At 45.9% G+C, this 71,389-nt stretch overlaps 2 protein-coding genes across 2 annotated transcripts; one reads left to right on the forward strand and one right to left on the reverse strand.

The window, feature by feature from the left end:
• Nucleotides 1–3,267: 3,267 nt before the first annotated feature.
• On the reverse strand, nt 3,268–19,803 carry PKD2L1 (polycystin 2 like 1, transient receptor potential cation channel). The gene is made up of 15 exons (XM_009897768.2): nt 19,509–19,803; nt 16,776–16,889; nt 15,441–15,568; nt 14,078–14,334; nt 13,013–13,237; nt 12,443–12,671; nt 11,900–12,070; nt 11,007–11,188; nt 7,992–8,112; nt 7,408–7,506; nt 6,544–6,665; nt 6,103–6,220; nt 5,716–5,834; nt 4,803–4,950; nt 3,268–3,468 (listed from the first exon to the last, which is right to left on the reverse strand). The coding sequence occupies exons 1-15, from the start codon at nt 19,801–19,803 to the stop codon at nt 3,268–3,270; spliced, it is 2,529 nt and encodes an 842-aa protein (XP_009896070.2).
• A 24,750-nt stretch (nt 19,804–44,553) lies between these two features.
• SCD (stearoyl-CoA desaturase) lies at nt 44,554–66,116 on the forward strand. Its single transcript, XM_009897683.2, has 6 exons — nt 44,554–44,784; nt 48,496–48,781; nt 56,214–56,344; nt 59,725–59,930; nt 61,089–61,321; nt 62,958–66,116. The coding sequence occupies exons 1-6, from the start codon at nt 44,758–44,760 to the stop codon at nt 63,155–63,157; spliced, it is 1,083 nt and encodes a 360-aa protein (XP_009895985.1). The 5' UTR covers nt 44,554–44,757; the 3' UTR covers nt 63,158–66,116.
• Nucleotides 66,117–71,389: the final 5,273 nt, after the last annotated feature.

A 71,389-nucleotide genomic window follows, 5' to 3' on the forward strand; every position in this document is an offset into this window, starting at 1 on the left:
GGTTTCTCCCCTCCCCTTTGCTAGTTACTAATAAATGCCATGAATATCCATAGTTGTTCCCTGATGTTGCTGTTTTCTTTATAAGCCACTCCTGCTAGGAGGTATTAGTAAAAGAGGCAGGAACAGGGTATTCTCCAGTCAACCACCTCCTGTTGCTGAAGGCTGAGCCTTTAACAGCAGATGTCAGCTAATATTAGTACTTACTGTGGACTCTTCATAACACTGCATAAAATGAGTAAAATATTTTCTAAACCTATTCACAGGTTGGAAAGAGAAGAACTGTGACCTGCCAGAGGTGGGCAAAGTCTGCAACAAATCATCAAGTGGGAGGTTCTAGTATCATAAAGTATATTTTGGAAACCCTGGGTTCTGCTTCTGTCTCTTTGCCACTGGGAAAGTAAATTTTCTGTCTTGGCTTCTCTCAGTAAAACAAATAGGAAATTTGCTAACAACGTGCTTTGAAAAGGAAGCAGAGAAGCTGTGAGGGCAAAGGGCTGTGAGTGGTGCTGACTGACACCTACTGGTAAATGAAACACAGTGGTTAAGGTAACTCCAAAAGCTTAGCTGTACTTGAGGGGTGCCTGGGCATTTACATGTCTCTTTTAAGCGTGAAAAGTTAGGCTTGGTCATTGGTGAGTCAAATGCACCATATTCTTGGAGAGAAGAAACTGCCAGGAGCTTTCTTGCTCATGGCCACAGCCAGTTAAGGCTGCCCCTTGCCAGATGGCTAAGCCAGCTTTCAGACACATCTGCCATGCTCCTGCCTGTGCACATCAGTGAATCTCTCCATGCCTCACTTATGTTATGACAACATGGTTAGGACACTGCTTTCTTCCCTGTTGGCTGGATTTGAGAGTGTGTGCTTTAAGGCAGCCCTTTCCTCCAGATCACATGCAATGCTTAACAGACCCCAGACACTGCAACAACCAATACAAATAACTGCGGTGGTGATACCTCTTCAGAGCACCTTATACTTTTCCAAACCTTCTCCTGAAGATTTTCACAACCTCAAGGCATAGATGTGACACTGCAGTTTGGAAGGCAAATTGGATGAAAACACAGCCATGCACCTGCCCCTCAAGGAAAAAAATACTTTATTTTCCCCATCAGACATATATCATCTATATAATACCAGCTCCTGATGGGAGGCCTGACAACACACATCTGAAAAGAGAAGCTGTATTATGTATTCATTGTATTGATGTTATTTTGCAACCAGCTTGAGGACACAATTGACAATTATACACAAGCAACTGCTGGGGACAGTTAATTTCCTTGCCCTACTCTAGGGTGCATCATATACATGACAGCATGTTGACAAAGAACAGACAAAACAGCTGCATGGAGATGTATGAGAGAAGATGCTAATGCAGGCACAGGTATATACCAGATTCAGAACTTTTACACTGAGCAGCATTGGTACTACCAAAACCACAGTACTGGGTGAATGGAGTGATCTTTCTGCCAGAAAGGGGGGGAAATAAGCTTACTGGCCAGGCTATTGCTGGACCCAGGATGCTAATGCAGCCTTCAGTTCCTGGCTGATCCCAGAGCTGGTTCAGGTCTCAACAGGGCAGGCTGACTACTACCCACCACCCACTACCACACGAGAGAGTACACTGCCAGGCTGTTCTTGCCTGTGGGAAGCGGGGAGCCCTGGCAAGCTGATTTTACAGCTCCTGCGGGGCTGCTCTCCTGGATAGCTGGCACAGCTCAGGAGGGGAACAGAAACAATGGGCAGTGCTAAGTCGTGGGGGAGGGGGTGTCTTGTGCCACATTTCTGTTGAGCAGAACAACAAAGGCGCATTCTCCATGTGAGAAGTCTTGTCCTCAACAGCAGAACCAACTGATGGGAAATGACCTGTGAGACCCCGCAGTTCCTGCACCCAGAGCTCCTGAAATCTAAGTTTCCTGTGGGCTGGGTGACAAGGTCTCACAGCCCCATGTGAACAGATATCTTGCAGCTGTGACAGCCCTGGAGCTTGGGCCGTGTGGGGACAGGACTGGTCCCAAGGTCCTTCAAACATTCCCAGGGGAGGCTTTCCCCAGAACACAGTGGCACATCCATCTTAAAAAAGTGGTAACACAGAATGTCACTTCACTGCATGGCACAGCAAACAGCGTAGCACTAATGAGAGTTGTGATACAGCTCATTTCCAGCTTTAAGTCTACAGCACCTATTTGTGAGCTATTGTAGAACACCAGTGATTAAAATATCTGCAATGCACTTACAGTGATCTTGTAATAGCAGCAATACCCTGCACCAAATGAGAAGAAGAACAACAAAAAAAGGCTCAGCAAAGTGAAAAATGCTGGAAAATGCATTTAGCATGTGGTTGGAAAAAAAAAATTACATTCATCTCATTTTCACAATATTCTTCAACTGAAATGGTTGAAGAAATGGTTGAAGTTGTGGGTGTCAACACCCACAACTGCAAACCAAATTGTTTCTTTGACAAAGAGGAGAAGCATCATAACTTCATAAATATGGTGCTAGTTTTGTGAAGTACCTTGAAATGCAATTTAAGGAGTGTGAAAATGGAGAAAAGTATTTCTTAGGGCAAATACTGTGTTATGAATCATATAACCAGAAGTCTGTTCCCTAACACTTAGGCCTAGGCTGCTACCAATAACAACTGCTTCTTCATTTATATTTCAGATCTCTTCCCAGTTACACTGGGAGTCAACTCTCAGTTATCCAGACTTAGGTGTTAGTATCTTCTTTTCTCAACATCTACACAGATGGGGTTGACAAAACATTCTGGAAACAAACTACAACAAAACAAAACAGTTGGAGACCTGGCAGAAACAATTTCTCCTTTCTATCTTATACTAATGATTACATTCTGCTTTGTTTATGTGAGACCCATATCTTTGTCCTGCAGACAATTGTGTGTGTTGGGAACAAGTTGCAGTGTTTCACTCAGGATGTGAGTGTTCACATAGTTCTAGGGTTTCTGCTTTTTAGAAACACATAGATTAACAGACTTTGCATTGCCCTGTTTAGAGGCAGAAAAATAATGCATCACCTGGTGCCACATTTCCTCCTAGTCCAGAAATATGTGGGCAGAAAATCTAGCTCTGTGACATTATACATCATAAGACTGGAAAAGAGCATCCCTGACTTTTCACATCACTGGTTCCTGGCAAGAGTGATGTCTCTGTCCAGCTGTCTGGATTATTTTAACAGTGGGGAAACAACTAACACTGACTTCAGTACCATGGGAGCCAGACTGGAAGCACTAAGCTGCTCACTAGAAGGACACATCACACATGTGGTGGGATGATCTTGGGCACCCAAGACCGTGGCATGCTTGACTTGGGCAAGATGGGATAGACACCATTTGGGGAAGAATTGCCACTCAAATTGTTTCCCTGTATGTGTTCCATTCTGCAGCCTTCTGCTTCTTCTTTCCTCAGCTGGTCTAGGCTCTGAGGGAGCTGCTCTTCCTGACTGGGTTCTTCCTCCTGTTAACAAGAAGAAGAAAAAGTGACCCACAATGTTAGCACGCTGCCAAGAAATCTAACAACACTCTCATAGAGACACAAGGTGTGCATGATACTTAAACATTCTCCCACAAACTTCCAGAAATTAGTATCACACAATCACAGAAACAGTCAGGTTGGACTAGACCCTCAGGATCACCAAGCCCAACTGATAACCCTACTGCAAGGTTCACCCCTAAACCATATCCCCAGGCACCACGTGTAAACTACCTTTAAACACATCCAGGCTTGGTGATTCAACCATCTCCCTGGGCAGCCCATTCCAATGCCTGACCACTCTTTCCATGAATTTTTTTTTCCTAATGTCCAGTCTAAACCTACCCAGTTGCAGCTTGAGGCTGTTCCCTCTTGTTCTATCGCTAATTACATAGAATACATAGAATATTACCTGTGAGAAGAGACCAAGTACAAGCCTGTCTGTCTATTAAAGATTCAATATACTGTTTGCTGCAATACACTGATGAATGTACATTCAAGCATTAGGCAAATGAGGAAAGATTCTTCCCTTTTCACCCTCCACAAGAGTATTCACAGAAATGCTGTGGCAGAGCAAATCTGCAACCAAGCACTCAAATAAGCTTTCAAGTATGTTCACGTGAGAAGTAAGACCCCCCAAACCACTCTTTCAGATGGGGAAGGATCACAAGACTACTCTGCAACGAGGCATCTCTCTGACTCAGCTAGGGCACTTTGTGCTGTTTGGCTGTTCTCATTTCAAAGCCATAAAAACATTAGTAAAGACATGGCTCCCACATGCCTTGCTGCCTTTGACTTTAAAGATGAAGACATACAATCTGCTGGTTAACTGGATATAGACAGTCTTTGGCAAAAGTCACAGTTCTGCAATGGGATGCTACAGGCGCACTGCTAGCAATCTTCCACCTTGTGTGTAATAAATAACCCAGAGGAAAGATGCTGTTAGGACCAAAGTCCACAGCACTGTCATGAGCTGCTCTTGCTGGAAGAGATGTTATGATTTTTAGAATTTATTTTTTTTTATATTATGTCTGAGAATAAGTAGGTACAAAGCAAATGAACACAAGTGAATTGTATCCACAGGAATAAGCTTAGCTTCAAAGGAGCTAGCAGATGCATTTCATGGTTAACTGGGGGGACATGAAAGCAGAAGGCTTACTTTGCTTGAACAGAAAAGGTTTGATCATACAAAATGCTGACTCTGCTCAACCCTTTTGTCTTATGTCAAGGGGGGATTGGAAAAGCAAAGGCCCTTACACACAGCAAGGCTGGTCACCTATTCTGAAGCTGGGTCATATGCATGGTGGATGGCTACCAACCTTGATAACACTATCCAGTTGTTTGCCCAACAGGTCTTTCCTCTTCAACTTGTTTCTTTCCAGCACATCTAGCTTGCTCACCACTGCATCAATCTTGGAGCCAATGCTGTTTATGGACTGTTCCAGCTGCAGCAGACGTTGCAGGGTGCTGGGGAGCGGGGGGAGACATTGAGAGTATTTGCAAGCTTTTTCTTGTGATGAGCAATAGGATTTACAGCAGACAATGGACCAGATCTCAAACAGGAGTGAATGCTACACATGAGATAATTGATTCAAACCCACTAAAGGCATAACTCCCTGCTACACTATGTTTTCATCTGTAATCAGTTTTTCTGCTCAGGATGAATCTCAGTTTAGATGACAATCCAGCCACAATATAATCCCATTAATAATTGTTGCTTCTGCCTCGGCACTGTGTGGGTTGCTCAGTGCTTCTCAGCAGGAGAATCAGGATCTCCTGATTCTTTGTGCTGTAGTCATCCTGTGCTCTTCCTATGGAAGAAACAGCCAAGTATTGCCGTCAGACCTGGAGGCCAAAGGCCAACTAGGCCATAAGTCAAGAATATTTATTCACACAGGACCTTCAGTAAAGGTATCAAATTCCCCTGGATGAGTTATCTGGGCTACATTCAGAGCTGAAACACGACAGCGTATTGCCTAGTGGCCAGCTGACAGCTCCAGCAGTTATTCAAGAGGTAAACCCCCAAATTTGTTAACTTAATCTTTGGAGAAACAAGCAAATTACTGTCCCAGTTCTCTCCTGAGGTGGTCATTTATGTGTGTACAACATACAAAGGGCCAAGATGTTACTGAAACTGCTCAGCAACAGTGTAAACAGTTCGTCCAGGCAAAGCAGCAGCGAATCAGAGCCCTCATTTGCAGAGGGATTAAACTACTGCCAGCACAAACATACACTTGGAACTCTTCTTTGGAGACCCAGCTGTCCTTTCTGGCTTCCCTGTAGGTCAAGCTGTCATCCAAGTTGTCGCCATAGGATTTCCCCAAATTTTCAATCTCCGTATTCAGAGCAACCTAGAAGACAGATAAAGAAATTCCTGCAAAGTTGCACCATACTAAGTCTGGGTCAGCTTCACTGTGAATAACACAGAGCTTCACAGGCAATGATACACTGAGCTGATATCCAGGCAGAGTTGAAGCTGTATTTGAATTGCCACAGATGGACTTGGACTTGAGCTTACACCACAAACCCAAAGAATCCTGCAGCTACTTTGGAGGGATCTCTATCAAACACAGGGTTTCTTTCCTTGCACTTTTGTGGTGTTGGGTTTTTTTTTTTTACCTTTTTTGCCTCTAGGTCATGCTTCATCTGCTGTTGCTCCTCTTCATCAAGGATGTGATTGCCATCTTTGTCAAATCTGCAGAAGGCTGCTGTGATCTCATGGTCTGCGTGGCCCAGCCTGCAGAAGAATAGAAAGCTCAAAGCTCTGAAAGACACTGTTAGGCTCTAACAGCGCAGGAGCACCCCTTTTGAAATCAGTGTATTGTTTCCTTCTGCCAGTGACAAAATTAAATGAGAGAGAAACATAAACCTCTTTAAAACAAGAGAATAAACATGTGAGGAAAAATAACTGCCTTTAATTTTTTCCTTCTTACATGGCCCAGATCTGAGCTAACTGCTCTACAAGTTTAGACATGTAAGTTTACAAGGCAATTCACACAGAATGCAAATTGTCTGTATTAGCAAGAGGAAGGGTTAAGTGGCTCGAGCTGACTCACTTACTCCTTCAAGCTGTTCTTGAAGTCTTCAAAATCTAGTTCCTTTGTTCCATTCTGCAGTGCTTTCTGCACATCAGAAATCCGCTCCTTCTTCAGCTTCAGCCTCATGAGTGTCCGGTTGTAGCTCTGTCATCAAAGGTGCAAATGGACAGAGAATTGTGCAGAACAGTGCAGACCAGACAATGCAATATGGGGGTGCAGATGCTAAGTAATATAGGGACATTCTAAGCTTTCCAGAAGCAAAAATACAACACTGCTGAATCAGCCCCACCTCTAAGGATCACACCTTCAAAGCAACACCAACATGGTAGCCAGGGTCCCCATGACAAAGTCTGCCCTCTGCTTTGCTCCTCCCAAATCTCCCTGTTTAAGATAATTACTCAGCTATTTAAGATTAGTCCCATATTTAAGAGTATTAGTCCCATAGCACAAAGAGTTGTTACATTGTGACACCTTTTCTGGGATTTGCCCATGGGAAACCCAGCTGTAACCCACTACATTTGCACCACTGCAACATGCTCATCTTAGCAAAATAGGACTTACCATTTCATTGATCAAAGTACACTCTACCAAGGACTGAGAGAGCTTCATCTAGAGATTACCCTGGAAGAAATGTCTCACTGAAGTGCTACCAGCATGCTCAAGTAACAGGATTCCTCTAAGCTCTGCTTTCTCATTTTCCTATTGCCATAAGATCTGGGAACTTCATTTGTCCCAGAAAGGAACTGTGCTTCCAAAATGTACCAAGAAGGTGGATGTGGAGTCGGAAACCTCCATTTCTCTCTAGTAATTTTTACATAGGTCAAGGACTTGCAGAAGATGCTTCAGAATTTAGCTAGAGAGTACCACACCTTTCACTATTCATCACCTGCTTCAAGATGTCTGAGAGTTGCAGCTCATCCTTCTGGCTTGAAAGCTCCTCCTTGACTTCTGAGTAGGTGTCATTGATAATAGCCAGAAACATGTTCTAGACAAAGGGGAAGAAGAGAAATGAGTAACCATGAGGCATTTGTTCGCTTCAGCAGCTGAGTAAGCAAGAGTCAGGAATAGATGTGCAGGGCTTGTTTAAACAAGGAACTGTTTCCACATGGGGTATCCCTTGGGCAAATTAAAGTGGGTGAAGGGAAGGCCCACTTCAGCCACACCATGCTTGCTCAGTGGGAAGGAGGTCCATCCAGTTAAAGGAGTGGCGCTAAACCTACCCCCTTGAATTCAGCTACCACACCAGTGATATTCCCAGTCAGTTCTGGTCTTTGCCTTAAAAGATGCAAGTGTTGCACTTAATCACCCCGATCATCAATCCTCAATTGCAGTGTCATGTGCTTTGTCCACTTTGGTCTATTTGCACTGCAAAGTTATCATAACAGAAACTGTGTCTAACTCAGAGACTGTCAGGAGGAGCCTCTCAAACACTACTGAAAATACTAGGGCAAGGAGGGCTTCCTTGCTTACCAGGAGCACAAAGAAAACAAAGAACACATAGGTGACGAAGTAAATGGGTCCGAGAACCCTGTTGGCATTGTCAATAGAATTGTAGTCAAAATCACCAAGAATGATCCGAAACTGAGTGAAGCTGGAGGAGAGAAAGAGAACAAGGTCACACACAGGCATATACAGATAGGTCTTTGGGCAGTTCTGAGGTGAACTCTGAACATGCCTGCAGCCCAAATGGTCACAAGCACAAGCAAGAGCAGGGTCTGAGTCAGCTAAATATATCTGTAGTACTAAAGAGATGAAGTGAATTGATCTGGTTGGAGCAAGAGCTAGCTATGAGTCATCTCCTAGCTACAGTCTCACTAACTCTCTTGCAAGAGAAGGCATCAGTGAGTAGCATGCCTTTATAAGGGAAACTTCAGAGTGGTTTCATATTGGTTTTGCTTGGAACCTCTGTTGAAACCAAAACACACTCTAGGCCAACAGAAATTTGTATGAAGTACTACATTGCACATTGCCTGAGCAGGCCTGTGGACTGATGGACTGACTGAGATTAGGTATCTTAACTCACTTCCCCAACATCCCTTTCAGTGCATTCTCATACATTCACTGCTCATCCACCATGTTAGGTATTGTCATAGATTATCTTTGGCACCTGTTTGAAAATTATTCAGGGAAGAAAGGAAGAAAGGAAGAAAGGAAGAAAGGAAGAAAGGAAGAAAGGAAGAAAGGAAGAAAGGAAGAAAGGAAGAAAGGAAGAAAGGAAGAAAGGAAGAAAGGAAGAAAGGAAGAAAGGAAGAAAGGAAGAAAGGAAGAAAGGAAGAAAGGAAGAAAGGAAGAAAGGAAGAAAGGAAAGGACAGGCTATGTCCACATTAGGACTCTGTGGGGAGCTGGGAGTGTTTTCTAGGTCTAAGGAAGAGGAATATGATATTGCAGGAAGAGGAATATGATACTGCTTTCACTTCTTTGGTTTAAATTGTCCTAATTCAGTGGTGTTGAATTGCCTCTTTACAGTAAAAAAAAAATATTTTTTGCTTTGAAAATGTCTACTTAATCTTATTCAGGCTATTATAGAGCATATTTTAGTAAACTTCATGCTGAATTTGGATTGAAATTAGAGTATTATATGGTACCAATTTTCAGACATAAAGGAGAGCTTCTATCTTATCAAAATCAGTTATATTTTGTAAATAATATCAAAACTAATTTTCTGACTTCTTCATTTTAGTATTTAAAACTAGCATCTTGATAAGATAAATACATGACTTCTGCTTTTTCCCTGTGAAAACACTGTAACAAGCCTGAGTGTTCGTTCCAAATCTTTGTTTGAATTAAACTGCACTGTCTGATGAAAAACAGGGGGAAAAAAAGATGTCATGCAGCTGTTGTACAGACACTGAAACAATGTGATCAAATGTTATATTTGGAAACAAGAATTTCAACATTTCAGAGCTTCTAGCTGGGGGTCTTCCTTATTAAAAAACAAACAAAACACCAAAACAAACCCAAATCAGCACGGAGCCTACCTCAAAACACTTGTTTTAAGCTATTTAGTTCTTGCCACCAGAATTACAAAGAAATTTAACCTAACAAGGCCTAAAGCCACCTGCTGGTGTATAAAACGCACAAATATGCCCAAGTCTGTCACAGTCAGTACCATTCTACTACCTTTACAGACCCACAGAAGGTGAGAAGGTGATGAATAGTCATGCAGAGTGGAAACTAGATTATCAGATGAGCTATGATGCTTTTCTGCAGAAAGACATTAAGCCACTCTGCATCTTCAGTACCCTTAGTGTACTTAACTCCACATCAAGGGAAAGCTGTTTAGGCTTCAACAAACTGAAACTTCTAACTAAACACTCCCATAGAAAGGTGGGGATGCCCATTGAATTGTAGGGTTGCAAGGAGTCTTGAAGACTGGTAGGATCAGCTACTTGCATCCCTACTGATAAATGCCAGACAACCAGAAACCTCTTTGTGACCCTCAATTTCCTCACCGTGTTCTTTTGTTCATGAAGGTGTGTAATGGGGAAGAGTTAATTGGAGTTTGATTAGAAGAACCCAGCTGCCAAAGGCTGCCTGGGAATAATTGGTGTTTGTACCCTGCTGCCTGGGGGTGCCTGGGAATGCCTGGTGTTTGAGCAGAAGCTCCCAGGTGTATGATAAGAGTAACAAAAACCAAGCATCTGTAGGGTCCTCTGTTTATAAACTAAGTGGGAATGGGAATGTATTGAATGTGTTAACATCCTCAGCTAACTGCAAAAGACCTTTAAGCCCTTGTTTGACTGCTAATGGACCTGAGGGAGATGAAGATGAGGAAGGCTATTGCTGGGCAGGGGGTGTACGACCCTCTGAGTGGGCTGCACCCATGGGCAGTAGGGTGAGAAGTTACAGAACACGATTGCAAAACATGAGAGGGGCTTTGGCTCCACGACCCAGTCTCCTGTGATGTCCTGGCCTGGTGTCACAGGACACAGGACCCTTGAAAAACTGAAGATGGCTACTGGCGAGGCACTGCTGCTCTCTCCGACCCAACAAGACAAGATTTGGTCTCGTGGGGACACCGGCCTGGATGGGAGATGGTCAGCTCCTCCATTTCACCTCATTCAGTACCACTGTGTTTCTTATTGAGTGTTTAAGGTAAATTAGTTACACTTTACTCGGGACTGGGCTCTGCTTTTGGGTTTTGTGGGTCTGGTTTTGGGTTGTGGGTAACTTGAGGGCTATGCCTGGCTTTCAGGTTTCATGCCTTACAGCACTCCAGCACAACCTTGTCTGCCTCTATACTACATAAAGCTGTACCTATCAGCACCTGTGGTACATGTAATTAATTAATTCCTCATCGAGGAAAACTCACTAAAACAAGGTGTTGCAGCTGGAGGACAGTGAGCAACTTATTAACCATTGTGGCTTTATTACAAATGAGATGCAAGTGTCTGACACTGAGATTTGCAATTGTCGAGAGGTTGGCAACAGTTAAAATTATTTTGATGAAATAATGGAAACATGGTTCTGGCTTATACACTTACATGCATTTAACAAAGGTACTGAAGTTTTCCACTTGTGTCCCAAAAAGAAGGTAACCCAGCTGGGCATAGGCAAAGAAGACAATGAAGAACATAATGGCAAAGCCCAGGATGTCCTTGGCACAACGTGCCAGTGTGGAGGAAAGCTGGGTCATTGTTTTGTTAAAGCTGATATACTTGAATATCTGCAAAAACAAAAAACAGGGACAAAATTAGGCCAAACCATCAGCTAGGTAGGTCTCATATATGCACATGCTTACTGAGACCAGAGATTCACCATAGTACAAAAGCACTGAGAAGACAGCCGGACTAGGGGAACAGTAACTTAGTATTCAGGATATTTGCCCCATGTGTGCCACTGTCTTCCTGTGGGACCATAAACATATGATTTGGTTCCCTGTGTCAAAGGAAAATATAAAGGGACTGCTATAAGGACAAATGTCTTGAGGCTAATGAGGAACCTCAAGTACAGTGTGCCTTTCCACCACACCAAGATTCTTTGGCTGAAATGCAAAGATCCCACCAAGAGTTGAGTAGTTTCCAGATGTTGGGTGGCCATCACAAAAAGAAAACTCTGTTTGCCAGATTATCCTTCAAAATATGAAACAGTACAGGATGTATACATTCAGATTTTACACAGCTTTTTCTAAAACAACTTCAACACAACATCTGAGCTCATCTCCATGTCTGCTATCTCCAAATAATTTGCCTCAGAATGCAGTGTAAAAAGCTGTCTGGATTTACCACAAAACAGAGCTTGTAGCTTTGAGGAAAATCCTCTTTTATATAGCTGTCACTCTCACTCACATAGAGGGATAGAGGAGTCAACTCCCAGGCTATCCAAAGGATGAGTTCTGAGACTGGAGGCCTGGCACTAGCCAGACCCCATACAATACCTTGATCCAGGCAAAAAATAAGTTGACTGCATTCATATTGTTGTACTGCGTCTGCCAGAATGCCAGAAACTCGAAGTCTGCGTAGGTGTCAGGATGCTTCAGCAGCTCTCCCAGCAGTCTGTTCACCTCAATGGTGCGAAAGATGTGAAACCCAATGGCAATTATGGAGAGCTGCAGAGAGGAAGAGCCTGCAGTGACCACTCTACCTACGCTTTCCACAGAAACTAGTGTTGCAGGGATTTTTTGTGTCACACTTCACAACTGCAGTCTAATGGTTGTAGACTTGTTGAGACCAGTCTTAATGCTCTGAAACATGCTCTGACTTCACAGCCTCTCAGGCATCTCTAAGGAAATAATATTCTAAACAGCTGGTAGAAGAGAATGTGTCCATTTACTCTGCAAGTTCGTTTTGCTAGTAGAGCTAAACATGCATCAGCTCTTATTTTATCTAGACCAGTTTTCCCATTCCTTCCTTCATTTTGAGTCTTTTATTTCCTTGCCACTGCCCCACCTCCCCCCAAAACAGTGTGCAAGGATCCTCACCAGAATGACAACCACATCCAGGATATTCCAGATACTAGTGAAGTACTGAAGCTTGTGGATACGCAGCTCCAAAATCTCCTCTACCACATAGTAGAAGATGAAGACACAGAAGATAATCTCACAGGCAACAATGAAGAAGTCCCATGCACTGACATATCTTATAAGCTTCACTGTCCGAATTTGCCAGGAGGGAATGGCACCACCAGTGGCTGGAAACTCAACCACTAACCTTGAAGGGAACAAGAAAATTCTGGTAATTAGAAACAGGAAGACAGAGGCTCTCAGATAATTTTGAGAGGCATCAAACCTGAGCATGAACTATCTACCAAACCATGAGTGGGAGGGTTGTGCAAGCGTTTATGCAGCCTTATGTCTGCCATAGGGTAAAAGGTGAAGAGAAGTGGAGCTGGTTATACCAGAATGACCAAGGTTTTTTAATAATCCATACAGTATCTACTGAAACCACTCAGTCCTATCCCCTTGGCAGACCATATTAAAATATTTGCACTTTAAGAAACTGTGGTGTTAAGAAGCAAGAGGCAGAAGAATTTTCAGTGGGGCTCTGCTTACCTCAGAACACAGAACAGGTTGATGTTTGCATTATACACAGAGAAATCAATGAAAACAACTCGTGTCCCCCGATCCAGCCACAACTTCTCCTTCAAGACTTGCAGGGCTTCAGCACTCTCTTCTCTGGTCAGCTTGAGGTCTATGTAGTATCCTCCCCCACTGTAACTAGTTAGTCTTCCCCAGTGAGATGAGCCACTCAGCTCCTCCTCAGAATGGTACCTCCACCTGCAATAGACAAGCTGTAAGCAAAAGCATCACCACCTGAGATCTGGATATGAACTTGTAGCTGGGAGAAATTAGGTTACATCTTTAAAGCGCAGAGCAGCTTCTAATTAAAGAGCTGGCATTTAATTCCAGATCTGAACCTATATCACCTCTTCATTATTGTTAGATTTCTGATCTAGTACTTCCTGGCAGTGACACAACATAACTTAAGATACTATGGAGAGAAAATTCTGTAGGTTCATTGGCTGTGCCACAGTCTTATTTGCCTGGAGGTTACTCCCAAAATCTGCTGTGTTGCTTTCTACCACAGTGCACACAAGCCTCTGCTTAGAATGCACTTGCACTCCTGTTTTGTTATGAGCAATAGCTTCTCCTTCACAGACCAAGACTCGTGCAGCAAGCAAGGAGTTACTAAAGTGCAGCTACTTCACATTATTATAAAGAAAAAAGTTTTCAAGATTAAAGAGTTGCACTCTTTTCTCTCTGGCTCCTGAAATCCAGGAGGGAAGCAAATAGCATCTTGCATTTGATAGATCTGGTGCCAAAGGTCTCTGTGCTAGCCCTCTTACAAACAGCCAACAATTTCTGCCGAATTCTCCACTGGATTTTTCATGGCTTTCACAACAGGTCCCACTCTGCCACACATCATGTTATGTTTTTCCTCAAAAAGACACTTGGCCTTATTGATAAGCAAAAAACTATTTTGCTGTGACTACAAGGGGAATTCCAGCCATAGGTGAAAAACTCAACCCCAGCACCCTGTGGCTCAGCAGATGCTATTTTAACTAGAAGAAACTAGTTTGGATTTTTCTAATCCTGAACAGCAGAGGATGTACTTACGCTGTTCCATTGATGAGCCCAAAGGAGACCCTTTCCTCCTTGTCTTCTGAGTATACATCATAACAGCCTGAGATTTCCTCCTTGAAGTCATCATGGACCACACAAGAATTGTTCTTCACCTTCAGCTGTCGAATGCGTGGGACACCCAGCAGCAGGTTCTCATAATAGATGTATGATTGGGTGCTGTGTGCTGCTAGGGACTCATTGTTGTACCACTTTGTCCAGTAAAGATTATCCAGGAGGGGGCCTTGTGCATACTGCAAGAGAGGGAAAGGAGAGCAAAGTCTTCAAGGCCCACACAGAAGAAGAATTTTCTTAGCCTGGGCTTGAAGGAGTAAAAGCTAATCCACCCCTCTCTGTGAGATGAAAAGCAGTAGAAGCTTATGTTGGATGTATGCTAAGGAGGGGCAAGACCAGGACTGGTGATTGAAGATGGATGCTGGGCAGCAGGGTTTTAGTTGGCCCCTCACATGCCTGTAATACAGCTGCTGCACCTTGGATTAATGAAGCAGTCTACAAGTCTCTTTGTCCATTCCACTTCAATCAGCACAAGCCTTAAGGAATTGCCTTGGCGGCATGAAGTGTGAATTATGAAGAGTATGGGTCAGTGCCTTGGAAACAGTGGGGGGGAAACAGTAGTGCCACAGTGCTGTACTTTAATAGGACAGAAAAAGACAAAGCTAACAGACAAACCATTTCTGGCTGACTGTCAGAGATAAGTGGTTGCAATATCTCAACAGCATTCACTGCATTCAGTTCTTTGATGGAAATACATTAGCCCCTAGACATCTTTTGCCTCTTTATTTGATAAAATTCAGTGCAAACTTTAATCCATCTTCTTCATAAAATAAATCTAAAGATCAGACCAGCCCAGGCATGAATTAAAGGCAATTCCCACAACTGCCCATGAAAATGGACGTGGGTCTGCTACTAAGACCCCAGCAGGAATACACTGGAGTGTAGAATTCAAAGCTATTTCTACCACAAGGAAACCTGGAGTAAAACACTTAACACTCTCCAGGCCAGTACTCCCTTATCTGTGCAAGGGGCATATCATCACAGCAATTCATTTTTGTTATGTCCTGCCTGTTTAGCTGGTAAGTTACTGGGGAATAGACTGTCCTGGGCACACATAACAGCCATGCCAGTATTCTGGCCACAGTGCTCTGAGAGATAAATTATATTATAAATCATTGTATAATTTGCATGCAAATTATATTGTAACTATTCCTAGAAGCTGACAAAAGCTTGTGACAGGAAAATGCCTTGCTGAAATCACTTGCAGTACATTCAGAGGCAACTGAATATCCCATTCTAGCTGAGGTTTCCAGGGCTCTCCATGCTGAGTCAGTTTTGTACTCACCACCCAGAAGTCAGCCATGCTGCCAATGGACTGGAAAGAGACACGGCTATCTGATGAGGTCTGTAGGAAGAGCTCAGACATCACTTTGGTGTAGTAATAGGCATTGGAACTGGTCATTCCATATGTCACTAGAAGAAGAGACAAGAGAAAAGTTACCCCTTAATCTGAGTATTAGTGTCTTATATATTCACTTCCTGCATAGAACCACAGGCAAGCTGAGCAAGCCACAAAAGAAGAAACCTTGGGAACTCTGAATTACGTTACTTTCTGCTTTCTTAGGGATTTACAAACATATCTGTTGTACCTTCCTGAACTTAGTCTGTCCAACTGACAGACTATAAAACTTCAGAAGCCAGAGAAGACCACCTAATGATGAAATGAGGTAACATCTAAGTAACAGCTTCTGTCCTCAGGCAAAATTTCTGAGGGAAATTTTCTTTCTCAGAACAAAGTTCATGATCTGTATTTTGAAAATCTGATGTGAAGCCATGAAGATATAGAGACCACTATGCTCTAACTTCCACAAATGTTTCAGCTATCCAGTGCTCCTTCCTGCAGAGTTACATCCATCATGGTGATCACTGAGAAGATTTCCTGCTTTTGAAAGGGCATCATGAAAATAAAGCAGCTGACATTCAAGGACATTTACCTATTCCCCAACCCCCCTTTTGGATGAGTCAGTGTGTGATCATTCACACATCTGTGTCTTGGTTCTTTAGGAAAAGCAACTGAAGCACTGTCTCCCTGAGCAAGTGTGATAGTAACAGGTTGGTATTGTCTGTCTTTCTCTCCTGCCATAGAGTCCATGAAATATAATCCTCTCCACTGTCCTGTACCACAGGTGCTCATTTGTGATAATGAATGAACTTCCCAAAACAAAACACCAGCCATTGTTCTACCCACACAAAGTCCATCAGCATTCAGTACAGGGACACATTAAATCCACCAAAGAACAAGTTATCTGTTTTATTACCTCAGCCACCCCTCCAGCCTCAGAGAAGAGAACCCAGTGCACTCACTGAACCCAGTGCCTTTGATCACAGGAAGTTTCTAGAGTTGCTCAAGGAGTTTTAAACTAAGACCCTGGGCAGGTCCTCTCAAGACTGTGGCTAGAACTGGTAATGTGGATCAGAAAATACTGCATAAACCTAGTTAATGTCAGTTAGGTCTAGAGCAATAATCAGTTATTTTACTTCTGTGTGAAGCAGCTGTTTGAGCACACCTGCCTGCTGCAGTGAGTGTATATACAATACATTTAACACCTACAGAGAGAGGAGGTCTAACAATAAAACCTGCACACAGAACTGACACCTATGAGATATGACAGCTACTTACATAGACAGATGTCTACCAAAAACACAATATAGACTAGCAGCTCTCGCAGTGTGGTCTTCACATAAAGCTCTCTGTTTTCAGCTGTGTTCTCAGTCAGTGTAGTGCCCCACAGACCTGTTGGGTGTAAAGAAGAAATTGGAGAGTTTTGATGGCCATTCTCAAAGGCCTATTGCAAAATGCTGTTCCCTAAAAATACCACTGGGGGCTGGATTTCTGTCACTTCTCAGGTCAAAAATCACTCTTCATTTCAAACCTTGATTAAGGGCTATAAAAATGTGTTAAATAACCCCTAAAAAGAACCATTCCAGCATAAACAAAATATTTAGGGACAATCAAAAACGAAATATGTTTGGTTTCTTGTTTTGCTAAATCATTCTTGTTTTCAGTTTTAATTCATTATTGACTGATCTTTCATATCTTTCATCTTATTCTTTGAAGAAATTCTGTGTTTGTCACTTCTGAAACCATGAAACTTAATGTCAGTCATTCAAGTGCCAACAGCTCACCTTCTGATAGGGCTTCCATAGCTGAACTGCATCTGGTGTTAGCTTTACAACATTTTTTTTTGGTGCTTATTGAACCATCAGGCCCCAAGTATTCACCCCTACTTACCTAAAAAATCTTGCAACATTCTGTAGATCATAAGACTTAATAAAATGACACAAATCCATATTTTCAGCATAAGATTTAAAGCCAGATAATCTTCAGGATGTCTATCAATGGATCTTTGCTGACTTTAATACAGTTATGCTAATTGCACCAGATAGTGATCCAATTTCTTCACACAGTGCAAGCCACTCATTAAACATCACCAGGGCTGATCAAAAAGAGAAATGCTTCCTTTTAGAGGAGCCTTGATATTTTAGGTTTGATGAACCACTTGATACCATTAGTGTATTTGTTCTTTGTGTAATGGCTTTCTGTTCTGACTTCTGAAATTACTGCTGAAGTTGAAAGGCATAAGAACTTCCACTTGAAAGCCTAGTGATGGAAGACATGTCAATACTACCCATAGTCTTGCTTCTTGCTGCAGCTCCTAGAGATCTCAGCCCTGACGTCCATCCCCAGTAGCATGCAACAATCATCTTTGTTCAAGCCAGGATCAAAGCTGATCAAAGGCCACACATTTGAAGTCATCTCTGGCAAAGGACAAATCACTTTTTGGGTTTTTTTTTTTTTTTTTGAGCAAGCAAAAGCAATATAGTGATCTGTGCACATTTAATCCTGTCCTTTCAATAGCTCTTTGGCATCTCAACAGATTAGAGAGCTCTTTGCACCATCAGCTACCACAGCAATTGTTGCAGCATCCACCCTGACTCCTGGGTGAAAGAGCTGAGGTGGCAGTAGGCAGGAAGGGACCAAAAGACAGAGAGTTGTTTGGACACAGTTTAAAGAGGACCAGACCTGGGCAATGGCATGAGAAGGAGCAGCTACTCACTGGTAGTCCAACCTAGCCAATGAGAACAAGAAAAGAACTAAATAAACCATCTATGACCAATACCCTCAAAGAGATATAGACACAATCCCAGGAAATGTTTTTTAAGCAAAAACGAAACAAAACAAAACCACAACAAAACAAACAAAACCCCCTCCAAACCAGCCAACCAAAGAAACACCTCTGCTTGGCTAAGTGACTTATCTTTACTACCTCCACTTTCCATGTAAGCCAGTAGGGTAATTAAATGGACGGGGAGAGGGAGAACCAGCAATGTTTGGAGAAGCACCTAGTAAAAATGCAGAAGAAGGATGAAAATTCTTTAAGGAAAAAGCCCACCTCTCTGTGAGGCTGATAGAGGCTTTTCTTTTGTTTACACTGGCCTTTGGATCTCATCTTTCATCTCCGGTCTGTCCTACAACCACCTCATTTGCCAACCTTGCTGGCAGGACATATTGCTTCAATAGTCATAAGAGAAGGAAATGCTGTAGCATCCTGACAGCTGTTTTCGTTTGCATGCTCCAGTTTCATGCTCCTGGCCTCTCACAAATGGAATCTTGATATTAAAGTATGGATTTGCCTTTTCTTTTTAAGTCTCAGTGCCTAGAGGGAAGGATATCAGAATGGAACAGGTAACAGATACACTGCCTCCAAGCAATCTGCAATTATCCATCAAGCCCACCCAGCATGGCTCTTTGGCCAGAAGAAGCCTCTAATGCCTCAGCTCTGGCATGCATGTGAATTTATAACATTAGACTGTAACTACAATGCCAAATAAGAAAGAACTGATCATAGAGAGACTGTGCAGTTCAGGACCAGGCTATGCTGTTAGTCACTCGTGTACTGTTAGAGGGTACAGCTCTGATGGGTATTTATATCAGTCCTGAAGTTACTGTAACAGGGACCAGTACCACTCCATCTAGAAAACACCCACAGAGACAGAATAAGCTAATCACCAGAGTGATGGTTCCTATGGATTCAGAACATTTAAGCCCTGTCCAAAGCTCTTCACTGCGAGACCCTAAACACATCACTAAGTTTATCTGTACCTCCTGCCTTGTAGTAACAGTGAGACAACAGACCCTAGAGCTACAGCTAGGCACATGGAATGAGGATGCTTCTTCCAGGTCAGCCAAAGATGGCCTTCAGAGTAATGCTAGCCTGTGTTGCACAAGTTCATGAGCTACACAGACACCATTGGGTTTCTACCTCCTGCATCCTCATCCTCACATGCTCCTTATACCATCACTCTTCCCAAGGGCTAGTAAAGCCTTTCCAGTGAGATGTCAGAGCTTTACCTCGGATGCCTCTGAAGATGCAGAAGCAGCACCTGAGGAAAGGACTTGTCTTCCTGTCCACACGTTTGCTCTTCTTTTCCTGATAGGGCAGTGGATCCCCCACACCGTCAAAGTTCTCATAGGGCTTCTCCAGGATTGACTTAGGGTTGTAGATAGCTCGAATCTTCAAGGATGTTGAGGGAGAGCCATTATAAATGGGATTGTCCCAAGCTTTCTTCCCCACTGCCTCCAGTTCGTGCTCCTCTGAGGCTGTAAAGTGACTCTCAGCCCTGTCGTTTAGATGAGACGAGCTCATGGCTAGTCACTGCCAACAAAATACTTTTAAATTGGAATTGCGAAGATCGCGTGTTCAGGCTGGAATTGTAAACTAGAAGAGACTCAGTCAGTACCAAAGAGATCATTTGCCTCAGCAACCAGGAGAGGGCACACCGACAGCTCCCCACAGCTCGCACACATCCTCTCTTTTATACCAGCACAGCTGGTAACACCTACCAAAGGGGTGGGTGGCACTGCCCTTGTTAGGAACCACCGCCAGCTCTATTATCCCAGCACTCCTGGAAACACCAACACATCCTTTGTCTCCCAGCGAAGATGACAAACCTAGGTGCCGTCCTGGGAAGTGGAGCCCTGAATTGCAGGGGGCCCCTCAGGCTGGTTGCAGCCTAAAGTCGCTACTGTGAAGCTTGGGCGGGACGCAGGGAGGGCTGGAAGCGCTGGTGGCACTCCGTGCAAGCGCCTTTAGGGAGAGGGGCCGGACTCGGAACCTTTGCTCCGGGTGCCAGGAAAGTCCTGAATGATCCTTGAAGCGCCAAAAGGCATCAACGCTTTATGTAAGCTGCAGCAGCGCGGAGCCGAGCACCTACACTGCGAACGCTGCGGGAGGAAGCTGGGGTTTGGCCAAAACCGGGACCCCGGGCAGCGTTTCCACAGCATCCTCTTTGCTGTCCCGCCGAGGAGACCAGCTCCAATTAAGTTCGGACTGGAAGAGAGAACAGCGGCGAAAGCGGCGAAAGGGGCGAAGAAGGAGCTCCTTGGGGGGCTTTTTGAAGCCGGAAAAGCGGCACGCCTGTGCTGAGGGCTGGCAGCTGGGGGCGAGCTGCTCAGGTAGCGTGGGCGAAGCGAGCACCCCGGGCAGCACAGCTAAATGAGATGGAATCGACCACAACCGGTAAGAAGCCTCAGAGAGTACAGCGACCCCTCGCTGCCCATCGAGCACAGAGCTCAGCTGATTGTAGCTCGTCCCTTCCCAGAAGACCCAGCATGGTGACCGCACGGGTAAAAGTTGTTGCCAGAAGGAATACGGGGAGCCAAACGAAATTCTCCCACAAACATGTAGCTGTCCAAGTGTCCGGTTGCAGGGAGTGTCTGAGTCTGGAGGACAGCAGAGAGGGTGCCTGCTTGTCGTGTGAGCAGGGCAGTGATCTGCTCAGCCACGTAGCAGGCAGAGCTGGAAGAGAAATTGGGAAGGATGAGTATCAGGGAATGTACGAGAAAGAAATAGACTGATGGAGCCACACCCTGAAGCAAAGGCAGCAGACAGGTTTATCAAGAAGCACAGGATCTCCTCCTGCCACCAGGCAATAGAAGGAAACCTATGTGATAGGGGGTAGTGGAAATAGGTCCCTGCTTAGGGAGGCAGGTGAATCCCCCCCTGCCTCCTGCACCTTCTTAGTTGCCCTTACACAACAGGTAAGGCAACAGAGGAAGGCAACAGATGAAGGTCCATCTCTGGGGTTGCCTGAATTGACTTAGCCCTATGCTTCCCTTCTGAAGAGAACAGAGGGCCCCATATACTGACCTGATCCATCCCACAGGGAAGTCTGCTGCCTCCCTGGGGTCCATGTCAGAGATGTTACTAGGAAACTTGCTAGTCTGGTAGGGCCCATTACTGGTCACACAGATTGGAAGCAATGAGGTTTAGTAGAGAAGTGCAAAAGCAATTTAAATGGACTCCAAGGTACTCAGGCAATTGGTTGAAGGATTGGGAGCACAGGTAGTGTTTTCTTCAGTATCTTCAGTGGTAGGGAAGACTGCACTGGACACTAAAAGGAATAGGAAAACACAGCTAATGTGGCTCAGGGGCTGGTGCCACAAGCAGAATCTTGGTTTCTCTGATCATGGGAACATTTATGCAGTACTGGGCCTGCTGAGGACAGACAGGGTTCAGCTGTCTCAAAAGAGAAGGGTTCTTGTACGTAAGTTGGTAAGGGTAACTGATAGGGCTTTAAACTAGGTTTGAAGGGGGAAGGGGATAAAACCAAGCTCACTAGAGATGAGCCTAGGGGTGGCATGACCATGCCAGGGGTGAAATCAATACCCCATCTTAAGCACCTCTATACTAATGCATGCAGCATGAGCAACAAACAGGAGGAACTAGAGGCCATGGTACAGCAGGACAGCTATGGTATAGTTGCCATCACAGAAATGTGGTGGGATGACTGTCCTGACTGGAGTACTGCAAAGAAAAAGCTCTTCAGAAGGAGAGATGGTGGAGTGGCACTGTATGTTAGGGAGTGTTTTGCTTGTGTGGAACTCAACAACTATTATTGTATGGTCAAGTGCTTATGGGTAAGGATTAGGGGAGAGGCCAGTAAGGCAGATATCCTCTTGGGAGTCTGTTACAGAGCATCCAACCAGGATAAGAAGGCTGCTAAGGCATTCTACAAGTGACTGCCAGAAGTCTCCAAATCACCAGCCTTTGTTTTCATGGGGGTCTCTTAATTTGCCAGACATCTGCTGGAAATACAACACAGCAGAGAAGAAACAATATGAGAAGTTCCTGGAGTGTGTGGAAGATAACTCCCTGACACAGCTGGTAAATGAGCCTTCCAGGGGGGATGCCTCACTAGACATACTGTTTACAAATAGGGAAAGACTGGTGGGTGACATGATGGTCAGAGGCTTTCTTGGGCTTAGTGATCAGGAAATGACAGAATTCTTGATGAAGTAAGGAGAGGGGGTCATTAAAACTGCTACCATGGATTTCCAGAGAGCAGACTTTCAGGCCACTAGTTAAGAGTGTCCCTTGGGAGACATTCCCAAAGAGAAATGTTGTGAGAGTGTATTCAACTTTCCTTACTTAGAAGCAGGCCATCAAAGCCATATTGTCACACTGCCTTGTGTGGAGGTTCCTACAAATCTTCTCACTAAAAAGAAGGAGGAGGGGGGAGGAAAGCTCTTCTTTTCTAAAAACACTTGTTCTCAATTATGCCTTCTGACCTAATATATTGCTCTTCTCCTTGTTTGTAACTTGGCAGATCAGCCATTATAACTACTCTACAGCTGTAACAGATTTAAATTGTACAGCACTTACACATAGCTCAGCAGCAACTGGGCAGGCATTGCAACTCTGGGAGCTTTGCATCTTTCAGAAACAATTCTCAAGTAATCCTGTGCAAAGATCTCCAGAAACAGGACAGACCATGATGGTGGGAAAAGGACTTCATGTCCTAGGTATGTGTCCAGTGCTTGTGACTGCACACCCAATATTCACAAATTTACCTAGCCTGTAATTACCAGGAACCTGTAATCAGTCTCCTGATCTGACCCAAACCTGCCCTTTCTCACCAGCTTGTCACAGGCTTGTGAGCTAATCTGATCAGGGTAATGTAGAATTTTTCTCTCAGTGGCATCCTACAGTATAGCTTAATTTTCTTTGTAATTATGGGAATATCTGCTCAAAGACTCTCAGGAAAACTGACATCACAGCACCTAAAGGGTGGGACTGCAGGAGCCTCTGCAGGTTTTGTGTGGTTTTGTTTGTTCCTCTATATAGCTAATTTATAGGTGCTTATACTATACAAATAAATTTACCCTGCTTCTTCGCATGAGATGACAAATTCAGTTTATAACAAGTATTGATTTTGCAATAATAATAATAATAATAATAATAATAAAGCTCCTTCTGTATAGCAAAGGATAAAATGAAGTATGGATTTTTGTTGTATCTAAATAATCATGATCATTATATTGTTGTATTTGTAAATGTTTTACAGGAGAGACAGAAGGCACAGCTAATTTTGCCAACAATGTGTAGCACAATGCACACAAGATACACAAGTGTGGCAGAATGCCCTTCTGATGGAGTATCAGACTGCCTACAAAAGCCAAAATAAAAACCCTTCAAAAACCAATCCAAATTGAAGATGTGTAAAATGACACAATTAGAAGCTTCCTCATTTTCATGATGTGCTCTTTCCCTAAAAGGGAAAGTGTCCAATGGAGTAGATATCCCAGAGAACAAACAAGTTTTGACTCACTGTGGGAGGCAAGGGGTCACAGGACAACATGAGATGGCAGATTTTGTGCCATTTCCACCTCCCAGTTTAGAGGACTGTCCTTTCTGCTGGTTTGTCTCATGCATCTTTCTTATTTCTAATGGCACAGCAGTAACATTTGAAAAAAATAACTCCTGATTAACTTTCTCCCATGTTGTACCTAACAGGTAACTATACACTGTCCAAATTCTACTATAGACAAGCCTTCACAAACCAAACTTCTCTTCCTGCAGTCATACTCCAACATCAGGCAAGAATCTGTGTGAAGACTCTCACAGTTTCCTGGAGAGTCCACCCTGCACTAACTGCTGACAGAGACACAATGTCCTCACCACAGGCAAACACTGGTGCAGTTAAGACTGCACATGTGGATCAGCCCTTGTTCTAATGTTCTACCTCAAATCCCCCATGTGGAGCTCAGCCTCCTTCTCCCCAGCTTCAGCATTTCAGGTGTTCTATATCTGGACATCAAGTGAGAAAAGGAACTGGAACATTCATGATTCTTTCATACAAAGTGTTCACTTCCATGCCATTTGTGAAGATGAAGGTAGTCTAAAGGACAAGATGGTCAGAGATGCTGCAGTAATTACAATAGGGAAGATGTGAGATGAAATGCACCACAAATCATAAAAAAAACCAAACTTATTTACTGTTGCTGTGCTGAGCAAAACCAATGTCTCACTCTTAAATCCTTAGTGTAAGGAGAAGAGAGCACCAAAAAGCTCCTATATCTCCCAAAACAGCAGTATCGTATGCTGAACTAGAACTACAAAGAATTCCACGATTGAAAAAAGCTCAATTAGTTAATAAAGAACAAATACTTGCTGAAACACTGAAAGTAAACTATTCTTGCCAGACCTGATAGGACATCTTCTCCAGGAGCTCACCAGCCACTGCTGAAGTAGCCCTGAAGGGAACTTCTTTCATCAGTTAGAGATGATGCTGACCAGTTAGACCAAAACTCTGTATTGAGCACAACTGGAAGCTCAGCTCTGAAGGTCCTCAATTCCTCATCCTTACCCCACTGCTGGAGGACCAGGACTGAAGTGGCCAGCTCTATAACATAACCATCTTCTATCTGGATTTTGAACAGTCCTTTTAGCTTTCTTCCAGGTGCTTAATAACCATCGGAGAGGTGTACAGTTTCCCAGGTGCCTCATTCTTGAGAAAACATGTACAACAAAGTCAGAGCATTGCACAACATACTATAGACAGTCTTTGCTACAACTGGAACAAAAAAGACATAACCATGGATAAATAATTCTACATCCAATTCCCCCTTTTTTGCCTTTTTTTTATTTATGGTGCTATGCTCATTCTCTTGGTGACAATCCATTTTCAGCAGGTTCCCATACAACTCATATGGGAGCATTTGATTTCCACTTCCAGGCAGTATCAGCTGAGCTAGAGGTTATCCCTGGGCAAGAAGATGGGAAAGTGGTGGCATTGGTCCCAATCAACTGCTAAACATCAGAAGAAGCTACACTTCCCAAGCAGAGTACCTTGGTGCTGAGTGAACTGTTTGTGCTGCATTTTGAACATTTTCCCAGCACAGCATGTTAACATGGGTGTGTTTTCATCACTTTTCCTTTAAACCAAGTCTTCTCTGGCTATCTCCATTTTTTCTTCAAATAAGTGGGTTTTCTCTGCATTTCAATGACTTGATACCATTCTTATACTAAGAATGTGCAGAGGCTAAGATATCTAACCATTTCCCGAGAGACTCACCGACAAACCAATGTGAAAGGTAAAAGTTGCTATCTGGAAATCAAGACATAGAAATGGAGTTAGTAAACACCCCTATGTCTCTAAAACATTAAGGTAAATCTATATGAGGAGAAGGTGGAAAGGGCATGAAGTGCATCTTAGACAAGTGCAGACTGAAATTGACCTTGTTAGAAGAAACTTGTTACTGTGTTGTACAACTTAGTAATAAACCTCCACAAATATTTGTATGTGTAGAAATATATGTTTACTAACACTTAGAAATTTCCCTACACATTGGAAAGCTGTCTGGCATTCCTCCACCTGATGGTGGCCCTCAGTGAGGATTTCACTGTCTGGCTGGAGACCCACAATGAATGGCACGTGCAGCTATGGCTGCGTGGAAAGAAGCAGCTGTAGGAGAATGCAGCAAAGTCATTTACAAGACAGAGGTAATTTTTGCTCTTTTCAGAATATAATAACTAAATATTCTTGATCACTAAGTCTCACTTTGATGATGAATAACTTTATTGCTCTGCAAGGTGTTGTTTTCTTTAATCTCCATTGCAGTACAGGCAGGTGTGCACCTGTGTGTGTGCATTATATACACACATGTACTATAGAATTTTCTGTTGAGTTCCACATCAGCTAACAAGCATCAAAAACCAACCACCATTCGCTCTCTAAACTCAAGGCCAGGCAAGCATCTTCCTGCCCTGGTTTTACCCAGGATGTTCAGCGTGGTATTCTGAGGATGGGACCTTCCATGCTCCATGGATTACCCTGGCTCCTCGGCATCTTGAGCATTCCTGCACCAGTGACTCTTGAGCAGCTGCACAGCTCCTGTAACCTCAATTCCAGTAAGGCCAGTTCAACCTTGGTGAGCCCTGATACAGCATGATGTCAGTGAAAGAACCACCAGAAAATGGCTAACTCTGATGCTGCATCTCCTAAGCAAGCATACTCTATGCTACCAGTTGCCTAGTCCAACTTTGTGCTGGTATTACCAAGAGGAAAGTCTGTCTTTGTAATACCATGGGCAAGGATGAACACCCAGGTGGGCACCACATCTAAAGAACAAATTCCCTATTCCCTAAAGGGCATGGCTTGAAAGCACAAAGTACTTCCTCCCATGCAATGCAACCAGCTCTGGGGTGGCAACCACCCAGCAGTTCACTCCCAGGTGACCCATGCTTACAGTCAAGCAGCTTCCTTCTAAGTACTTAAAGAGCTGCTTCCTGTAGGGTGGGCTGCTGTTAGTGACAGTGGCAGGGTGTTTGGTCACAGGCTGCTCCTTTGGCTTCGATTTAGCACAGCGAGCAAAGAGCAGGACACACATGGCCTGTGTCCTGTGGCATATCACAAGCAAACACCTGCCATTGTCCCAACAAAGACAAATCAGGACTCAGAACAAAGACTTCTTCCTCAAACCAGCTATCTGCCAGGTGCAGGTGAGTCCCTGCATAATACCACTGAGAATTCAATAGGTTGCAAGCTCATGTTGAGTAAATATGATGAGAGGGAGGGATGCTGATCATTATTCCTTGGTTTGCTCCTGAAAGGGCATAGGCTGGTTTATAAACACCTGTTTGGAAGACTTGTTCCTCTGAACCCTTCATTCTAGGCAGGGACTGTTCACAAAACACTTGATGATTTCCCTTGGTATCTCTGCACAAAATGAAGAACCAGTCAGCAAAGGGTGTGTTATGCAACTGAGAAAAAAATCCTTATACCATAAAAGCCTTTCCAGTAACCAGGAATTCTTAGCCTCTGTATAGTCCATTCCTTTAGAGGACCTTACATGTTACATGAATAGGAAAGAAAATACAAGCAGGCACAGAAGTGAAGGATCTGGTTCTTTTATGTCAGACAAAGAGAGGTGAGCAAGGAAACCCTCCAAACTCCTACCCCACCAGATTTCTGGCAAATGTGGAGCCTGCATTTCTATATCTCAGCCCCAGCAGGAAGGGGTCCATATTCAAGAATTCAATGCTTTAGTTGTTTAGTCCCCAGAAGGCCTTCCCTAGCAATGCTCATCATGCTTTTATGATAAGGTGGCATAAGGAACAGTTTGAAAATTAGAAGAAGCTTGCAAGATAGTGCAAGTCTAAACTGGTGAACATTGCACTAATTCATAGGCCAATGCACAGGGAGAAAAAAATAACAGAAAGCATCAAAAGTGAGAGATGAGATGGGAGTTTCCATCATCCTTGTTAACAGAAGCAAGCATGATGGAACACAGCATCACCATATCCAGCTTTCTCCCCTTCCCCTTTCTAACAGCGCTCTTAGAAACGTGGGCCGTGTGGCAGCACAGGACCACACTGAACAGAAAAGTGGTAGCCTGATGGGAAGGACAAAGGCAGGCTACCAGCGTTACCTGCATGAGACACAGCAGCGGAACCTTGACTTCTCCCACTCTCCCTCCCCTGCCTGAGATCGCCTGGGGAGCCGGCGAGCTTTCACCTTCCTCGGGCTCTCTGCTCGACACCACCGGGGTGCCGCCTGGCCGCAGCCACCGGGAGGCAGCAGCGCTCCGTCCGCCGCCTCCCTCAAGTCGGGACGCGGCCAGCGAGCGCCTCTGCTCCGTGAGCTCTGCCTCCCGGACAGGTAACGCCACTCGCCCTATGCAACCAGCTATTCGGGTGGTCCCTCCATGGGAACGGAGGTGGCCAGACCCCCGATGCATGTGCAGCAAAGCTCATGTCCAAGGTCAAATCTTCACTACTACGGTTCCAGGAGCCACCCAGTAACGTGGGTTTAGGTCTGCCGCCTTTTCCACGAGGGTCCCAGGCAGGCTATGGGCAGAGGGGGCAATGGTCCCTCTGGGTGATGGCAAACCATCACACATGCTGACTTCCCCACACACTTGCCCATGTCAGGCCAGAGGACAGCAGTGGGGAGGTTCTGGCAGGACCATGCCAGCAGGCTAAGCATTTGTGAGACAGAGTAAGGCCCAATATAAATCTCACTGCAACATAACTCCATTCCCTTTTGTTCAGTACAGGGAGGGATCAGATTATTGTCTTCTTCCAGCCTTGTCCTTGCCTCCTGTGGCTGCCACTAACCAGCTCCTTCACGCTGAGCACACACCTTGCATTCCTTTCCTCACTTCCTTCTGAACTGTCCCTCTCAGAAGGCGTGCTGCCCACTGCTGAGCACATTTCATCAACCAGTGCTTTCATGGTGTGAAGATGACTTCACATAGTGACTGACCTCTGCTGCTCCTGCTGCCACAGCCCAAGATGTGTTACTTTATTCAGAAACTCTCTGGCACTGCTAACTTGGGTTCAGCTGTGGTTTCACAAGGCCTCTTGGGCCAGGCTACACAGGACAGCTGTCTGAGCACTTGCTACCTCATTCTCTTTGTGCTGTTGGTCCTGTCTGCATAGCCTTCTCTTCTAGTTGGCTCCTACTGATTTCAACCACATCCCCCAGCAGCCACAAGCACAGGAAATCTCAGTTCCACTAGAACTCACCTCCATGCAAGATTGGTGGTGTCTTCTGCCAAATTCAGTCAGTTACTGCCTACTCTGCCCAAGCAAGGTCCATCCTGTCACTACCAGGACAAAGCAGCAGAGACATCAGAAAACTAAGTAAAAAGCAGACAGTCTTCTTCAAGAGCTTGGCAGAACACTCGTCTATCAATCCTGCCTGAGGATCAGTGCAGGTGTTTGGGATTACAGCAGTGCAATTTATTCCACCTGGGAAAGCTTTTTCTGGCAGGTTGCTGCTCCCTGTATATCATCACTGTGGTATGAAGGACCCACACATGCCATGGAGGACACACCACAGTCCCCACCAGCAGCCACCTGCTGAAAGTTGCCAGCTAAATCACTGCATATAGAGAGGGACTGGGCAAAAGACCTTGGGAATGCCCCTACCTCTCAGGGCAGGGAAAGACAATGCAAATATCCTATGCAGGTAATTTAGGGAAGGTTCAAGGAGATGGGGCTGGGGGGATAAAAGTGGATCAGCAGTTCAGGCTTACATCCTTAGTGCTGGCTGTCATGTAACTCATACCCAGGGGAACTCTGCCTGTTCCTGTCACGCCTGGAGCAAACTTCAGAGATGAGACACAATAAGGTCTGGGACCTACAGAGCAAAACCTTAAGCACCTCTGACACTTACTGCAGGAGTATCTCTTTCCCTCAGGTGTAAACTGCTGACATTTTGGTGCTGGTTTTTTCCTCCTAGTCCTTGGCTGATACCCACATTAGCACCTGCACGCTGAAAAGGAGAGACGTGGTCCCCAGGGGTGAAACAAATGTCTGTGATAGATCCAACACTACTAGAGGAGGAGCTGGCTCCCTGCACCTGAGGGCTTGGCACCTCCTGAGATCCAGTCATAAGCCCCAGGGAGGAAATGCAGGACAAGGAGTCCTGATATCTTTGGAAACTAAGACAGGGACCTTATAGACAGCAAAGACCGGCCCTTATCCTACATCTGCATGTCTTGAGCTTATTGCACTGATTTTTAGCAGGATGGTGCTGGCCAAGTAGAGAGCACAGGTGCAGATTCTTCAGGAGCTGCAAATAATTCACATTTTTTTTTACCTTTGTCCATCAGTTTTTTCTAAGCCATTGTTTAAATGACGACCATTTGTTCACAGTGCAATTATATCAACTCAATCTACCCAGTGCTATGTCGCACAGTACTCGTGTTCCTCTAATCATTCCTGACTACAACTTCAAATAATCCCTGGAGGTCTCATTTTATAGGTAGGAAAAGATAAGGAAGGCTCAGGTGGCCATTTAAAAAGCCCCAAATCAGGCTTTGGGGTTGGAACTTCCATGTGTCTGATATTCATGGATGAGTCAAACACATGGTTGAACCAGCTCTTTAAGCATAAATGTGACTGAGTGAGAAAGGGGAGATAAAGGAAGAAGGGAAACCCTACCACACACTAGCAATGTTGCATGTCTCTATACCAGCTAGCTTTTATCTGTGTTCCAGTGCTTTCCAGACTCATCCTACCTCAGCATTCAGGCATGTTAGCTGGGATCCTCGGGTCCCTGTGGGGTGCTCTCAGCCTACTACAGAAGCTATGATCAGATCAGGACATCCTCAGGGGCACAACATTGAATGCAGTCCCTTGCCAGTGGCTTGCGAGGTGCCATCCTGACAGACATCCATCTCCCAGAGCTGCACAGCCTGGTGTCACACAGGCAAAGTTTTGCTGTTGTAGGACAGGGTAAGTTTGCCTGGATTCTCCCTGTGTGCTATTTTCTCTATTCAGGGGGAAGGTTGTTCAATTTTTAGGGTTGCTAATCTTTATACACAGTTTCTTTTATAGAATGCTTATTCCCAAGGCACAACACAGAGCCAGCAGCCTAAAAAGCAGGATGGTGCCATGGACAAACAAAACAAAACCTCAGAGCTAAGGTGTCCCCAGTGCCAAGTAGAACCAGACAGTTACTCCATGTGTCTTTCCTATGGTACTATTTCTACATCTACAATTGCACTTGCAGTAGCATAACATTGTAAGCACATGCTCTACTCTTCCCCCGAGACCCTTATTTGCAAACCTGCTATCTCACCAAGTTACTCTCCCAGTGTAGCTTTGAACAGTTGTCTTCCTCTCAAATCAGAATCTTGTACTCATCTAGTGAATTGTGTGCTATTTACTTCAGTCCATGTATCCTATTTGCCAAGATGTCATTGGAAATCTAAGTAGGGATACCTCCAACACATTTCCCACTCTTCCTAGACTAGTACAGTCTGTAGAAGTAGGAAGCTTGATCTGTCCTCTGCCATATATGTCAATAGGGAAATTCTGAGCAACTGTACTGCAGGTATGAATCCCAGAGCCATTCCAGAAAACCTCAAAATGAAGTGGGTACTCTTAGCCCAGTTTCCCCAAATGTACACAACCATTCTCATCCAGGTAAAATTAGGAGGGTAAGAACAGTTGTGATGATGTCATGTAACTCTATACCAAAAATTTTGGTAGAGTATAGAGTATAAAATTTTGCTACTTCACCCTTACCTTACTTTCTTTTCTTAAAGACTCGGCAATAAAATCACCTGGCATTATCAACTAGAGAAGGCTGAAGTAACTCTATGCCATCATGGGCTGTTCTTTAATTCCATACCTGAATTCCCTGCAAATACAACTCCCTAAAACACAACTTGGATGGAGGAAAATGCATACCTTCCAGAACACATCGAATGCCTGCAGTGTGAATGTGTGAAAGTGTGAATGCATGTGGTAATTGGTCATCTACTGCAGCTCTACAGTGCCTTGAGGACCAGACTTTGTAAGAGGCCATTACAGACTGTTTTGTTTGGGATTTTTTGAATGACATTTCTATGTTAGCCCTGTCACAAGACTTGAGAGTCAAAATAAGGACACTTTAGAAAGGTAATCAGAAATAGTAAGGATTGAATATTGGGCTGCAGGGTCCCTTCAGTTTTACCTGCCCAGAATGCTTTTTACACTTGCAAAGTGTTTCCCCCCCTATTAACACTCCAAACACAGACAATAGGTTAACAAAAGGCATTTTACCCACCAAAACTAAAATGAGCACAGAGGTCTGCAGCCCTTTTTATTAAGTGAGGAAGCAGATGTGGAAAGGGAAGAGTGTATTTCCAGCTTGATTCTTTAAAGAAGACAGGGTAGACAGGTTCTTCAAACACCTTGGAAAGGCAGCAAAACCAGGCAGGCAGGTAGGGGCTTCATTCTCAGCAACAGCACCTAAAAATGTTTCTGACCAGAAAGGCAACAGCTTGTAGTGCCTCTCCTTCAGGACTCTGAATGTCCTTTCCTTGACCAGTCAGGAACACTGCTGCTGCCCATCACACATCATGGTGGGAAGGCATTATGCTCAGGTGAGAATCCTGAAGGATTTTCAGTTGTGAGAGGACTTGGACAAAGGACCACTCCTGTTTTATAGACTAAAAAATGTTGCTCACAAGATATCACTCTTCACTAAGCTAAGCAAAGAGGGAAAGGAGGGAAAAACAAGACAGACTTCTGGAGGGAAAGAAGTCAGCTCTCTGCTCTAGTCCCATTGCCCAAGAGGAAAGCAAACACAGACTTTAAAAGAGACTGAGGTATGGATGTAGGCAAAGTTGGGGATTTCAGACAGGAAGAGGCACACTCCATCTTTGTGTGCCATTGCTAAGTCTAGAGTACAGAAGGCTGGGCTGAGGTTCCAGCAATATTTTACTTTTGACCTTCTTGCTTCTTGTACCAGCAGTTTCTCCCTGCCAGGGCATGCCTGCTTCTGCTTACAGGACTCTATAAGAAACCAATCTATAAGGAGAAATAACTTGGATCCAGCCAGCAGCTCAGAAGGGAGATGCCTCCCTGATCTCTAGATCACAGGTTATTTTTATCTTTAGGAACCAATTTTTTGTTCTCTGAATGGAGTATTGGGCATCCCCCAAATGCCCAGGCTGCTGTTCCAGCCAGGAGACAGGGTAGAAAGCAATGATGCAGAGCACGCACATGAAGAGGATACACAGTGGCATGGAACACCATGCTCTGAAAAACAGAAGCAGCAGCAAACTACCTTGGATGTGCCCTCATCCTTTCCTGGTACTGCAGTCTTCCCCTGTGCTGAGTATGTGGTAATCCATCTCCAGGACTCATACTCACAGCCCTGCAGCATCACCTCTCTTCCCACAGAGATGGATATCTATCCTTAAATGCAGCTGGAATCTTAGATGTGTTAGCTGCATCTAAACCTGTGTGACACCATGGAGCAAGAGCCAAGTGTTGTACTGCCCTCGCCACCTAAGCTGGGTCACAATATCTACCACTAGGAGGGGACATTTCCCCGGGTCTTTGCTTGGCTTGTCCAGAGCGCTGAAAGCACAGGATGCTTGAGAGGATGGTCTCAGCCTGAAGACGAGGGGTGTGGGCTGTAGGTGTGAAAGGAAGACACAGAAGGAGGATAATGGACACCTATGATCCAAACTGCATCTCGAATAAGGGGGGGCTGCAGAGCCACAGAGGGTGTCGCTGAACAGCAAATGCAGGCTGGGGAGAATGGGGAAGGGCATGTAGTGTGCTTGCTGTTGGCACCTGGCCTGCCATGTCTGATGTGGGTAGAAAGACACCAGAGATCGCCAGTGCTGAAGAGAGGGTGGCAACACAAAGACTGCTGTGTTACTCTGCCCCCCATCCCCTTCTCCCCCTCCTCTCCCAATTTATTTACCCGAGTTCAAAAGACAGCCTCACAGTCCCAAGGGGCTGGCTGAAGTGGCCAAGGGGTGGGCTGTGAGGTCATCTTTAATGAGGGCAAAAATCCAGTGTCAACAATGCTGCCCATTGTATAGCTCTGTTTAGACAATACCAGCTAGGTTCTTGCTGCTGGCAGCACAACGACTGGGACCAAAGCCTGTTTGGGGTAACAGGCAGGGAGGAGGATGGGCAGGGGTTCCAGCACTGAGTCAGGAAGCAATGGATGGGGCAAAGTGCAGAGATAAGCATCCTACCCTAATCATCAGCCTGTTATCAGCCTAATTCTCAGTGCTGGTTACTGCATCAATGGCAGAGAATTTAGTCATCCTTGTAGGCAGGGCACATCACCCCACTTATCTGCTTTCCCTTCTGACCCTTCTGACCCTTCTGATTTCTGCTATCTTATCACCTTGCTGTAATCACACAGAGCAGCAGTGGGATGGCAAAGTGAACATCAAGTTTCTTTTATCCCTAGCCTTTCCCCAGGCAGTTGTGGGGAGGCAGCTGTGGATTTGACCACTGCTGCTCATCTGGGAGCTCCCCACAACAACTTTAACTGAAGAACCCAGGTAACCCATACTGAACTCACCCATCGTTTAAGGGTGGCTGAAATTATGTAAATGATGTTTTAAGGAGGTAGGGGAGATATGATAGAAAGCAAGCAAACAAACAAGATAATTCCAGTTCTCATAAACATAAATCTCATTTGTAATGCTATGATTTCAGACTCCTCAAGTCACAGTTTCTGGAGCCAGGTGACTACACAGGAGCCTTAGCTCTCCATGTGAAAAATGAAAGCCATTTCTTAGCTCTCTTGGCCATGGAATTATGTGTGGAAATATGATACAAGATCACCAGAATCCAAAAGAAAGCACTGGGAGGAAAGAAACCCTAAACAAGGGTGTTGACCCCATGAGCTGGCATCTGATCCACTGGTGTATAAAAGGAGAGGTTGCCCAAAGAGGTTTCCCAGAGAGGTGGTAGATGCCCCATCCATGGAACCATTCTAAGTCATTGCTTGGGGATCTAAGCAACCAGCTCTCATTGCATATTTCCCTGCTCACTGCAGGGGGCTTGGCCCAGATGACCTTTAAAGGTCCCTTCCAACCCAAACCGTTCTGTGATTCTGTGAAGGACCATAGCATGATTCCCCTATCCCTAGAAAAAGCTCTGAAGCTCAAATTGTTTCCTGCTTCTTCAGAAAAACAAGGCAAGAGATGTAGAAAATAATCCTAGGAGAGTTTTTTCAAACTTCTATTTTAGGCAGAGGCTGAGGGGTAGTGGTCAGCTCCTTCCCCGATTCTCAGCTTATTCCCTCTTTATTCAACTCTCCCCTTATTTTTTTTTTCAACTTCCAGTTGTGAAACAGAAGAAAAAGGGTTACAGAAGATAAACAAGCAACTTGAAACAAACCTTGCAAAGTCCTTGCAGCAAGGATTTTGTGTGGAGAGGTTAACTGAGGATACTCACTGAAATTTCCAAACTGTTCACACCAGATGAAATCTCCTTACAGCTCTTGTCCTCAACCTTGATAAAAATACTTTGAGACCCTCTGACAAGAAGCACTCTGCAAGAGCTATTCCCCAGCACAGTGCCTTGGTTGAGTCATGAATCTGTGCAGACTTCCAAGCAACATGAAAACCATCCTCCAGTACACCATGCATTGGTAAAGCAACCCGGTGCTGAAGTTCTCAACCTGTGCTACGCGTGGCGTGGCCGTGCTCATCACTGCCCTATGACACGGACCTGGCATTGCACAACCTCAAAGACTGGGACCTCAGGCAACAGTCACCAGATGCAGAAGAATTCCATCAGTTTCCTGGTGATGATGGCTGAACCTTTATCTTTGCAAAGCATTATTGATTTACACCACCAGCAACGTACTTCTACTGAAGACTTGGCTGGACAGCTCTCTGAGATTACTTTCCACGTGGCATGAGCTGCATATTTGTTTGGGGTTGGTGTGGTGTGGTTTGTTGTGGGGTTTTGTCATTGTTTGGTTTGTTTTGTTGGGGGTTTTAAATCAACAAGTACTTCTTTTTTCCCCCTTTAAAAATGTGTTTGCTTTCTGTTTTTCTTTTGGAAATAGCAGGAGTCTGATTTCCTCAGGCTAGTTTTTAGCAGCTTATGATTCTTTCAATATTCACACAGAAAGTAGACTCTTTAATTTAAACATCCTTTCTCCCCAGTGTTCAGTAACCTTCATCAGGTGGTGTCAACGAAAACATTAAATGGCAGGTCTTAAAAGGGATGGTTAAAAGTCCCTCTCCTGACTCATGTCAGCTTTCACTATCTAGGAACATCTTCTGATGTGGGCTCTCTGCTTTAATACTGTGCCTCAGAAAGACTGAGTTCCTAATATAAAACTAAAACACAGACTCCTCTCCATCTCTGTAGGAATCTTGTGATTCTATTATGAACTGAGATATATCCCAACAAAGGAAGCTGCCATTCACCTGAGGCCTCTCATTAAAACTGAAATTTTATGGGGAAAACATCCCCACCATTATTACCAAAGAGGTACCTTTCTCTTCCTCTGAGCTAGGCAAAATCCGCAAAGAATTTGCCTGCTCTGCTGGTGAATCTGAGGCAGAACGTGTACAGCGCGTTTCAAACCTGGAAGGGATCAGATTATGTTAACAGAAGCTGAAGCCACAGGCTATTGGGGTGCTAACGTTTTTCTGACTGTGAAACCCAGAAATGGATCCTGTAGCCTTTCATAGCAAGCTGCTTACTGAGCTTACTGGGTTTTGATTCAAAGAAGTGGGTGGGAACCCTTAGTCTGGTGGGGAGGGGTGAATCAAATAATAGAAATGTGCAAAAGGATGCTTGCCTACAAATGATACATGATTGTAAACTAAACACCCTTTTGAATCTCCCCTTTCTCTCCTGGTGGATCCAAACCAAATGACTCCTTTAATCAGGGGACCCTCTGAACCCCTTAAAATAAAAGGTATTCAGCTCTAAAAAAGAAGTAGCTGACATTCCATTTACTTCGAGGATACAAGCTGCTCTAAGGGAAAAATTAACACCCAGGGGGAGCCAGCCTGACTCAAAGCAATGGACACGGGAAGAAGTGGCCAGGGAATTATTACATCACGCCAGGCAGTATAGTGTACCTGCGGAAATTCAAAATCCTGAAACTAAAGACCTGAGGCATGTGAAAATGAATCACCCACTACCAAGCCCCAAGGGACAGTGCCTAGTTGGCACAGAACACAGGGAAGGGAACACATGAACACCCAACCAAAAGAAAAGGCATCCCTAAAGAAGCGATTGACGGCTTATGAACGAGGCAATTAGAAATGACTGTGAAATGCTGGCCTGAGGGGCTGAGCCCACCGCTCCTCTCTTGGTGGAACCATCTGAGGAGGGGCATGCCCGTCAGGGAAACTGGATCCTTCCCTCCTGTGTGGTGAGCAGGGGGTGAAGAACACAAATCAAATAGCTCACCAAAAACATGTACATTTATGGCAAATGGACCCAGGTGGATCCCAGAGCTTTAAGAAGTCAAGGGAGGGGGAAATTGTACACGTTGTGGGAAAAGGGTTTGTTTGTGGTTAGCTTGGCTTTGAGAGAAGACGAAACAATCAAGTGTACTTACAGGCCCATTCAAAGTAGTTAAGCCAATTATATCAGGGACATCCCCTGAGGGGGTGGCTCAGAGAGCAGGGGTGTTGTGCAGAGATAGAGGTCTATTAGTACACCTTATCAGTATCTGAGGGAGTTAACTGTCTTCCGAAGTCCATGCCCAAGGCTGGCTTGTCACCCGAGAAATGCACAACACCTGCAGATCAGCCTGCGAACAATGCCGCATACTGCTTGAAAAACATCCCTTAGAGGATGACCCCCTGCATTCACGAGAGGGCAAATGTTTGTGGAAGGTCTGGCAAGTGGACTATATTGGCCCCTTTAAGAGATCAGGAGGTAAACATTTTGTGCTGGTAGGAGTGGAAATAACGTCAGGGCTAGTCCAGGCAAAAGCTTTTTATAGGGCTACAGAAGAAAACACTGTGAAAGCACTACAAGAATGCTTTGGAACTTTTCCAAAGCCAGAGGAAATACAGTCTGATAACGGTTTTCACTTCACAAAGTTGTACAGGACTGGGCAATAACCAAAGGAATTAAATAGACGTTTCACACCCCTTATTATCCTCAAGCTAATGGGATCATAGAACGAACCAATGGTCTCTTAAAGAGACTCTTGAAGTCACATGAAGGTAATTGGGATGCCTGCTTGTGGGAAGCTGTAAAAGGTGTAAACGACAGAAGGGGGGTAAATGGATGCCCCAAAATCACTGCCTTCTGCCCAAAGTATCCTACTTTAGTTCCCTCATTAAAGGGACTAGATGATTCCAAGAAACCAACCCGCTTCCCAGTACAACCTGTTCTGGTGGAACTTCCCACCGTGGGAAGATGCAACTGGTACTAAAAACCCCACTTAATGCATATTCATGGCTAGCCTCCGATGCCCTGGGCAAGGAGCATTGGATAAATACCTGCTGAATAATTCGATCATATTAATTTTGCCTCAGGGAGGCAAGCTCTGCTGTTCTTCTCTTGCAGGAGAACCCCGAAGGACCTCAGAAACTGCACAGATGGCACCTGAATGACAAAGTGGAGGCCCAAATTCTAAAATGACCAGTTGTCTAGTTGGGCTGATGATTGGACTGATAATACTTGTCTGCATCTTACCACTAAAGTGTAACCAAAAGAATGCTGAATGGCCTCGGTCTGAGGCCACTGTCAGTTATACTTACTCTCTAGGTCATTACCTCAAGGACTGACTTCCAAATTTAGCTATGGTGGTAATGCATGGCACAGGAGTGTACCACCTGCTTGAATGAGAATGGGATAAAAAGAATCATATTGGAATCCTGGCTGGAATAATTGGAGAAAGGATTCATGTAGGATGCAGAAAAGTGGAAGGATCTCTTTATGAAAAAGTCTCCTCTATAACAGTTGCTGAAAATCTTTTCAATCCAAATTTGACAACTGAAATTCACCCCAGCATCACTGCAGAACTTTGTCCTTCTACAGATTGGAATTGTGACAAGCAAGATTCCCCCATCATATGTTGCCGCCAAAAATATGTCAGTAACTACATCTTGGGCCCAAGTACCTACACTGCTGAAATCATCAAATTCTGTGGGAAGGAGAAAAGTGACTGTTGGTACAACTTCACTTTGATCAAGCCTGTCTCTGTGGTGTGCAATTGGCAAATTAATCCACTGGATTGGTCTAGTCTATCAGGCCTAATACTCAAATTCAGAACAAATACCACAACTAAACCTCCAGTGATGCTTCTTGCCATAGTTATACACCGTGGTGTGGATACTCTCTTTCCACTAACTAACAAAAGTGAAGTTTTGCCTTCTTTTACCGTGGCACAGGGTGACAACATCACAATATGATGCACACTGATTACTGAATATCGCTCCCCCGATTCAGGAGCCTGACGTAGTACCCCCTGATACTGGGGTGCCATTGCGTGACAAATGTACGAACCTCACTCCACCATGGAATTCCCAAAATGCAGAGAGCAGTGAATCTCAGAAGTCCTTTCAGAAGTCCTTTATAACAGTGTTGCAGAATCCCCAGCATTACAGAGTCTTACAGTGTCCTCCATATCTGAAGTCCCAGAAGCGCTTAACAGAAGAAACCCTTAACAGAAGTCCCTGATAGAAGCCCTCACCCCCCAAATGTGTTGATTGCCCAAAGCTGCTGATTTTTATACACTTCTCTTACACTTAACCAAGGAAATCCAGCTCCATGTATAGTCTAAAGCACACCCCAATGAAAGACACCAGCATGTCCAAATGGTCTGCCTCGTGCCGGATGTTGTTCTTGGCTCACATATGAAAATGAGTTTGCAGCTTGCAGTTGGCCAGTTAGAAAGTACTTTGCAATCCCATGCATTCAGCATGCATCTCAGTAGAACAGCAGCTGCAACAACTGAATCCCTTGTTGAAACCACAAACAGTTAGGGAGTTGGACTACAAGTCCTGGTGTTGTCATGCAAAAATCAAAGTTGATATTGCTGGCTAAATCTGACTGTTGTACAGGATTTGCATAAGGTTATGTGTGGTTAAAACAATACAAGGTACTGGGGAGAACTCAAAATAGATGTTGTAATACCTGTCACCCAACCAACTGTTGTGCTTAGTCCAAAGATTTTTCCAATTGGACTTTATGTAATCAGAAATATGTGGCAAGAACAAATGTTGTTCAGTCCGGCATGGTCCCTTAAACAAATTGAGCTGCTGATGCAAAATAATGTTTCAGAAATTCAGCCAGCTTGTTCACCTTTCCTAAAAGCATCGTACAAGGGATGGACAATCTGGCTGAGGAAATGGATTCCATTGAATCCAAACGAATGCAGAGTGATCTAACTGGTGTTTTGGGAACAGGATTGGGAGTTCTAAATACTATTGATTCAGAAGTATTGATGAACAAATTGGCTGCTACGACTAGTGATCAGGCTAAATTGCAACTCTTGGCTCTGGGAACTAAGCAGTGGCTGCTATCAGATGTATTACCAACATGGGAAAAAAGGAATGTAAAAGATCATGAATAGATGCACGTGGTGTTATTCAAAATAACCTCTCTCTGGCTCTCAGTTGTATCCAGGCTCAACTGTGGATGCAAATAGTAGCTGCTTCAATCATAAGAGAAGGTGAAGAAGGCACTTTCCCCACTGAAATATGGGAAATAGTTTGGGACTGTGGAACTTACCTCAAAAGGAAAATCCAATCCTGGTTGAGCTTGGTAAATTTCACTTATGACCCCGACACCAACACAGATGCAACTTTCTTGCATATACAGTGCTTCAATACACTTGATTTACCCTGTCATTGCATTAGGATTATGCCACAATGGAGCTGTAGTCTATCCGTTCAAGCATAAAGTATGGACCCGAAAGGTGGATGAGAAATGGCAAACTGTGGATTGAGAATCTCGTGTTGTACGAGAACAGCAAGGTTTCATCTGTGAGAGTAACGCAGTAAGAACTCAGGACATTTGTTTGGACACTGAACGGAATATTTGTCATTTTGAGATTCATCCTGATGGAAACCCTGAAACAGTCCTTGCATATATTGGCAAAGGCTGTGTCTGTTTCAGGATTGCTTGTGATCTTGAATCTGCAGACAACGTGGTTGTAAATACTAAGAATCACTCAAATTTTAGTGAGATTACTGGATGTGACTTTTCTTATTTAGCTTCGGTCATATCCCTCCAACTCTTGCAATTTCATTACACACTGATCCATGAACTGTTGCCGGTAACCATTGGGATGAATCTCACTTTAGTAAGGCAACTGCTACAGTGCCAAGATTTGATCAGAATCTTGGAAACGGTCAGAGGTAATGGACAGAGAACACTGATAACTGCTTGTCACAATGTGAAAGAAATAAACTGTGTTTTGAAAAGGGTTGAAAAGGATGCAGAACATCCTTTTCAGATGGTCACCTATGGCTACAGGCATCCTGAACAAGCTGTGTCACCCCATCATTGTTCTCTTGATATTGGTTTTGATCTGTTTTGGTTTGTCAGTGATATTGTACATCATGAATTGGAGAATGATGAATCAGGTAACATGTTTGACATCTGTACTTGATGCATATAATCTTGTGCTGGCAGCACAAGGACCAGAAGCAAAGCCTGTTTAGGGTAACAGGGAGGGAGGAGGATGGGCAGGGGTTCTGGCACTGAGTCGGGCAGCAATGGTTGGAGCAAAGTGCAGAGATAAGCACCCTATCCCAATCATCAGCCTGTTATCAATCCTTAAATAATGTGCAGTTGCCATTACCTTATCTTTGCAGTAGGTATTAATTCTGAACTCCTGTCGCTTGAGCCATGTCTTGTCCCAACTCAATTCTATGGCCACAGACCATCACCTCATTTATCTGCAACACTTAATTCTGCCCAGAAGTCAATACTGTTAAAATCAAGAGGACTATTAATTTCTGAAACTGTTGGCAGCAGTGGTGAACCATACTGATGTTCATCTGCTCTTCACAAAGGTCTCCATCCTCTGAAGGGCAGATTCTTATAGAGGGGTAGAAGGAGAAAGAAAGGAGGATGGGTGAAATGACAGAAAATCACAGCAGCAGGAGAGGTTTCCCAGAGAGGTGGTAGATGCCCCATCCATGGAACCATTCTAAGTCATTGCTTGGGGATCTAAGCAACCAGCTCTCATTGCATATTTCCCTGCTCACTGCAGGGGGCTTGGCCCAGATGACCTTTAAAGGTCCCTTCCAACCCAAACTGTTCTGTGATTCTGTGAAGGACCATAGCATGATTCCCCTATCCCTAGAAAAAGCTCTGAAGCTCAAATTGTTTCCTGCTTCTTCAGAAAAACAAGGCAAGAGATGTAGAAAATAATCCTAGGAGAGTTTTTTCAAACTTCTATTTTAGGCAGAGGCTGAGGGGTAGTGGTCAGCTCCTTCCCCGATTCTCAGCTTATTCCCTCTTTATTCAACTCTCCCCTTATTTTTTTTTTTAACTTCCAGTTGTGAAACAGAAGAAAAAGGGTTACAGAAGATAAACAAGCAACTTGAAACAAACCTTGCAAAGTCCTTGCAGCAAGGATTTTGTGTGGAGAGGTTAACTGAGGATACTCACTGAAATTTCCAAACGGTTGACACCAGATGAAATCTCCTTACAGCTCTTGTCCTCAACCTTGATAAAAATACTTTGAGACCCTCTGACAAGAAGCACTCTGCAAGAGCTATTCCCCAGCACAGTGCCTTGGTTGAGTCATGAATCTGTGCAGACTTCCAAGCAACATGAAAACCATCCTCCAGTACACCATGCATTGGTAAAGCAACCCGGTGCTGAAGTTCTCAATCTGTGCTACACGTGGCGTGGCCGTGCTCATCACTGCCCTATGACACGGACCTGGCATTGCACAACCTCATTTATGAAAGACCAGGACCTCAGGCAACAGTCACCAGATGCAGAAGAATTCCATCAGTTTCCTGGTGATGATGGCTGAACCTTTATCTTTGCAAAGCATTATTGATTTACACCACCAGCAACGTACTTCTACTGAAGACTTGGCTGGACAGCTCTCTGAGATTACTTTCCACGTGGCATGAGCTGCATATTTGTTTGGGGTTGGTGTGGTGTGGTTTGTTGTGGGGTTTTGTCATTGTTTGGTTTGTTTTGTTGGGGGTTTTAAATCAACAAGTACTTTTTTTTTTTCCCCCTTTAAAAATGTATTTGCTTTCTGTTTTTCTTTTGGAAATAGCAGGAGTCTGATTTCCTCCGGCTAGTTTTTAGCAGCTTATGATTCTTTCAATATTCACACAGAAAGTAGGCTCTTTAATTTAAACATCCTTTCTCCCCAGTGTTCAGTAACCCTCATCAGGTGGTGTCAACAAAAACATTAAATGGCAGGTCTTAAAAGGGATGGTTGAAAGTCCCTCTCCTGACTCATGTCAGCTTTCACTATCTAGGAACATGTTCTGATGTGGGCTCTCTGCTTTAATACTGTGACTCAGAAAGACTGAGTTCCTAATATAAAACTAAAATACAGACTCCTCTCCATCTCTTCACAGTGAAATAAAAAAGGAGACATATTTTTTCCTTCTTTGGTGGACACCTCAAAACACAGAGAACAACTGGGCTACTGTTATTTCTCATTGTCCCTTTCCCCTCCCAGCAATTACAATGCAGCTCCTTTTGACAGCTGCCACTGAATCAGCCCTGCTGTGTTTCGGCACGACCAGCCCAGAGACGGACTCTGCAAGATCTCGGTTGTCCATCTGCACCTCATGTGGCTGGGTTCATGGCTGTGGGATAGCTGTCCGAATAGGATATGTGTGAGGGCATACAGGCTTCAAAATGCCATTTGAAGTCCTTGTTCCACTCCCAGAATGACTCATGTGTCAGCGGGGGCCAGAGAATGAACACACGGGACACAACGTGATGGGGGGAAGGAGCTGAAACTCGTACTGGCTCGGGTGATGGCACTAGGGCACTCCGAGCCTTGCTACTACGTAGCTGAGGGTGTCTGGCATGGTGACCACACGGTGGGGTTAGAAGAGCTGACTCCAGGCTCTGCCACAGGCGAATGTTTTTTTCCTAAGTGCCCTATCACTTTTAGTGCTTGGGATAGAGCTTGGATTTTCCTATTGCTGACATCACTGGCTAGTGAGGAGGTTGTTATGGAAAATAGCTGATAGCAAACGGAGCTGCTCCTTTTTCCTTCCGTCCTCTGCAGAAAGGGCTGGTTTTCTGGTGGGAAAAGGCTAGGATTGCTTTTTAAATCTTACAGTCAACACAGTCCAGGCTGGCTTTGCCTATCCAGATAAACACCTGTGCAGACACACATGCTTACAGTTGCGGGTGTGCTTTTCTTTGCAGAGATGCAGGATTTGTGCATACAGATATATATGTATGTATGTATGAAACGCTCCCCACAGAGACCCCCGTACCGAGTGGATGTGTGACGCTGAAGGCCCTTCTTTCCCCGCCGCACTCCCCAGCCAGATGGGGAAGGAGCACGATACTCCCTGACACCCCTCGGCTGTCTCTTCTTCCCACAGGGGCATCCCCCACGCCCGCGGAGCCGTGCGCGCACAGCGCAGGGTGCGCGCCGCGGGGAGCGAACAGCAGATTGCGGACAGCCAATAGCGAGGGCAGGCCGAGGTGGCACCAAATTTCCCGCAGCCAATCGGCTGGCGAGGCGGAGGGGAGGAAAAAAAAAAAAAAGAAAAAAAAAAAAGAAAAAAGAGAGGCAGGCATCATGAGAGAGCCTGGCCCTCGCCATCCTCCTCTTCCTCAGCATCCTTCCTCCCGCCCCCCGCTCCGCCTCCCCTCCCAGGCCCGCCGACAGCGGCATCCCCCCCCTTTCCGACTGCCCGCCCGACGCGCTGACCCTGCGCATCTCATCCGCGGGCAGGGGGTCACCGGGAGGCCGGGACGCGGAGAGCCCAGCCCCTCCAGCCGACAAACGAGCAGCCCCGCTTAAATACCTCCGCGCCTGCCGCACCCGAACCGCACAGCTCGCCGACCCGGGGACCTGCGCGCCCGCGTACCGCCGCCGAGCAGCAGAGACAGAGCCCACCCATGCCTGCGCACTTAATGCAGGAGGAGGTAAGCGGGGGGCTGCCGGTGGGCCCGGGGGTACGGGTGCTTTGTCTTCGCCTCGCCCTCTCCTCTTTCATCTCCGCGGCTCCGGCAGTGCCGCGCTGCCGCAGTCGTGGGGGGAAAGGCCTGGGCATCCACGCGTGTCCGTGCAGCGCACACACACGTAGGCACACGGATGTGTGTGCTCTCTCTGCCACATCTCTCTCAGGAGGTGAATTCTTTCGGTGCTGTCCGAAGACATCATCCGAGCCTCATGAGCAGGGATCGCGCCACCGGGGCTGACTCCCCGCAGTTAGCCCTCGGATGGACTGCGCATAAAATACAGGTTTCTCTGAAAAACATCCGTCTCAGCGCGCTTGCTAGGGCTGTTCAGGAAGGTATTTTGTGCCAAGAGTTCGTGGCGGGTTTGGAAGTGCTGTGTTGTTGGGGTTTTTTCTTAATTAATGTTTTTATAAGAAAGGGCTTTCACTTAACAGCGTTTGTAAGACAAATTTTGCAGCAGGGAGCGTCTCTAGGACAGACGCAAGGTGAAAGCGCAAATGGAAGAATGTCTCTGTCTGCATTGCCTGAGCCAAGCAAACGCATCAACGGCTGTGCTGCCCATTTTTGGCATAAGAAGGTCTGAGTAACAGCCCAGCACCTGGAAGATACCTAGAGTTGTTGAATCTCTAGAGATTGCCTTTAAAAAAAAATTTTGCCTTTCCTGGCAGCCATCCTTTTCCTGAGGGGAGGCAGGGACTGATTCTGGTATTCTCTCACCTTCTCATTCTTACCCCTTCTGCCTGTGCTGAAGAGTGGAGTGTAAATGTCAGACCCACTCTCCCCTGGCAACAGCATGAGGAGCCTCCTCAGGTCCTTTTGTACAGGTGCTGTGACCTTCCAGGGATGCTGTGATGTAAAGAACTTTATTCCTCTCCCACCTGAAATGGCTGCCAAGGAGAGTGTGCTCAGACCATGTTTCATGATCTTGGCATTTATTTTGGGGCATATCCCAGAAGATGAAAAAAATCTTGACTCTGAGTCATGTTGGGCATATTCAAATATAGTGGACCTGAGATTCAGTGCCCTGGGGCCCCTAGGCTGTACCCAGCGCAAGAGCCTTTGAGCTGCAGTTGGTTGTATAAACTGGCTGGATGCCAGGATCACCTATGGCGTGTTCAGTTCTGGTAGGGTGTGGGTAGGGGTTGGAGATGGGGGAACACATCTGTTCTGCAGATGAGAGCAGAAAAGTCATTCAGAAATGAGGGGAAGCCTATGAAAATGTTTTAGCTGGCCTCCCCCTCTCAAGACCCCAGATCAATTGCCATCTCATATTCCTCTGTAGGAACCACTGAAGCCACTATAGCCATAAGGAGATAAAAGTCCTCTTTCTTTCCTCCTCACGTCTCTGCTCTCCAGCTAAATAGCTGCCCATTCTCTCTCTTGCTTTGTCCCTCCACCAAATCCGTGCTGATGGAGCTGTATTTCACAGAGGCTTCATAGCCTGTTTGATTTAAGGTTAGTTTGCATGTGAGAAATAACAAGTTCAATTATATCAGTGTAATTCCAGCATCATACGTATGTAGGTAAAATTCCTCATGTGGCTACTGCAATTCTGAAAGAAGAATTTTTTTCCTGTCATTGGTTTTCTTTGTCTTATCCCTTTTCCACCTCTGCCCCTGTATAACTTTGACATTGACATAAGCTGTCTCTGAGGAGAAAAATGCAACTCCAGCCCCACATTCTTACTTTGGAATCAGCATGTCCATTTGGGGAGCGTTTCTTGTCTAATTATACCACTAGGTCTCTGCTGGGAATTATTCCTGCATAGACAAGTTTTGGGTCTTTACTTTGGTAGATTATCTTCCAGCCAAGGAAGAAAATAGTGCCTTCCTGCCAAAATGCCAGATGAGAATATCTGACACTTTGGAATGGGCAGGACTTTTCCATGCCTGATCTCTGGATTAAAAGACATTTCTCATGACTCTTTTCTGGGGGCATTTCCTTTAAATTCTCCAGCAACTCAGAGCATAATATCCTCAAAATATTAATTAGGAAATCAGGCAGAGACAGCCTATAGCTGGTGTCAAAGGGAGCCAGTCCTGAGCTCAGCACTTGCATGGATATAGAGATAGCAGCAGGATGCTTTGTGTCCTGGCTTTTTCCCTTCTAACCTTTGCTTCCAGAAGGTAAAACTTAGAGCCTTCCCTCTGTAAAGAACATTTTACTTTACAAACATGGTGAATCTGTCAGCTTTGCCAGCTCCTCCCCAAAGGAAGGTATGTCTATAACCCTCTAGTTTCTACCCTTGGGAAAGGGAGGAGTTGGCGTGGCCACGTAAGCTGGCTGGCCTGATTTTAATGCCTCCTTCAGGAAACTAGGCCATGGCAGAATGGTGGTCTTTTATCCTGTGTGGCTGGGTGGGAATCTGCTGTTAATTCAGGAGAGGTTTCTATTGGGAAAGGAACTTTCCTGGCTTGGCCATGCTCCCTCCCTATCATTCCTGCCAGCTAAACTTTATTGCCCTTTTTGCACATGAAAGCCGTGGTGTGGGCAGCAGAGGGACATGTCCTTTGGGCAGGTTCCTGGGAGGCAAGGGGATGGGGCAGCATGCTCTCTCACCACTCACATCCTTTGTGCTTGGCACTCCAGGGGTAGATCCCCATCAAGTGCTTGGGCTGAGGCCTGACAAAGGTGCAAGCACCAGCATGCATGTGGCTGTCATGATGGAAGTAGAAATTGGTGATTCGGGGTTCAGTGACCTGTCTCATTAGGGTTGTTCCTGCCTGCTCCTTCCGTGATGCATGCCTGATGGGGCATGCTGCTGCTCAGCCAGGGCAAATGAGCATGTGCAGGGAGAATGTTACGTCAGGGTTACAGGAGGCAGCCAGGAGCCAAGCTGAGCCACCTTGCTGCTTAAAACTTCCTCACTGCATGCTGGTGGCCTTGGCTCAGAGAATTGTCTTCCGGTGCCTCAGTTTGCCTGTGGGTGTAAAGAGGGAGAGGGATAAGAGGCTAAGCAGTAGGCATGGGATAGGAGCTGTAGGTCTATCTGGAAGCATATTTCTCAACTGCTTCTGTACTCTGATCTCTAAGTATGTCAGTCTTGCTACATCCAAGCCTGGAAGGTGAGGCAGGGGGAGATAAGGAGACACCCCAGAGGAATCCTCTTGTGGATCTTCCTGATGTTCCCCCAGTGATTTCTGGGGGGATGACACAAAGAGGCAGGATAACAGGAACAGCCCACTGATTTATAGTAAAACTGTTTCAGACCCTATTTCTCTCCTACTTCTTTGTTCACTCATAAAGTGTCCTTTATTGTTATGTACAAGCCCAGACCAAAGGCCCACCTATAAATACTCACTAATAAAACTGAAGGAAAATTAAAATCCTTGCACCCTGCAAATGATCTCACCAAAGCCACTGGTAGGGGGACAAAAAAGGTGGGATTTCAAGTCTTTGTCTTTACTTTCTGTACTTGTCTACTGCCTACCTACTTTAGCCCAGAAAAATCATGCCCCCTCTTTCTCAAGCCATGACTCTGTAGGGCTAGGGCAGGCTCTTCTTGGTGCCAGGGATGCTCAGCTGAAAGAATGGAGCCTGCAAAGTAAACTTCAGGCTGCAAGTCTTCATACTGCCAGCCTAGCTGCTCATGTTTCCATTCCTTGCATTGGTAACCACCACTTCTTGGTTTTTTTTTTCCCCTTTCTTGAAAATGTCTGTTGCTGCCTCTCCAAGGAGTTCTCCTCCACTTCCAGCGCCACCACTGTTGGCACTGTCACCTCCCGGGCGACCAGGAACGGGGATGCCATCGTGAAGAAGGACTTACTCGATCATGAGGACTTGGCAAGAGAGCGGGGCATGATAGATGATATCTTCGATGAGACCTACCAGGAGAAAGAGGGCCCCAAGCCTCCCTTGCGATACGTCTGGAGGAATATCATCCTCATGAGCCTGTTGCATCTGGGGGCCATATTCGGATTGACACTGATACCCTCTGCAAAGATCCAGACACTGGCATGGGGTAAGCACATTCTTCCATTTGTTTTCTGGCATCTACAAACCCCGTATCTGCTGGGTGGTGTTCTCTTTTCCTCCAGGCCCACAGACTCAGGGTGGAGAAAGAAGGAAGTGGAGGTCTTCTGTTAGAAGAAGCTAGTCAACCAGCTTTGTAGCAAACTGTGGGAGGGCTTGCCAGTGTCACTTGTAAGGTCATGCATGGGAGGGAGGAATTTGGCAAGGGACTGCCTGGCTGCATAAAGGACAAATCTGAGTCACACGCATTAGTCTTGGAAGTAGCCCACACCTGACTGTGCAGCTACTTCTAAGGTGAAGCACAGAAAATGTTTGAGGGAGTATCGTGACAGTCCCAGGAAGTTAGGATGAAAAATGCTAACAAGAACACTTCAGGGGGTGGCTGAGGAGGCAAGGTACAGAGCATTATTTTACATGAGGCTGCTGCCCCAATGCAAGAACCATTCCTGTTCTTACCAAGGGAGGGTAAATCCTGCAGACTCCATGTATATGTGAGGTGAAAGAGACAAAACGCAGTTATGCTAAAAAGTCAAGAATTAAGTGTGAAGTTCAGGTCTTCTAACATTCTTACAAAAGCACAGATTAGCTCCCATCATCCCGGAACTAAGCCTGACAACTTTCAAAAAGTAAATAAGCAGCTCTCCAGGCAGCAAATTCCACTGAAAAGCACAACCCAGCAGAAGGTAGCCAGGCAAAGCTCCCCTTTCTCAGAGACCTTGCCCTCAGTAGGAACCAAACTTTGCTTGAAAGGCAGCTGGGCCTGAGGCCCAGGCTGCAGGGGAGCTGTACTTTCTACAAGCCTTTGTGTGGACCCCTGGAGGAGTCAAGAAGCCAAATGGCTCCCAGAGGGGAGGTCAAGAGACTGCATCCAGCCTCAGCCTTCCTGTGAAACAGAGCAGCCTGAAAAGGGACAGTCTAATTTGAGACTTGCGGGCATGGCTTTTGGTTTCAGTAGTGCTCCTGCAAAGTGCTAGCTGGGAGCAGCATCCTGGTCAGTCCAGTGGTGGACTGGAGCGATCCACCTGGTCTGTCATGCTCTCAAAGCCTGTCCTTCTGATGGCTGTGAGTGACAAGCTAAACCAGGAAAGAGAAAGCTCCCTGAACTTTCAGTCTGACTGTTTTCCTCCCAGACCATCTCAGTCTCTCACAGGTAGAGGCTGGGGGGATGAACATCACTGGAGGCCACAGTACTTGGTCAGAGTCTGGCTACAGCATCTGTGAAAGCAGAGAGACTGATATGTAACTTGTGCAGTCAGCATAGCTTTCAGAGGGGCGTTATGAAAGATTTTGCTGGGCCTTTGCATTGTGACAACTTGACAGGCTGCACTCTTACCCAAGGTGGCAGGACTGGGCAGAACATTCAGCCTTGGCATGACCTTGGAAGAGTGTTTCAGGGCTCTCAGTCCTTCTTCGTGTATCCCATCCCAAGGCTCTCAGACAGAGCTCTAGGCAGGAGCTGCTGGCTTCACTCACTGAGCTGGCAGCTTGTGTCTTCCAACCCCAGCGAAATATTCTCAGGGCACTGGGGCAAGGAAGAAGGAAAAGGTGAGTCCAGTTTACTGGTTTCATTTCAGGCTGTTCAGATGCACCATAATTTCCAAACACATCCAACCCTTCTCCCTTGAGCTCCCCTGAGATACTTAAATGGGCTCGAGCATCCTCATCTAGAAGATTAATACTGCTTTGCATTCTGCTAAGCCCCATCTCGCCCTAAAATGGTCTCTGAGGCAGTGTCTTTGCAGCTGCATGTCTGATCATGACATCTGTATGGCATTTCATGGGAATCTGTCTTGCTTTTTACTTGATGCTAGTCCTTCATGCTTTTTTTCTCCTCAGTACTCTGATGTGAAGTGCCAGTTGTTTTTCTGTCACTATGAGGCACTGTGAGATTCCTTGGTGGTTTCCGAAGTGACATACACTCTGGGAATGGAACTGCATCATTCTGAACTGTCTGAAGTGTGGAGTAGCTCCACACTGCTTCCTGTCCTGCATCCTTGGCACTTGTTCTGGGAAACGACTACCCTTCCTTGCACCCTGCAGCCAAGTCAGAGCTTTCTCTTATAGTCCATTCTCCTCAGTGCTGACTGGAGCTGGGATACTCTGATCCTCCACAGTTCTGGCTTCTCAGCAAGGCTCCTTGTGCATTCTTGCATTGCACATTTCTCAGTTCATACCTTTCTTTAGCACATGTAAGGCATCTCAGTGACTTGCTGTTATCTTCCCAGCATGCCATGGTAGCAGGGAGAGAACTATATTTCCTATTGTACACACAATGATAGAGCAGCAAAGACTCTCAGGAGTTGCCCCCAGCAACAATCCATGGGCTCATGGCAGAACAGCTCTCTGTGGTAGTTCTAGAGCTGCTGGGGGGTTTGCTTGTTTCTTTGTTTTTCATATCATTCCTTCCTTAGGCTGTGTACATATAACATAAAATTAATATGGCTCCAGATGTTCTCTGCTGTAATGCTGCAGGGAGTTGTGGTGCCTGGTAGCTGATCTACATTCTATATTTTATTATAAGGAGCATCCCCTGCTTATACCCTCTTCATCCAGGCCACTGTCTCCTTGATGTTCCTGTCCCTCTGAAACCAGTTATATTGGTGACTGTGTCCTCTTTTGTTTTCATTTCTCTGTGTGCTAATTCCTCTTTGTCTCTGAAGCTCTCCAGCCCTGCCTTCATCATTGTTTGCTGTTCTGCGTTGCTGTGTGCATTGTATCCCCTGATCTCTTTCTGGTACAGAGCTTCCCAGAAAAGCTAGGATTGTTGATCAGGTGAGAGCTCGCCATAATGAGAGCCCTCCAAGCCCTTCCAGCATGATAGCTTTCTAGCCAGCTTCTCTTTTACATGCTGTGGTCTCCACTGCACCTGACAAAGTCTTGCACAGTCTTTTCAGGGATCACAAGCAGTTTCCACAGCATTTCACAGCCAAATGGTATAGAGACTGAGTCTGGAAGGGCAAAGGTGACTGACAGTTTGTTCTCTAACTGCTTTAAGCCTCCCTGGAAACATGATTTGCAGGTTGTCCTCCTGGCTCTCAGGTGCAGCAGAGTGACAATATTTGTATTAATTCCTGTTGACCTGGCCAATGATCTCTATAAAACAGTGACGATTCCTCTCGATGCAGTGCTCTAATCCCCTAGCTTCCTGCAATGGCAGCTGTGGCAGAAACATGGCTTGATAACATTTTCTTGTTGCTGCTGCATCATCTTTGCATCAAGATGCATCTTGCTGGGTAATTTAAGCAATTCCGACAGCCAAAAAAATCCCAGCTAGTACTACTCCCAGGGATATGTCCAGCAAAACATTCACAGGAGTATTTTGTTACTTTCCCACCAAGAGTACTGCTGGCACCACCCCCCTGCTCCATGTCCTCTCCAAGCTTAACTAGCAGGTGCCATGTGGAAAGCTATGTTTTAGCAACAGTAGCTCCTATTGCTCTCCTAAATACTGTTCCTTTCTGCAGCCTACACTTCCCTTGCTCTTGGTATCTTTCTCGTGAGAGTAGTGCAACTAAACCTGACTAGCAGGACTGGAGGCAAGGAAGGAAAAGTCCAGAGCTGTAGTTTTCCCTTGCCATGAGCAGAAGCCCACGGATGCCTGTGGGAAAAGGGACACTTCTTCATGTAAACATTGTTTGTGTTGACTGCAGGTGAACACGCCCTTAGCACATTCCTGGCTACTCTTCATAACTTGAGGTCTGAACCTGGGCCCTGAAGAGGTAAAGGCTAGAGAGTCATATAGACATGACTGAATCTGGAATGTTTTGAGTTTAACTTTTGGAGCACTGAGTGCATATTACTACCAGTGGTCATACTTCTTTGTATTCCAGTTGAATGGGTCATTGGGAACATCACCTGTGAGCTCACAGTCTTTTGAATCTTGAATACTTCAAAGCATAGCGTGGCAGATTACTCTGAAACCTCAGCGTCTAAATCCTTCAGTTTGGGGCAGCAGCACAGGGCAGCTGTGAAAATCTGTGCTACTTTATTTCACCTTCTCTACTGTCTTTCCAATTTCATTCCTAGTGGATGATCTTGGAGGAGCATTCCTTCTTTCCTGTGAGATGCTGATTCCCTGCCTATGTAATGATCATCATTGTACCTCTTTGTATGCCTCTTTCTGAATCACTAGGGTGCTGGGTAATTCTGTTTTCCACCAGGCTTTTCAATGTTACTGTCCAGATCCTGTCACTGTTACAACTCCTAGGTATGGCTAATCGAGCTGATAGTCCCCAGTTAGGGTTTGGGTTTTTGTGGGGCTGGGTGCCATGTATACATAGAATGAGAATCAGCTCCTTTCTCATAGAAATTATCTGCTCCTTACATAAGCTATAGCTGCTGTATACAGGCAAGAGGCAAGGTGGCACGGAAGTGTAGTTAGAGAGTTGTGGCCATTGTAGCATCCTGGGATGCAGCTCCAAGTGAAGTCAACAGGAGTTGCTAAGATTCTTTGGCTTTGGATGAAGGGTCCTGTGTCAGGGTACCCAAAAGTAGTGGGTACTCTTCCAAATTTTTAACAAAACCTTTCAGGCAAGGCTACGCAAAAGGAAGTACTGGGCTGTCTGGTTACTGGGTCTGTCACTATCTCCACCATTTCCCTTTTGTGATTCCTTGTGCATGCTGGCATGTCTTTGTTGATGGTGTCATCTTTTCCTGAGGGGAATAGCCACAGGCAAATTCTGTGAATTGCCTGTATAAAAGAGATCCAGATATACTTCCTTCTTGCAAAGATTAAATACCACAGTCCTCAGCCACAGTTATCTCCCTGGACGCTCTTTATCCAAAAAATAAATTCCCTGTCAGCATGTAAGGATTCACCAGAGTGGGAAACCTAAACTCAGGGCAATAAATAGGACCTATACTCACCTAACTTGGCATTTATTTTCTAGTGCTATTGAAGATCATGAAAGACTGCATATTTCATTTCTGTCCCCAGTGCACCATTAACTCATTACTCTTTGCTCCACAGTGGAGAGCTAGGTTCTTTCCTAGCAGGTTGCCCCACACATCTATTACAAGTTTATCATGGCCTCCATGTGGTATTTTTCATAGCGTGTGTATAGGTTGGAAGTAGAATCCAGACTCCTCTCAGCTCTGCCACAAACTGCTTGGCACCCTTGGAAATCCAGCTCAGCTACTGAGGTGTGCACTGTAGCTATGAAGCTGCCCAGAGGTTTTGCGAAATGCTGTTTGCAGGGTATAGCAGCTTACATTCAAGGGAGAATGGTGGTGAGTCACACTTCTGCTGCTGGTAGGAAGTGTCTGAAACACACAGAAGTGGGATTTGTTGTTATTGCAGTGTCTGAGGCCGCAGAGGTTCTGCAAATCAGTCATATGTTAAGTGCTTTTTTCAAAGGTGGCTCTTCTGTATAAATCTGTGGCAGTAACGACTGACCTAAAATGAGTCTTAAAATCTTGTTCCTAACTTTCAGGTCAGTATCAGGAGGCTGGGTGAGACCTTCAAGGTGTCCAGCATAAATACTTTCCTGTCAGTAAGGCCAAAGAGAGACCTGACCCAAATACCTTGTTTCAGAATCACTCACTTCTCCCCTTCCAGGCTTGGCCAGATCCTGCTGCATTTGCATGCATTTTTTTCCCTCTTTATGCCCCTAAAAATCAGCTATGACCAGTGACTGTTTGGCTACTCCAAGAGACTGTAGAGGTCCTGAGAGACCTGAGGCAGAGATGTGCTGCTCTGAGGATTACAGTGCATGTGGCAGCAGGAAGGAAGGCCAAGGGAGAAGATGAAGATGAGAAGTCATAGCAAGATCAGAGACAGGGCTGGTGTTGTTATACAGCAGGATGGGAGTGAGAAGGCTTCATGAAAGTTTAGGGGCCCAGAAGAGGACATTAAATCAGCTAAGACGGGCTTTAACCAGGTAAGAGATTAAGCCTGTAATGTAGAAAACCAAAAAGAAGGTGACAAAAGGAAGAGGGAGCAGGAGATCACAAGAAATAAAGGCTGGATTATTTTGAATGAAAGAATAGGGTGACAGTGCTTTGCATATGTCTCAGGCCCCTGATTCCAAACAGGTTTCTGGCAGAAAATCTCTTTTCTGGGTTCAAGATAAGCTTGATCAGAACCATTTGGCTGGGCTGAATGGTATGTGTACCAGTGACTTCTGTCCTTGGGTTTACACATAAGAATAAGGAGCTGTTTCCATGACTGAGCCAATTGGCTGAAATCTGCAAATTCATGCTAAGGAAAGAGTTTCCCCTGAGGAAGTGGAAGAAGGCATCCCTTCCCCCAGTGGACTGAAGGTGAATTAGTTGACCTATGCACAAATATGCCAGTTTCCCTCTTAGTATCTGATCTTGCAGGGTAAACCAGCTCTTGAACACCTCCTGTCTTTGTGCCAGACTTCCTGACTTCTGCCTACACTTTCTAGAGAAGGATTTACTTTTCACATACAATTTTCTTCCTATTCCCTGCATCCTAGTGTAATGCTGCTATGACCCTATTGGGGTCTTTCTCCATTTTAGTTCCAGAAAAAGATTTTGGAACCCATCTTAAATTCCAGAGGTCCCAGGAGAACATGCAGGAACGCACAGACCAGGGGAGACATAAACACATGATGCAGAGGGAGGGCGATGTGGTTTTTTTACTAGCTGCCAGAGGAGCAAGGAATCTCTTCTGACCTCTGTGGAGAAAGAATCCATGAAGAAGCCTTGAAAGTCGACTGGCCCAGCAACATCTGCCTCTGCCATGGGCACAGATGGCAATGGCTTGTTGGCTTGGAGTTTCCCTCTGTACATGGTGCAAGAGATGAACAGAGGAGGGGATCAGAAAGACTCTGGGAACAGGAGCCTCTGTGCAGATTTAAAGTCAATGCTGGAGTCAAAGGTGAAGCCCAGGCTTCAGTGGGATGCTAGTTCAGATCATTTTCTAGACAGCTTTGCTCAGAAAGGGAGCAGCAGAGAAGACTAACCTTGGGCTTGAGCTGTCCTCTTGAAGAACTGTAAGATCGTCTACCACCTCTGGGTGAAAAGAATTCAAGAGATTTAGTGAGGAGAAGTGAGATAGGAAAGCAAGACCCTTGATTATTTAGGGAGGAAGGAAAGGGGAAAGATGTACACTGGTGGACTGCAGAGCTGCTAGCACAGGGCTATATGGAAGCATTTGCTTTATATGATTTTGATAATCTTGCACTGTGACAGATGATACTATGCTTTTGACAAGTCTTATAAGGGGGAGCTTCCTCCCTTGTCACAGATAAAGTGATTTGCCCCACACTGCTTAGGAAGTCTGTGGTACCTTGGGCACCCTCACATTGAATTTCTAGCCCCAATCTGTGCTTTTCATGGGTTTCTCTCTTGCTTCTTCATCTTTGGGGTAAGGCCTGCCTTCATGTTACTCTGCCTGAAACTTTACTGCAGGCTGACTTGCTCTAACTGCTTCAACACTTTCTTTTCCTCTCCAGCCCTTCTGTGTTTCATGGTGAGTGCTCTAGGGATAACAGCTGGAGCTCACCGCCTCTGGAGCCATCGGTCCTACAAAGCCACGCTGCCCCTGCGGATCTTCTTGGCCATTGCAAACTCTGTGGCCTTTGAGGTAAGCACCTCCTCAGTACACCACTGATCCTCAGAAGAAAGTGCTTCTCTGAATCCCTGTCTCAGATGTGGCATGTAAACTGATGGAGAGGTTCTTCTGTCCTGCTACATCTTGTTAGGAAACAAAGTACATCCAACATTGCAGCGCTGAAGTCCATCTCATTGTTTTCACCTTGTCCAGAAACAAACTGGGTGGGTAGAGGACTCAAGACCAGGGGTAGGATAGCTCTCCAAAGCAGGAATGTATGTTTCCCTCGAGGTGTGGTCTCCCTGTGCTTCCTTGAGGTCCTGTGAAAGAGGTGTGGAAGTGCTAAGTGCTCTCCTGGTGTTGCCTCGCCCTCTTCTTGCTGCATGGTTGATAAGGGGGGGGAACATCTGCAGGGCCCATGGAGCTGGAATTTGCTGCTGCAGAAAGGTGAAGAGCTTGTTGAAATTATGCAGTTAGAAGGATGTCCCTCTGGTTTGTAAGAGTGATATTTAGGAATAACCCCATTTTAAGTCACACCACTGACTTCTAGAGAGTCATCTCAGGTCAGTGATGTTTCAATGAAGGAAGGGCCGGGCCCATTCAGAGCGGCACAAGCGGCAGCTGATAAACACCCCAGGTTATTGCCTAACCACTCATAAGACCACTTCACAGTCCACCAAGCAAACAAACCATGAAGTCCTTTAGAGCCTGTAGAAAATAGCAGAGATGGCCCTTTAGGAGAAGTCAGAGTGAAAGTCCAGATTGATATGACACTGAAAAATCCTGGTGGTCTCTCCGGTTTGCCGCTGTGAGGCAGCTCTAACACTCCAGCTGTTCTTGAAGAAACTTTATACAGGCTTGCTCATGTGTAGGAAGTATTCAGAAGGGTGGCAGGGTGCAGCATTTCAATAGAAGAAAGTGAACAGAAAAGTATCAGCATTGTGCCCCTAAGTAATTCTCCAGCTGAGGTGTGGGTGAAGGGTACAGCCCAAGTGGACCAGGTATTTTAGACACTATTTTCCTTTCCCCCACCTCTGTAGCCATAAAAGGCATCACTTAGTTGACATGTAATCAGAACAGGGTGGGGATGGAGCTTTTTTAGCCTTGAAAAAACTTCTTAAAACACCATTTGCTTTCTTGTTCTCTAGTACCAAAGCAGTCTTTCATGAGGAAGAGGAAGGAGCAAGCTATTGATTCCAGCTACTATTCCAGCACTCAGCAAGGGAATGGGATGGGGTGCTGTGTATTGACTAGACCGGTACAAAGACCATCTTTCACAGGGTTATAGGGCAGAAAGAGAAAGAATTTGCTGAGCTATTGCTGTAGGGGATAGGAATAGACAAAGATGAGAGACAGACAGATATTTCAGCTTCAATAGGAACTAATCCAAGTTTTACTGAAAATTCAGTAACATTCTCCATGAATTTATTCTTTTTTAATACTTACCATTCAATGAGATCAAGAGAAGGTTTATTTTCAATTTATGTTACTTCTGTTAGTGGCAGCAGCTCCAAGAGGAGACTGGTAACTTTGAAGAGCAGAGAAGGGTAGAGACTGTCTTCTCTGAGGTCATTCAGAAAATGCCTGTTGGCTGTTCAGAGACCTGTGGCTTGTGATTTCAGAGATTCTGGGAATTTTGTCCCTAGTCAGCTCCACCACCTACAAGACTAAGCAGCTGCAGCAGAGCAGAAGCTCTCCTGGTTGTAGCCTGTAGATGGAAACTCCCAAGGAAGGAGACATTCTCCTTTGCTTGATCTCAGAAAGCCATGATTTTCAAGCAGCATTGCAGTTAGAGGTGGTCCCAAGGAAAGGTCTGTAGAAAAGGTAACGTGCTAATGTTTGGGTCAAGATGCTGACTTCTGAGCTTTGAGACTCCTGATTTGTGTTTGCATACAGCGTGTGGTGGATGAGGTAGTACTGCATTCCAACTCTATGTGGCACGTGGTCTCTTTCCAAATTTGTGCCTCCTGCCTCCAGCAGAAGCATTTCCAGGATACAGGGAATATTCACCCAGATGTGCAGACCCAAGCTGACTGTCAGGTTTCAGGCTTCAGGCTGAGCTTTCTCATGTTACAAGAACACAAAAAAGTCATGGGAGAAACATTCTCAGCACGGTACTGGTTGTTTTTCTCTGCTTCCTTGATAGGGAAGGCTGCTAGGCCACCCTCTTAGGGGGACAATGCTGAATGACTGAGCTCTAGCTAAGATCAGGAATGGTTGTTGATATTTTAGGGTGCTCAGAATTTAGCTGGGAGGAAGGCAGCAGCTCCCAGTATTTGGAAACAAGTGAGAGTTGAATCCTGCTCCATGTGTATCATGGCCTTATTGTATAGCCTGTGGGTAAATAATTTTATCTCATTTGAAGGAGAAGTGGTTAGTAGCACTTGAGAGAGAGTTAAGGAATTGTGTCTCTGCTACAGGCTTCCTTTATGGATAAATCACTTGAGCTTTCCAGGAATGAAACAGGGATGATTACGCTGCTTCCCTACCTTCAAAGTGTTTTGAGGAAGTCTTAGGTGATTAAGGAGCCTCTTGTGTAATACAGGCAGTAGAGGCATGTCCATGTTTTGTAGGATGGTGCAATACGTGGCTTTAAATGCATCAAAATCTTGGTGTGAAGGAATGAACACAGACTTTAAAATCCATTCCTAAAACTGGAAAAAACAGTCCTTTCTTAATCCAAATTATGAAATCTTTGGTATTTTTCACAAACTGTATTGATTTTGCAGCTTAAACAGAACAGTTACCTGGCTGAAGTGAGGTAATTCTGATAACTGTCACTGAAATGGTGTGTTTATTCTATTTCTAAAGAGAGGCCCCCATTTTAAAACTGTTTGACTTCCAATGAAACACCAAAAAAGTTAAAGAAACTTCACCTCCAATTTAAACAGATCTGATTTGGCAATCCCAGGAAAAGCAAGGCAGGCTGATCCATGGAAAATGTCAGGGCAAAGGGAAGGGACAAGTTGACCAGTCTTAGCTGGCACATTGTAGGGCTGGGGACAAGACACCAACAAGAGCTGAGAGTGTGAGGGAGGAGGCACTGCCTGGCCAATGAGGGTTGGCTATCGCAGGGGCAGAGGAACAGCTGAGCAATCAGAGCCTGTGGTGCTGTAGAGGATGTGCAAACCAAAGCCTAAAGTTAGCCAATTAAAACAAACAAACAAACAAAACAAGACAGAGAAAAGGCAGCCCACTAAAGAAGCACATTTCAAAGAAAACTGAAATGGTTCAGCAAAGACCCAGCCTTTGTTTTAAAAGCCAAAAGCCCCAACCCTAATGAAAGATAAAATGACCACTATGAGGCCAGGTCAGTGAGATTTGGTAGTCTTAAATGTTTCAGGCCCTTTGTGTTAATTTGAAGGGAACATCTCCAGCCCCAGGCCTAAGTCTTCACTCGTGTTTCCTTGCAGAATGATATCTACGAGTGGGTCAGGGACCACCGTGTCCATCACAAGTTCTCTGAGACGGACGCGGACCCGCACAATGCCAAGCGAGGCTTCTTCTTCTCCCACATCGGCTGGCTGCTGGTGCGCAAGCACCCGGACGTCATAGAGAAGGGACAGAAGCTGGACCTGAGCGACATAAAGGCTGATAAAGTGGTGATGTTCCAGCGAAGGTGAGTGGTGGGGTCAGCCCCATGCAGAGCCATGTGGGATGGAGCATGGATCCTGTAAAGCCCAAGGCTTTGGTGTGCAATGAACTGTGAGAGGAGCTAGTGCCACCTCCAGCTATTCCACACCCCTTTCTTGCCCACCTGCCTTGTAGCATCTAGCCAGTGGTGGGCTGAGCACCAACACAAAGCACCTCCATGCCTCCCAGCCCACAGCCCAGGTGCTGCTTTGGCTGGCCCAGAGCCCACCCATGGGTTCTTTGAGGCTGTTTTTGGAGACATCATGTTATAAACTTCTAGGCTGTGTCTCTGCCCCTCTCCCATCAGTCTCCCAGAAACAGTGTTGTAAAAGAGGAGTTGAAAATGGAGAGGCAGTAACTGGTAAGGACAATCTTGATTCACTAGTGCCTCTTGGATACGGTTTCTCTCAGTTGTCTAAGGCTATACTGGGACTGATACCCAGAGGAGATGAGCCTGTCACCAGGGCTGAAGGGATGGGGGACTTAACCCATGTAGTAACCACCCTTACTTGGGAGGTCCCTAGTAGTCCCAGATGAACCAAATAAGGTTTATGGCTTCCCTCCATTTTGTGCCTGGGATTTTCTTGTGGGATGTCAGAGTGGTTCTGCTTCCACTCCTCCCTTCCACTACTCCCATCTCTCCAGTATAATAGACCCTACATGCTCACCTGTTTGATGGCACAAGTGTTTTTTGCATTTCTTGATGGGGTATATTGGTAGTCAGGGCCAAGTCTGCAAGGAGGGGTTACAGCAGAGGACCAGAGCTAGAGAAGGCACCTTGTGTGAGACTCTGCAAGCATGGGGTACCCTTTACTGGGACCAGTATAACTGGGAAGCAAATGGCAAATGAAGTCAAAAGCAGCAGCTGGTTCCTGGACTCATGATGATGGAAGCATTGCTTTGTGCACATACGAGATTGAGACAGGGATGGCAGGACTTTAGGTTGAGTCTTCTGCCCAGTGATAAGACTTGAGACCTGTAGGCATGGGTTCTGTGCATCCAGAGCAAAAGATGCTGGTCTCAGGGGTGACTTGATTTTTCCCTGTGTAGCTGAGTGTGAATCCTCCAGAGGTAGGACTGAAACAGCCCTTCCTGTCCTGCCTCTGCCCACTGAGTGCTTTCCTCACGACCACTTCCTTTCTAGATTCTACAAGCCCTCGGTGGTGTTGCTGTGCTTCACTGTGCCCACTGTAGTGCCCTGGTACTTCTGGAACGAATCCATCATCATCAGCTTCTTCATTCCAGCCATCCTGCGCTACGCTGCAGGGCTCAATGCCACTTGGCTAGTGAACAGTGCTGCTCATATGTATGGCTACCGGCCGTATGATAAGAACATCAACCCACGGGAGAACCCCCTGGTCAGCCTAGGGGCTCTAGGTACGTTCAGCATCTGTGTCTTTTGCTGCAGGTAGATTGTAGAGCGGGGACTGCCCCTTGGGGCTGCATTTGCTACTAGGAATTTCTGTGAATCCAAGTGTTCCCATTTTCCCCTCCAGCCTTTGCACCTAGAGGTGTTTCCCAGGCTGGCCAGTGAGTAAATAAGGGCAGTGGGGTTATCAGGTCCCACCAGCCTCTCTACAAGCTTAGCACCTCCTTATCTCAATAGCAATATTTTATTTACCCAGCTCAAAGGTCTTTCTGCCCTGTTCACCAGACAAAAACGTATGGTGCAGTCGCTGCTTATCTGTCTTAGATTTGTCAACCTGAAAACCAGCAGATGTGCATTTGGACATGTTCTCAGGACAGCTGGTGATTTTGAGGATGTTTGAGGATAAAACAAGCCAGATCATCTCCTGTGTTTTCCTGACATTTTGGGAACATAGGAAAGTACACACTAGAGTGAGCATCTGCCCTGATCTGTTGTCTGAAGCCCAGCCCAAGTCCTCATCTGGTTTGCATCACTCTACCTCACTGGGGTTGCACTGTTTTCCAGTAGTGCTGGGAAGAATCCAGGGGGATCTGCTCCTGGATTTTTCATAGCAAGGGATTTGAACAACAGAGAATCAGGGAGCAGGAATCCAGGTGATGTCACTGAATGACACAGCATTGAATCCAGCACTGACAGTGTCTGGAGCAGAGAATGGCTGACAGGTGTAGAACACTTACTAGAAGTCTGCATTATGCCCTCTGTGGGGACAGGCTGTTAAGAGTTGGGGCTGTTCATCCTGGAGAAAAGAAAGCTCTGGGGAGACCTTATAGTGGCCTTCCAATAGGTGAAAGGGGCCTACAAGAAAGCTGGGGAAGGACTTTTTACAAAGGGTTTACAAGGGTTTATAGTGACAGGACAAAGGAAAATGTCCTTAAGCTGCAAGAGGGTAGATTTAGACTGGATATTAAGAAGAAATTCTTTACAGTGAGGGGGGTGACACACTGGAACAGGCTACCCAGGAAAAGTACTGGATGCACCCTCCCTGGTAGTGTTCAAAGCCAGGTTGGACAGTGCCCTGAGCAACCTGGTCTAGTGGAAGGTGTCCCTGCCCAGGGACACCTGGCAGGGTGTTGGAACCAGATGATCTTCAAGGTCCCTTCCAACTGAAACCATTCTCTGATTCTTCCCACCTGGAAATGCCCTTTGGATTCCACATTAAGACTGACTGTGTTGTAGGAGTATTGATTGGCCTGGTTAGTCAGGGACTTGCTGCTGCTCCAGCTGGTAGCTCAACCAATACGAGAAAGTTTCTCATGGTGGCAGAGGAAAAACCATTATGATTGCCCTGGTGTTCTGGTGCAGTCAGTGGGCCAGGGTCTCTCTTGTTTCTTTGCCACATGCTTGTTTTCCTCTGAAGCAGCATAGGTCCTGTGTGACTGTCATTGCCTCATTTAGGCCAGCATGGACATGCTGGACCATGCTCAGATGAGATGGGGTAGATTGTAGAGACATGAAATTGGGCTAGAGGAGAGATGAGCCTGCATTCAAGCCAGATCCTATTTCAGGAATGTGGTGCTTTGGGCCAAGATAAAGGGACCACTGCCTAGAGCTCTGCAACATCCTCTTCCTGGTCGTGTTTTACAGGAGAAGGCTTCCACAACTACCACCACACCTTCCCCTATGACTACTCTACCAGTGAGTTTGGCTGGCACTTCAACTTAACCACAGCTTTCATTGACCTCATGTGCCTCCTGGGGCTGGCCAGTGATCGCAAGAAGGTCTCCAAGGAGGTCATCATGGCTCGGAAATTGCGGACTGGAGATGGAAGTGGCAAGAGTGGCTGAGTACCCACTCCCCTTCACACATACATCCACACCTCTCCTTCCTCCTTTTTTTCTCCTTTTCCCTTCCTTACCCCTCTGAACACGCTGGACAAAGGTGTAATGTTCTGTTTACTAACTACTGAATAATGATACCAGTTTGCTTACGATAATGAGTTTTAACTCTCCTCCCATGATGTATTTTACATGATGTATTTAAGATCTAGGACTCTGCCTTTATAACACAAGGCCACCCTTTTCCCTCCTCTCCTCCTTTCCATTCATTCTTTCATCGCTCAACCCCATCTCCCGCTTTACATTGTCCCAGTCTCTCCCTGGCAACAGAACTGGTAGGAAGCAGCCCAGGGAAGCCTGCTCAAGAGTTGAGCCAAAGTCAGTGACCCTCACCTCGCCATCTTATGCCCAAAATTTATTCTCCTGTCCCTCATACTTTCTCAAGGGCTGCAGAAAGATGTGTCATGGCTAAGCTGCACTCCCCAGGAAAAGCAGCCCCATCCTCTTCCCTTGCTGTCAGAAGGAGCATTTTCTCTTCCCAAAATGGAAAGTGTTCTTCCACCACACAGCCTCTGGTCTGGAAGAGGAATACCCCTAGACTCTCTCAGAGCTCCAGCCAGGCTGAGGTGGGTCTAGTGGGAGCCTTGGTGGCCTTATCTCCTCCCTCTAGTGTCAGAGCCTCCCTTCCTGCATGGCCTGCTGTGCCCCATGCCACCAGGGACTGAAGGCAGAGCCCAGCTCCAGGCTCCATAGCCCCTTTGGAGAACTACAGTGAGGAGGGGGATAGATACAGGGGTATGTCACTGGCTGGTGTGGGGCAGCACCACTCCAGGGTGGTTTTGTTCACCACCACAGATGAGATTTTCATCATCAAACAGGACTTTGCCAAAATGGACAGGGGAAGAAAGATGTAAGCCAAAGCTGCACTGCTGAGTTAAGCTGCTTTATGTGCTGGAGGAAGAGGGTCCTCACTGGGTGGCAGGCAGGTGTCTTGGTGTCCATGCCTGCCCTTTAGATCCACATCGGGTGCTGAGTACAAGGACAAGGCCAGGGAATACCTGCAGGGTGAGGATGTCTGCAGGAGCAGGTCTCTCCATCCTCAGAGGTTCTGCTCAGGCAATTAACAAGTGACTGAGAGACACTGAGACAGAGCCAGGCAGCACCAGAAGCTCGAGGGAGTCGAGACCTCCCAGATGAGATACTGCTGCCAGTATAGGCCAGGGTCCACCAGGGTGGTTTGCCATTCTCTGCTCCTCTGATGGACCATGAAGGGGAGGTGAAAGCAGGTCCGCATTAGTTCCTTAGCTAGTCTCTCCGCCCCCTCAGCAAGCCATCTCGCCACCTCAGTTCTTTGCTGGCAAGGCAGGCAGTGAGGGCAGGCAGTGAGGGCGGCTGAGCCTGTGGAAAGGTCACTTATATCACTGAGCCCATGTGGGCGCGCAGCTGAGCCTGTGCTGGGGAAAGAAGTTGCCATGGGTGTTGTTCCCTCAAAGTCGTAGACTTGCAGCTTGAGTTCAGGCAGTGGGTTGTGTTCTAAGCATCATGGCCCCTCACTCCTCACTAGGCCAAACGTGCTTTTATTCCCCCTTAACTCTCTCCATTATTACTAATTTTTATTATTATTATTAGTTGTAGTAATAGTATTGATTTTGTTGTTTAAATGCATCAAATAGAGTTGGAGGAAAGCACAAGAGGTGGCTGGAACAAGGTGATGTTGGAATGGGGTTCACAGTGTCTCCCTTAATCAGGCAGGCCGGGGAGGGCAGAGACAGAGCAGATGCCAATTTCCTCAGCTCTGCCACATAGCAGACAGGCAGGCTCACAGGAGCAAGTCTCTGCAGCTGCACTTTCTACTGCTGCTGTGAAACTCACCAGGAACCAGGACAGCTCTGTGATGGTCTTATTAACAAGAGCTCTTCTTACTCTGAAAAGAAGTCCTTCTCCTCTCCTTTCTCCTCCATGCCACCTCTGTGGCCTTGTTGTTGCTCAGCAATGGGACCCTTTGAAGTTTCACACCATCAGGAGCAATGTCATCTCCAGCCAAGAGGTACAACAGGGACAAACCGGGAGCCGTTCAGCTCCCAGTGTCTGGAGACAGCATTCTTAATGCTGAGGCTTGTGACTGCCTTGGGGCTGGCTGGGGCTAAGAGGGTTGTGGCTAGAATTGTGTCCTACCAGTTTAAAGAAAAAAGAAAAGCCCCCCCAAAAGAGAAATGCTGTTGGCTCTGTAATTGCAGGTAATTCACTCGGGTCTAAGCCCTTTTGAACTCACAAAAGTCTCCAGAGAGGATGACTTTGCTGCAGCCAGTAGCTTGAAAGGGGCGTGGGGAGGCAAGAAGGCGAGGAGAATGATTTCTTTGCTCCTGGTGCCCTCACAGTGTTGTGTGACATACCCTATGGTAAAGAAGCACGCTGAAGTATTTCACATCCTCTCAGCAGAGAAGCTGAGTTTGACATCAAGGGTTCCTTTCAAATTTCAAGTGCTGATTCAGGTCCAGAATCTAGAATTAGGGTGGAAGCTGAGGATCAGTAACCAAACAGTCCTGGTGTTTGCCTAGTCACTTTAAAGGTAGATTGGCAAATATCTCTGGGTGCCTTAAATCTTTCTTTAATATACATAGGAGTATTGACAGCTATTTGCCGTAATTTTATTTTTTTTTCTCCTTAATTATGAACATTTGAGGGGTTTCTTAATTATTTAATTGCCTACATCAAACTGTGGGTGCAGGTGATTTTTGAATGTACTTGAGTTAGAATTTTTGTTAGATTAAGAAACAGATACAACACTTTTAAGTAGAACTTTGTTTGAGATATATATATATATACCTATAAATATATATATATTTTTGGTGGCATGTTTGTATCCTGGACGCATCGTCTGTATGTTTAGCTTAAATGAGTCCTTGAGAGGTGGGAACAGAGAAGGCAGCAGTGGGATTTTCCTGGGATCTGTTCCCAGCTTAGCTAGTCGCTTGCTGCGTCATTGGGGACAAAGTCACTTAAAAACTCTCTGTGCCTCAGTTTTCCTACCTGTAAGAGGGGGTTATGCCCTGCCTCCGAGGGGCGTGGAGAGGCTCACTGCCAAGTGGCCGAGCACAGAGGAGGGAGGTGTAGGTAGCACACGCACATCACGGCTGGCAGAAGCACGGACTGGTTGGTTTTCCAAAACCATTCCCAGCCCCACTGGTATTGTGAAGAGCATATGTCCAAGTGTTGGGTGTTCAGGGAAGGATTGGAAAGTTGAATCTGCACGTTGTCTAAGCTCTGTCACTGTTGAAATGTAAGTAGGATACGGTTTTTCACAGTGTAGGGATTTCTGCATAGTAGTATCTCTGTTTTGTGTACTGGAAATGAAAACAAAAAAAAACCAAACAAAAACCTTTTGAAATAATTTCTACTAATATGAAAACAGACATCTGGTTGTGCTGATCTGAAATTTTATTTGTTCATAATAAAAAATATTACTTTAAAACTTGTTGGAGTGATGACATAAGCAGGCTGCACTTGGTAAAATATATGAGACCGCATCTGGATGGAGAATATGATACATTACCATTCCCAAACCCACCTCCCTTCGGTGAAAACCAGGGAAAAAGGCCCCTGTCTCTTTAAGCGCCATGAATGAAGGGATTATAATGGCTTTCATACTCCAGCAGGGCCCAGGCGGGCACGCCCCGCTACGGCTGCCCCCGTGCCGCGGGGTTACTGCAGGTTAATTCCAGCCGGGGCCTCTTGCCAGGGCCTTGCGGCTGGCGGGTGTACATGTGGCGTAACACGTAATACCGGCAGCACATCTCCCCAGCCAGGCCTGCCTTCCACCACGTCACGCAGGTTCATTGACCTCGGCAGGGGGGAATTTTCCTCCTGCAAGAGTGAGCGTCCCTGCTTCCCCCCCTTTTGCAGCTGGGGGAAGTGAAAGGAGAAGGGGGAAATCCCCGGCCCAAATCTGTTCTATTGATGTCAGCTGCTCTGCTCCACCACACAACCATCTTTTGAACATTCAATGGTAGTGTTGACTAAGGCCATCTCTGCATGACACCAGCATGGTCCATGTGGGAACACGTAGAAGGAATGGACTTGTTTGCAGCAACTGTACCACCAGCAGCACCTGGCAACTCTCAATTCAGCCCGTGCTTGCTGGTGCCAACAGCCCCTTGCAGCTGACATGCTGAATTCCTCAGCAAAGCCAGATCACAATTCAGTTTGCCACTGCTGCTGCTGCTGCAGAAAGTCCTTCGGGTGGGAAGGCCAGAGCCAGCGTGCTGCAAACCTGAGCACGGGGAGAGAGCAGGGGTGAGGGAAGGAGAAGGGGGTTATTCAGGAGGAAGGTCCGGGATCTTCAGGAGCTGTGTTCTCCCACCTGGAGGGAGAACCAGTCCAGGCAATGTGATGTATGGCTGCCCTGGGCTGTGGGAAAAAGCAAATTAAACACTCCAGCTCATCAGCTGGCCACAGAACTATGTCCCTGGAAGCGACAGAGTAGTGCACTTTTGATCCCAGCTATGCAAGCACAGCCCCTCCTAAAACAAGTGAAACAGAGAAGGCAGATCTTCAAACCTCCTGATTATTCAGCCAAGCCTAAAAATAAAGATAATGATCCCTCTCTCTCTGGATTTCATGAGAGTGGAACTCAGATCTCAGCCTCTCCCTCTTTGTTACAGGCTGTCATTAAATCCTCTGCCCAAAATGTATTTTCCTGTATTATCAGCCCTTCAGCAGCACCAGCTCAGCATTTTGAGCACATAGCCTTGAAGTGTTTCACACAATTACTGCTTCCAGTTTCCTAGGTAACCCATGAATTCGGGTTGCAATTCCAATGCACCCCAGCTTTGCTTCTCTGAAGATCTCCCACCTGCCAAGGAAGTGAAGGGTTAACATGCCAGTCAGCAACACTGGGTAGGAGAAGACAGGCAAACAAGTGTCTGCTTGTTCAGACCCAGCCAAGAAAGCTGCATACCAGAGCTCCTAGCTGCCAGCAGCCAGGTGGAGAGCTTGCTGTATCTTCACCCTGGACACAAAACGTGGTCTTTGGGGAGGTGGTCAGGTTCCAGCTGCAACCCCCTTCCCAGAGACAGGGCGCAGTGACCACAGCTGTGAGGAGTCCAGCATACCTAGCCCAGGACCCTGGAGCTGGACTAGGGAGGGTGTCCTATGGAGGGCAGTGGTGCCACTGGGAGCTGCTCAGTGGCAGGACTGGGAGCCAGCTCTGCATGGGGACATGGACTCCCAGCACAGTGAGAAACCAGAAGCTGCTACTGACCCTCTAAGAGGGGTCAGGACCCCAGAAACACTGAGGTGACCTCTTGAGGAGCACAGGAGAGGTAGGGTTGGGGAATGTCCCAGGAGAGAACAAAGAGGGCACTACAGCAGACCTGCGTGCCAGATGGGTCAACTGGGTGGCATTCACTTAATGCCCAGCCAAGTAGCCTCAAACCCTGCCTTAGACAGACTTCTGCAGAACCAAGCAGCCTCCCTGCCCCAGTGGGCAGTGCTCCGGCACGTGGCTGCCATGGCCAGCAGCAGGTCTGTGGGTGCTGATGTGCACCCGAGAGCAGGGTTTCCACAGGTTGCACTTCACACAGCAATGCTATACCCACCACAAATTCCCACTTCCCTCAGTGCTGGCTTACATAGAATCATAGAATGGTTTGGGTTGGAAGGGACCTTCAAAGGTCATCTAGTCCATCCCCCCTGCAGTCAGCACATGCCAGTGTTTCACCACCCTCACCATAAAAAAGTGTCTTCCTTATAACTAGTCTGTATCTACTCTCCTTTCGTTTAAAACCATCATTTCTTGTCCTGTCACAACAGGCCCTCCTAAAAAGACTGTCCCCATCTTGCTTATAGGCCCCCTTTAAGTACTGGAAGACTGCAATAAGGTCTCCCCAGAGCCATCTCTTCTCCAGGCTGAACAACTCCAACTCTATCAGCCTTTCTTCACAGCAGTGTTCCACCGGGGAGCTGAGCCCCAGCGGCCGCTCGCACGGCTGCCGGGCGAGCGCGGCCGGGCCAGGCCCATTTCTCGCGGCCACGCCGCCTGACTGCGCGAAGAGCAAAGACGCCACGACCCGCGCGGTGGGCCGCGCTTCCCGGAGGGTTATTCCCGGTCAGGCCGCGTTGCCCCGAGCGTGCCGCCCGTGTGTTGACAGCAGCCCACAGCGCCTGACCCGGGCAGGGCCAATCGGCGCCGCGCCGCCCTTGTCTGATGCCGCCTGCCCCAATCCGCGCCAGCCGCTTGCGCTGCGCCTCCGCGGGGTCCTGCCGGCACGGCCCCTCCCGGCACGGCTCCAGTCTGTACGAGGCTCGCCGTGATTCCCTCCCCCCCCCCCCCGCCCCCGGGAGGCCCTGGCCTGAAGCCGCCGACTGAGCGGTGCTCAAGCCCCACCACCCGTGCCTGTAGGCAGCGCTGTCAGGCGCTGTCAGCGGCTGCAGCGCCTGCCGGGCTGCTAAGGGGATGCCAGAAAAGTAGCAGATGCCCTTTGTCCGCTCTCCTACTGCCCCCCATGAACATCACTCTCTCTCATTCAGCATAAGCACCCCCAGCTGCTGCCCGTCTTCGTACTTGCTCGTAAATTGGAATAGGCTGCCCAGCGAGGTGGTGGAGTCACTGTCCTGTTCAAGAAACGTGTGGACATGGCACTTCAGGACATAGTTCAACGACTGTGGTGGTCTTAGGTTGATTGTTGGATTCGACAATCTTAGAGGTCTTTTCCAACCGAAATAAATGTATAATTCTATGTAAAGTAGCAGGTGCTGGAGTCATGGAAAATTGGAGCACCTCAGCTTTCATTTAAAAATGAGCTCCAGTTTTAGCTTTAAAAAAGTACAAAAAGTCCAGGGACAAAAAAATTATAATGCAATACACATGGACACACAGTCCTGCTCAAATATCTATATGTATCCATACCTGTACAAGTATCAATCATGAAACAAAACAGATTTGGGAGAGAGCCTTTAAAAATACAAAGATTTTCACACACATAAATTACATTAGTTGTGTTATAATCTGGTCATCTTGTGAATGTGCTGAAAACTGGCATTACACAAAAATAATCAGAACCTTGCTTACTTGGAATTCTTAACTGAAAAACAACCTGTAGGACTAGTGTCTTTTTATTTTTTTTTTTTTAAACCTCATGGACAGATACAACGCTTTGCAGAAGAGTATTTCATAGTGGAGACCACAGTGATGACAGCTGTTACATGCCAGTTTGGCTTTGTAACAAACACATTTGCTCATCTTCCCAATTTGTAAGTTCTCCTAAAAGATTTTTTTTTTGCAAAGCCATGGTCCTGTGCACTCAAACAGAAGTGTCTTTCCCTTTTGAAGATATCTGTGATCTTCAACTCCTTTGTAAACTGACTAAATGAAATTGTCGTATTGACAAAATGATTGTAAATACTTGTGCCTCCATCTACAGAGAGGTTTCACATTCTGTCATATTTACACAGATACCTAAAATTGATGCTTTTTAAACTAATCACCCAATTCTGGTGGTATATGCCATGTAATTTTTAACATTTAGACAGGGAGAGACTGACACTGTCATAATATTGCTTTTCTTCCTTGCCTTTTTGAGGTGCCTAATTAAACACTGGTGATCAAATGTCATGCATTTACCTGCCCTTTTATCACCTAAAATAGATTGGACCAGTCCCTGAATCCCAGAGAAACTATGCTGAGAGACCTTGTTCTTGGGTGACCACTAGGAAGCGCATCAGTAGAAAACAGATAAATTTTAAAGTTCCGAAAGACTACAACTGTGACTGAGGTCAGGCTATTTTCCCACCTCAAACAGGTGATGGAGCATTAGGCTACCCTGCAGTCACCCACCCACTATCCTGCTTCAGCCAAAATTCTTCCAAGATGACTTAGAGGTCAGGTGTCTGTTTTCACAGGGCAAAGATGGTGGGGGCAGGTTTCAACTACCTTGAGCAATTTTAAACTTATGTATAAAATCCACTCTGGTTAAGTAATTGTCTTCTAGAGTCAAGAGAGACACAGGAGGCAGCTCCCACAGTGACTCACAGCAGCAGCCTGACATACCTGTTTTAGAAAAGGGTGAATCATCTGCTAGTGGTGCATCTATAACTTCTATATACGGATACCTGGATTAGTTGTTGGATGCCTGTCTTTTAGGTGATCAATTTGGTGCAATGAATTCCGCACTGGGATTTAATAAGGAGAGCCCTCAACTCTCCCACAGTGACCTATGAATGTGCAGGCTCTGAATGCTTAGG

The sequence above is a fragment of the Dryobates pubescens genome, chromosome 8, assembly GCF_014839835.1.
Source record: "Dryobates pubescens isolate bDryPub1 chromosome 8, bDryPub1.pri, whole genome shotgun sequence".
NCBI classification, from domain to species: Eukaryota; Metazoa; Chordata; class Aves; order Piciformes; family Picidae; genus Dryobates; species Dryobates pubescens.

Coding starts and splice junctions, on each gene's coding strand:
- SCD (XM_009897683.2), top strand. CDS start 44,758: ATGCCTGCGCACTTAATGCAGGAGGAG. Junction 44,785..48,495: donor CGCACTTAATGCAGGAGGAG/GTAAGCGGGGGG, acceptor TGCCTCTCCAAG/GAGTTCTCCTCCACTTCCAG. Junction 59,931..61,088: donor GTGGTGATGTTCCAGCGAAG/GTGAGTGGTGGG, acceptor CTTCCTTTCTAG/ATTCTACAAGCCCTCGGTGG.
- PKD2L1 (XM_009897768.2), bottom strand. CDS start 19,803: ATGAGCTCGTCTCATCTAAACGACAGGGCTGAGAGTCACTTTACAGCC. Junction 12,071..12,442: donor TGGATGTGGTTGTCATTCTG/GTGAGGATCCTT, acceptor TCCTCTCTGCAG/CTCTCCATAATTGCCATTGG. Junction 5,835..6,102: donor ATGACCTAGAGGCAAAAAAG/GTAAAAAAAAAA, acceptor TCTGTCTTCTAG/GTTGCTCTGAATACGGAGAT.